This window comes from Ciconia boyciana, chromosome 1 (genome assembly GCF_034638445.1).
Source record: "Ciconia boyciana chromosome 1, ASM3463844v1, whole genome shotgun sequence".
Taxonomy (NCBI): domain Eukaryota; kingdom Metazoa; phylum Chordata; class Aves; order Ciconiiformes; family Ciconiidae; genus Ciconia; species Ciconia boyciana.
The window spans coordinates 167,460,231-167,532,319 of NC_132934.1; positions in this window are offsets into that span (position 1 = coordinate 167,460,231).

Below are 72,089 nucleotides of genomic sequence, written 5' to 3' on the forward strand. Positions count from 1 at the left end.
TAAGTGAAGTCTGAAAAAATCCCTAGGCTTCTTCTGTAGTCAATGAAGGCACTCAATTATCTTAAGAGAGCAATCAAATTCTTACATGGGCTAAATTATTCTAGGTTTTTTTTTTCTTTCTCTCGATTGAACAGTAAAGGAGCCCAGGGGGTCATTAACCTAATTTAGGTTAGCTTAATCTAACCTGAAAATTAACTTTATGAACAAGGTATATACCATACCTCAATTAGATATATACAGTAATATAAAATCAATTTGGCTATGTAGATATAATGTCTATTCTAGCAAATTATATAGGGCCCATTTTGTGGCCCAGGGGGAAAGTTGCATAGCATTATTTGTACCCTTTTTACTGAGCTTTCTTCTCCTTAGAAAGAACTTGTCTATGCCATCTATTGCAAGTGACCTCTAACTCTTGATATCTGTGAAACAATGACCAGGAATCACCAGGGAATAAGTGATCCCTGGAGAGACCAAATCTGTTATGAACCTTGCTAATAATTTACAGTTTGGACACCCACACCTGAGGAGTGGTCTCCTATTTTAGCAGTATACACATAGCTTCCAGGCCTATTTCCTAAATATTAATCTGGGACTACATATGATGCAAATTTTCTTAACGAAAGCCTGTGATTTCCAAACTTGAAATGTTTTTTCAACATCTTTCATTGTAAAATCAAGTTCAGTTCCTCCACTCTAAATATAAAAATATTCGACATGGGGTGGAGACTGGGGCCCTGAGGCAGAGATGTACAAACTGAAGTAAATGTCTCTCTATTGCCCCTTTATCCACCACCCTGGCATGAACACTTAGAAATTCCCTTCTAGGAGAATGCATTAGCAGTTTTAATTTGGACAGATATTAATTAGGATGTTCCCCTTGTAGCTTTTTTATTATAATGTGACAATTTAATAGGCAGGAGAGATTTGAATAGACAAACAATTACACAAGGATAATTTCAGTTATGTGTGCAGGGATATCTTTGGTACCCTTGAGAATTTGGTTTTGAAACTACAAGCAAGCCCTAATTACAGGGTTTGTGAGTGAGAATTTTTCTAGTTGTTTCTTTGTATACTGCAATTTTGGTGAAAAATTGCGGTCCTTTCAGCTATAACTCACTGTGTGTTGGAGTGGCTTCCTACATATTCATGAGCTTAAATATCCCAATTTCCATTATTTATTATTATTTTCATTCAGTTATTATAAGAAAAAAAAAAAGATTAGTAGTGTATCTTTATTATCATAACTGAAAAATACGTAAGAAAAAAATTATGGGTTGAACAAGAACATAAAGTTTTGAAATAATTTACATCTATTTCAATGCAGTGGTACTACTAACTAGTATCTACTCTTAATGAGTACTGCTCAGCTCTGATATTATGTTTCCCTTAGCTTTCTTTCTCTTAGTAAGTAAAATTCCAGGTTTAATTTTTTTACACCTGTGTGCCTTTAAGGGCATAGAATTGGAGCTCTAAAAAAAAAAGCAAGCCCAAAACATTCTTTATTCTTTGTATCATTAATCCCTGTAGTTTATCCAGCAGTTAAGTGATTGCAAAAAGTAAAATTAAGTTGAAAATCCTCAGACCTGTCCTCAAAGCCCTTTGCCATCTATAATTCTGTTCTTTTCTCTTCCTCTTTCTACCTCTACTTTCTCCTGACTTTTGTCCTGTGTTCCTCAACATGCTTTTGTCTATGATGAATTAAGCTACTCCTGCTTTCCTGACTTTTGCATAACACACAAACCCCTGCCCTTCAAACTATTGTGAGGAGAGATTTAAGAGTTTCCAAATCTTTCATGAAATGGCTTCTCATAACATTTGCACTAAGTTATGCTTCTAGTCAGAAGGAAAAGATCAAAATTGCAAAAATGTTGTAAACTAGAATTTGTTTTGTTAAAGAACAAAGTTCACGATCTAACTCTCTGATAGCGGTAGGCTGGAATTAGGTACTTAGGAGCTTTGAGTCCTTGGTTTGATACCTTGCAATCCCACATTTTTACTACTCATTACAACTAACCCAGTTAATAAACAACAAATATATACCGTTAATCTTGACGTTATAAGAGAAGTTTTCATTATCTTCCTGTACAAACTGCCTCCCTTGAGATTTCTGGCAATCAAATAAACTTGTCTTTGCAACACAGTTTTAGGGAACATTTTATTTCCTCATTTTATAGACAGTGAAAATTTAGTGGAGTAAAGAAGGAAGGAAAGGGGAAACTATTCTTTTTGTGTGATAAAATTAATTACTATTAGTTGATGAAACTTTATGAACGTTAAAAAAAATATTTGTTGAATTGTCTCTTGTCTGCAATGTTTCCTCTTGTCTTGGCCATTAATTCAGTAGATTAGTTTATTTCAAAAGAGGCATTACAGGATAAAGACAAGAGATAAGTTGCTGAAAGACCTCTCAAAAGTCCATTACAGCTGAATTTTTTCCTAGTATTGTGCAATCTATGTGGTTGGAAAAGTGTACAGAATCTTACCTCTTTGGAGTAATTTATATGTTCAAACTAATCTTAATATTTTTGGTAGGTTTTTGTGGGATAATTGCTGGAGGTGACTTAGAAATTAAACTTATATCCACACTGTTAGGTAAGGTACAGCATTGAAGAAGATTCCCGGGTGGAGTGCGGCTGACATGCAAGGAATCCGTTCCATGGAAGTTCCCTAGGCCTGTAACCTTAGACGTCGGTGACGCCAGGGGAGCTTGATGTACCGACTCTAAGAAGGTACTGTTCCGAGGGTGGAGCGGTGTGGAGATGCCACGGCCAGGCTCTGCAATTAAATAGGAACTCAAAGGTATTGTGTCTGACCAGTAAGCTGCACATTTGCTACCCTGGGCCAACAGTCTGTCATGTTTCTGACAAAATGCTGTCCTTTGATGAACTTTGCTCATTATAACATCATTATAATACCAAAACACACCTCCATCCCAAAAGCTACCCGCCTCCACAGTGCAACCACCCCTCACTGAGCTTGTGCTTTGAATTTTTCCTAGCCTATACCTTTAAAAGCGAAGTGAGAAAACTTTACACCAATCCTAAACAAAGGTATGACTAGAGTCACTCAAGCTCCACCTGAAAGGTGAAAGATAGCATAAAATGGCTTAAGAGAAAGCGAATGTTAGGGAAGACACCATCGTGTACCACTCTGACCTCTGGGATCAGTCGACGGGCTGCGCCTCTCTTCCCCCCCATCGGGACACCTTTGGGTAAGAGTCGAACACTTGGTTATACCAAGTGCCTCCCCGGGAAACTTAAAAATCTCTCTAGAGCTGCTTTATCATCTTTTAACGCGTTTATAGCCATCAGTGTCACTCATACTCTTGGTATTTGCACTTTCTTTGCAGACAGTGAATTTATCACGGGTAATCCAAAGAATCTGTGTATCTGTTGCTCTAATAAACTGCACTCTTCATTAATCTAGCTGTGGTAGTTATTGAACACGACCAGGCTCTTTAAGTGTGGCCGTGATAGTTCATGCAACATGACTAGACTGGGGGTGCAGCGCATTTAAATTAACGCTGTTGCCTTAACTCTGACGAATGGCTGCATACAGTCCTTAGAAAATAACCATTGACCAAGTCTGAGACTAAGATTGGATTTAGCCGCACCTAGACTTCTCTCTGAGAAGGAGTTTAGAAAGCAAGGGGGTCCTGTCTGAACCTCGTGACTCAACAGGAGTGTTCCCCCCCTCAAGCCACTCCTCAGACTCCTACGTGACAGTAACTCTTAACGCAACAGTTTTAAAAGAGAAAATATGAAGCTGGTCTTTCTCTAAGGGTGTGTAAGTGTTTTTGCCTGTGTACACGATGACTTTGATAATTGATTGTTAAAATTAATTTAAAACATTTTGTGACTTGTTTCATCACGAAGAAAGACTCCTTTTTTTCTAGAATTAAAGATGAAATAAATTAAAAAACATTACATCTCCCAAAGAGAAACAGTTGTGAAAAAAATGGAATAATCCGCGGAATTTAAACTTGTAGAATGCTTGTTAAGATGTACAAGACAACATTGGTATTATAAGATTCCAAATAATAACAAAATAAATTCCAAACAAATTCCAGACAAATAAAGAACCCAGAAAAGTTAGCATAGGCTTGGTAACAGTCATGGAGGACAAAACCATTTATGTGAAGATGATGTATAAATTAACAAAAACAGCCTTTCTAACATACTATGAAAAGATAATTTATCTGCCAAACATCTATAGTAACCACAACTACATCTCAAGTATTGTAGAATCCCTTTATAGTCAGCAGAGAGCTAAAGTTACTTTAGGGACGTTTATATTAATAACTTAAACTGTACTTGAATGTGAAAATAGTCTTTGGCGTACTTTTGTTCCATACATTGAGCACTCGGGCAGTTCTCATGGAGGTTCAGGACATCCCCAGGACATCACCTAAAAGCAGTCTAGAGAAAAAGCAGCCACACAGCTTTGGAGGGAAAGAGATTTTAAGGGATGTTACAAGTGGCCACCACCTCCAGCAACTCCAGGGCCTAGGGATTCCTCCTGCCCAGCCACTGGAGCCCACATCCCCAGTCTGACTCCAGTAGCTGGCATCACTCCCACTGGTCCCCCCAGTAGCTGTCACTTAGTCTTTGCAGTATGGACATGCATGGGATAGAGAGTGAGATTACACAGACAGATAGCTGAGAAAAGATTTAATAAGAAGATACAAGAAGACAGGACAGACTGAGGTGACTGGGTGCAGGGCTTGGTCAGACAAGTGTACTAAGGAGCCATGGTTTACATGTAACTGTCTCCTTTTATAGCCTTTTCTCTCTGTTCACTGCTCTGCTCCTCCCCGTTCACTTACCCTAGACATTCCTTTGTACATTTTGCATAGCGCCACAGACCTCTTGAATATCCCAAATCCTCATGTTCCTCTTGTTTTCCCCTTCTTATCAGCTACAAAGTCCAGGTGGCTCTCTGCAAAGCTGTGCCTGGAGTTTCTTAAGGCCCCATCAATTAATAAATGGAGATGTTTGATCTTTCCACTGCCTTTGTTGACTCTTATTTAGCAAGATTTTGTCTCTGTGTGTTCTTATTTATTGCTCCATCCCTTTACTTAGCACCTTTGCATTAAAAGGTCCTTTATCAGATAACCTGAAAGAAGCAGAAGCTCTCAATTCCATACACCCTTGCAAGAGAGTTTAGTACAGTAAGACTGGTTCTTGTATGCCAGTTGACCTCCATGCCTGCAAATGTTTCTGGACACATGTAATTTACTATTAATTTACTAGCCTACGAGTGCTATTCATGAGAGAATTAAGATATTAAAACAATAGGTATGTCTAATAGATATTTAGTAAGTTCTATAAGATCTATATTTGTATACCTCATACAAATAATAATTCACATTGCTTATACACTGAAGATAATTATTTCTCCTCATTGATTATAAAAGGAGCCTAGAGAATATCTAATTCAGAATTGTACTTCTACAATATAGACATCTAAATTTAACCGAGGGTTATCATACCCTGAAGTTATGTTTATAGTAGTAAAAATCTGCCCAGCAGCACTCATGAGCACTGAGTTTACCTGTCACTGGATGGCCCATATCTGTTCTTATGTACTGTTTGTCTCCAAGGCAAGACTGGCTATGAACTACCTAGGATGTGTGGTCCCAGGACTGCTCCAGTCCCTGGAATCACCCTGGAATTGCACTGGGGAGAGGCAATTGCAAGAAGAACCATCCTTAACAGTAAAGACAGCCATACTCCAGCACTTGGGAAAGACCCCTGTCATTATAGTTTGCCAGTACAGACACAGCTTGAGACATCATACGGTAATGAAGAGTGAGTCAATTCTTTCCTTCTTTCCTTTATAGAATAATAATAATAATAATAATCATTTAAAAAACCTGTTATATCTCTAAATTTACCAATTGTGTTCATATTACAGACTTCCTTGGAAGGCATTTTTTCTGATAGTCTGCACTACATTCTGAAGATGCATATATCAAAGGCTAATTTTTAGGACATATCTTATTAGATTTGTAATGTCAGCATTCTGCAAGCTTTGCATAAAATTAGAACATGATAAAACAGAGAGTGAAACTGGGAATGGAATACTTACATTAACTCCTTTCTATACTAATGTTATTTTTAGGGGAACTTCGTTTAAGGTTCCCCTAAAACGTAAGACAGTATTACTGTCTCAAATTTTTATTTTATGTAGCTGCCGATGAAAGCCTTAATGTATTACCAATTTGAAGCACCAGATCCTAATGCATAACCTGCTGCCTATGTTTATATTTTGAAAATGATTCTGTATAATCTAAAATAGGATATTAAAAGCAAATTTATTTTAAAAAGTTTATTCTGCTTACAGAATGCCAGTTTGCCCTCTTCTTGTGTAAAGAATGAAATTCTGACAACCCTGAATAGTCAGAATAGTTTCTACTAAAGGTCAGATTTTGGAAGTTTTCCTCTTTGAGTACTTCCATAGATATCTCTGGGGTTATTTGCAGAACAGACACTGGTCTAAGTTAGCAAGGAAAGAGAATCTGGCCTAAGTATAAAGTGTTTAGTCATTTCTACAATACTTTCCACACCTTGCCTAAATAGACAAATTGGAAAAATTAATTAAAATATATTAAAATACTCAAGTCTAGAATAATTTCTCATTAGAAACAGCTGGTATTCTGTAATCAAACTGAGTCCACGAACACACAACAGACTGTAGGTATTGTAGTCATCTACTCAGAATGCATCTGTCATCTTTTAACTTTTCACCGGAATCAGCCATCTCATATGATATATTTCAGTCTTGCAAGTTCAAAAATAAATTATTAATAGTATAGAGCAAGATTTTTGCTACATCCTATTGAACTCATTTTATGAGAAAGCACCACAAAATAGTTACATTTATTGAGCTGATATAATGTTCTACTGTCTTTTTCAGTTTTGCTGCTGAGCTTGCACAGTGCAGTGAGTAAGGATTTGTTTGTCATTGTCATCACCTGTAAATAAATGACACCTTAAATCCTATCTGAGCTGCAATTTCTTTGATGGATATAAATGCTCAATGGTAGAGTAGAACAAAGTATGATCCTAAGTATGTTACAGTTTCTTGGCCAGTGATTTAGAACAGCCATACCAAAGGAAGTTTATACCCTATAAATTCCAACACGTTTATCTTCCCAAACTCATTTAGCTTCTATGACATGCCAAAATAATCTCTTCTACTGTGGTACATTAAAATTGGAATTTATTGTTAATTTCTTCTTTTCTCTTTTGAAGACAATGCAGTAAGCTCCAAAGTTCAAGTACAGAATAATGTAAGGATAATACGGTTATAACTTTCAAATCCAAGAAACTCAGCAAAAATGTTGATGCATCTAAGATAATAATGGAAAATCATAATTAAGAGTATTGCTGTTCTCCTTGACAATTTAGTAGTAAAAGCTTACAAAACGACTGATTCTAATTCAGCTGCTGTTCCTTAACATTAAGTCCGTACACCTAAGATCACAGTGTGTAGAGGACAGAAAAAGTAGAAATGTCAGCCATAATTTGGCTACAATATATTACAGAATGTGCTATTCTCTTCTATATACGTAGTATACTAAATCTAGCATAAAGATCACGATTCACTGGTAAAGGACATTTACTTGTATTCTTAGTTGAGGTTTCCTTGGCCATGGTATTCTGAAAGATTTCACTATCTTTTGTAACCGTGGCTCCTACTAATAGCCCATATACAGCTAAATCCAGGATTAGGTATGGTGGACAGTGATATCTCTACATTCTGAGGCACTTTTCATATGTTTACAGCATTCAATTTTACAAATTAATAATTTTTACAAAGTAATAAATTCTGTACTCAAAAAAACCTGATTATTTTAAAAAGCAGACAACTAGTCATCTCTTAAATTTAAATGAATACTCTCCAGCCTCATAGGTACAAAAGAATGGCAATATTTGATCAGCTAAAAATTAATCTAACATTGTCTAATAGTGGGATGCTGTGATGGGTTGACTCTGGCCAGCAGCTAAGCACCCACCCCGGCACTCACCCTCACTCAGAAGGATGGGGGAAAGAATCAAACAGGAAAAAGCTGAAAAGCATGGGTCAAGATAACAACAGTTTAATAGACGAAGCAAAGCTGCACATGCAAGCAAAGCAAAATTAAGAATTTATTCACTGCTTCCCATGGCAGGTAGATATTTAGTCCCATCCTGGAAAGCAGGGCCTCAGTACATCTAACTGTTACCAAAGAAGATAAACACCATAACATCCCGACTTCCTACTCCTTTCCTTGAGCTTTTATTGCTGAGCACAATGTAATATGGTATGGAATACCCCTTTGGTCAATTCAGGGCGGCTGTCCTGGCCATGTTCCTCACAGCTTCTTGTGTACTCCCAGCCTACTCACTGGATGGACAGAGTGGGAAGAAGAAAACCTCAATGCTGTGCAAGCACTGTCCAGTAATAGCCAAAACATTGGTGTGTTATCAACACTATTTTAATCACAAATCCAAAATACAGAACCATATGGGCTCCTATGAAGAAAGTTAACTCCATCTCAGCCAGACCCAGTACAGATGGCTATGCAAATGAATGAGAAAATTATGAAAAATAAAAGAAATATATATAATGATACTTCAACAGACTATCTTCCTAGCTTCTAGCTAACAGCAGTTCAGAAACGTTTTGAGCAAAGGATGGTGTGCTCTGTAGGTTGTAATCTTAGGTGTATTTTGTTTCCATGAATTGTTTCTGGTGTTTTTTGAACTGGTGTAACTTTATTTCTGCAAAGACTTTCATGTCTTAATTGCACATTGTGTAAAGATTCTGCTTTCTTTTTCATCTTGAATTTGGTCTATATTAGTTCATTGAATCAGATCTTCTGTTGAAAAAATGAACAATTGTTTCCTGTTTCTCATGTTTCTTTGTTATGCCCTGCCGATCATTTCTTTTCCAAGCTCAAATGTGCTATTTTGTTTAGTTTCTCCTTGTACAGAAGTCTGCTCTCAATCATCCTTGTCATTCTTTTTTTAGTTTTTGTACTTCTATTACAACTTTTCTGTCTTGGAAGTACTGTGCATTGTATTCCAGGATTTATTATCTCTGCAGAAGGTTAACAATCTATATGTAAGTAAAAGGACATATGACATAACTAAAGACTGTGTTATAGTCCAAGCATCCAGGCAAATTTAAAGATGTATGTGAAATATTAGCTTTGATCATTTGTGACTGTCTAATAGAGGAAACCGTAACATCTAAAGGCAAATCTCTTTTCCTTACAAAAAAGGACAGTTGAAAGACAAATGAATTGCCTTTTTTCCCCTGGCATTTGGTCAAAATAATTGAGAAATGTTCTCTCACTTTGTCTTAATATTTAAATCTCTTTAAGCTCCCTTTCATTTTTAAGTGTTTACTGTGCTGTCAGCTATGTGGACTTAACTCTAGCTTTTTGACATGGTGTGGGAGGAGAAACATTATTCTTGCATTCCCTGTTAAGGCAGCTGGCATCGTATATTGTGCACATTTCTGAGTTCCAGTTGAGCTTACTCCCTTAAATTGGTCCTAGATGATAGTACACTGTCAGCTATAAGTAGAAAAACTTCAGTTGCTATTTCTTTTATTCAGCATGGACTATAAAATACTCTGTATCAGTCTGACATCTCAAGAAAAGGGAAACCTCATATCAAAGTCTTTGCTCAAACAAAACGAATGGTATTAGTTTTAGCTAGAAGCAGAGCTGATTTGAAGATATTTTAAAAGTGAATAATAGAACCATAGAAAGAATCATAGAATGGTTTGGGTTGGAAGGGACCTTTAAAGGTCATCTAGTCCAACTTCCCTGCAATGACCAGGGACATCTTCAACTCGATCAGGTTGCTCAGAGCCCAGTCCAACCTGACCTTGAACACTTCCAGTGATGAGGCATCCACAACTTTTTTGGGCAACCTGTTCCAGTGCCTCACCACCCTCACTGTAATTTTTTTTTTCCTTATATCCAATCTAAATGTACCCTATTTTACTTTAAAACCATTACCACTTGTGCTATCACTACAGGCCCTACTAAAAAGTCTGTCTCGTCTTTTTTATAAACCCCCTTTAAGTATTGAAAGGCCACAATAAGGTGTCCCTGGAGCCTTCTCTTCTCCAGGCTGAACAACCCCAACTCTCTCAGCCTTTCTCCATAGGAGACGTGTTCCAGCCTTCTAACCATTTTTGTGGCCCTCCTCTGGACCCACTCTAACACGTCTGTGCCTTTCTTGTGCTGGGGATCCCAGAACTGGATGCAGTACTCATCATATTTAATTTCATATACATTTGGGTACTAAATGGATATCCTTTCATTACAACTGGATATAATAGAAAAGGGTTTATAAAGAGACATTTGTGGTAAGGAAGAGATACAAAGCAGAAACAGCCCACCACAATTCTTTGGATTGAATTTATCACAGCCTTTGCAAGTACCCACAAGAACTAAGCTAATTCTATTGAAGTAAATACCTAAGTTACCATGCTGTAATTTAATTTTAATCTAAACAAAAATATAGATTCCCGCTTAAATCCTCGGGCTAAGTTCTCCAAAGTACTAATTTTTATAACAATTTTATAACTTGGTCTCATTTATGTTGCAAAAGACAATTTCATTTATAAAATTCCACTGACATCGAATTGTCTGTGTTTCCTTCTTTTTGGACAGAAGATACATTTATGGGTGTTATAGCACTAAGAGACCTTTGAGATATTTACTGCAATGTACTTACTAAACAGCAAGATCAGAAAAGCATATAAAATCACATAATATAAACTTCAACAGTCCACTGCACCTTTTTTTCACTTTCATGATTATTTAAAAACATCTCGCTTATGACTAAAAGATTACCCAATTGCATTCTTAAAAATGAAATAGGAACATGGATTTACTTCACAGTATACTCTTACAACTTGTCTGCCTGAATAAACCTACACAAGACAGGTGAAGCCAGACAGTATTTACTTTCATCTTTGCCACTGAAAAAGCTTGAGGAAAATTAAAGCCCTTCTGAGCATGCTCTTCCTGCAAGGACATTTTTTCTTATTGCTTTTTAAACCTCACAAACTTTATTTTCAATCCAGCATATTTACCAGGTTTTGGAACATGATTTTAAATGTTCTTATGTAAAGACAGAAGTCCCAAAGACTGAGATGTCACAAATATTTTGAACTGCAATAGGACTGAAGTCAAGAAAAAAAGGAAAGTAATGGCAATGTAATGACAGAAAGTACTGTAAGTCATTGTGTGCTTCTTTCAAGAAATATTGAACACCTTTGGTGGCAATCTTCAGATCAGATTTATCTACCTGGCAACAACTGTACTTAGTAATATGTCAGAAACTTTAGACACAACTCTGAAAAACGTGCTTACTAATTAAGATATAAACTGTGTGAAGGTGCTACTTTAATTTGTAAACTAAGAAGCAAATCAGTGTCCTAGTGTCATAGGAAAATAACTGAAAACATGAAGGTCAATATTAAAGTCCTCTGACAAGACATTTCATTAATCTTATCTTGTCTAAGCATCAAAGAAATCTCAGGTCAGGAAATCACTGCTTCTTATGTCAGAATTCAAACACGTCTAAGGTCTCAGAGGAAACCTCAGGACTGACATGAGGTTGATTTACATGGCTTAAATCAATACCATTGAGGTTTAATTGTTTAAGTTAGTTGTCTAGTTTAAAATACTTGCCCAGTGTCTGTTACACGTCAATGAAGAGACAGTTGTACCTACAGGTCAGAGCTCATCCCTTCCTTTTGTATATAAGACATAGAGCATAAACAACACTTTTGAGAGGTGAACTATAAAACTTACACTAGATGACTAATTTTTACAGTGCTAGATGTAGACAAAGCAAATCCTACTGCTAAAGTGTAGAAATCCACAGAAGTGTTACGTCCCTAAGGTTACTACACAAGTAATGGAGGAACAAGTGAATTCAAAAGGATATCATAGAAGTTATCATGTCAGAATGAAGTGTCCAAAAGCACCTGGAAAAAGTTTCAAGGAAAGGGTCAGAGCTGTTTGTGTCCACCATACACACACGCAAAGAAATACTAAAACATTGGTTTTCTGAATTATTTCAGAAGAAAATCATAAAACAAATTAAGACCTGAGTAGTGATGTGCTTTTACCCCCTGACATGATAACTCTGTCGATGCTTTTCCCAGGGTGTCCATTTTGCTGTTCTAGGTCTAGTTTTAGTGTTGCATATCTGTGCACCCTGGGCTCAGACTTCTAAGAAGAATGCTAAATTCTGATAAAATTATATGAGAAAGTATATCAAATATAGCTGTGCAAGAGAGAATTATAAAACCAAAACCACAGACAGGAGTAAGATTGTTGAGCTGTGCATGGCTGGTAAGTAAAGGATTCAAGAGCAAAAATATTGACATGAAAAGGTATAAAACTATCTAAAAAAAATGAACAAAACAGGGAATCAGCAGCTCGGCAACACTGAGCATCAGGCTAGTTCAAATAGCAATAGAGTGCAACCCTTTCCTAGCTTAATGAAAAGTGTCTGGTCAACTCCTAAGGTGTCTTATTGGAGGTGATGACAATATTAAAAGCTCAGCTTTACAACTTAGTCTTAGCTGTCTATTATGTAGGTGTATCCAGTAGATATTGCCTTGTATTTTTGTGTTTAACCTTCTTAAACATGGTAAAAGTTGACCAAGCTTGGTCCTCCAGAGAGGCACTAATGCATCACTCCTTCAGAAGGGATTTTGAACCTCATATTAAATATCCATTAATTAACTTCTGTTAAAAGTGTTTTATTTAGCATAAAATAATTAGTAACTGGGTACCAAATAACCTGCGTTCTTACTAGCTTCCCAAAAGAACACATGACTTTTTGACTAGTCCATGGAATACAGAAGAAGCAATTTGGCATAAGCCTTTTTCTCCCCCCCCTCCCTGGCTCCTCTGCCAAAACAAAGGGAAAAACAAATTCACTAAAAATACCAAAGACATTGTGAGGAGAAAAACACACTGATGCCTGTGGTTCAAGCTAACTGCTACAGACCAACAATAGCATGGAAGCCAGAAAGCCATGTCAGTGAGGTGTTAGGTCAAAGATAATATGCTCTGCAGGGAAATATATAATCACAAACATCTGCAGGACTAAATATATAAATATGGTGAAAACTTTCATCAAAATTAGAGATATAAATGTTTTTTTTCATTGCTTCTGTTGACTGAGTATGACTAAGCAATCTATCTGTGTAAGTCAAAAAGATTCTGAAAGGTGGAGGGAATTCAGAGGAGTGATGGCTTACTTTATATGACAAGTTAAACGCAAGTAATGGACCTGATAAAGTGGTAAATAATTTGTCCAGAAACAAAGGAGAAGCAAATCATGTCAATTTCATGCAGCACAATATGGTGTTAAACCACCATCTTTTCTTTGAATTCCCTTCAAATTTGCCATATTATTTGTATTTTAGTTATCATGCAGAGAACTGAAAAGTAATTCAAACTCTAACAGGAATGATAACAGAAATCATAACTCAGGAGCCTCAGCTCTGTCTGTGCCTGAAGTTAGGTGAGATAAATATAACACATCTTTGACATACATTTAAGATTACATACAAAAATGCATGAGCTCATTCCTTTTATTTCTGATCTTGAAACTTTAATGTAATCATTGCATGTTTACTGGGTTTTTTAATGAAGTCATAAGGGTGATTATTTTATTTGTAGTTTTGCTCCAATCTCAATTTAAAATACATGCTAGAACTTAAAACAGTCTTTTGATATGTCTAAAGCTTCTACATCCCTGTCCAAACATCTTCATCTGCTATTGATTTTTTTTTATAAAGCAAAAAGAAAAACAGCAATCTGGTTTGATCCTATTACTTGTCAGATGAGATTAAATACATGCAGAGTCTGAACATCATTAAAGTCAGAATGACCTTAGAATTAGCCTATCAAAATTCTTAGGATCAAACCAGCTTAATGTTAACAGTAGTTGTTATATCCAGAAAACAATGCAATTGGATCATCACAGCTAATTTTTTATGAAGGTACTACACTACATCAAAGCGGATAACAAAACTCCTGTGCTGACTGTGCACTATAGAAGAGGAAACTTCTTACTATCTTTAAAACAATTACATATATTTTACATTATTAGTATACTATCCAAAGTCAGCACAAATAGTCACAATTTAAATATGTACCTTTAAGGGTAAACATTTTTGTTACACTTTTGAAATATCTTGGGCTCCTGTTATTCTCAGATACTATTGTTATGATGATTGTGATTAAAAAAAGGACAATTATGATGCCAAAAAAAAATTAACAATGTAAATAATGTGTATTAATAGTGTTAGTAGAAAGCAGAAAGTCTCATAATAAGCTAAACAGCAATATATCTGAAAACTTGGTATTTGTTTCCAGAAAATTTTTGTTATTTTTATTTTGTTTTGGGGTTTTTTTGTTTTTGGATTTGAGCAGGCAGAGGGGGAAAATATAGAATTAGTAATGTCATCCAATTTCTCTTTGTTTTAGGAAGAAATGACTATATTTCATGTATTCAACACCAGATAGTAAGAATTGGCTTTCAGATATTATTTGTAATTATATCTAATTGCCAGGTCATTCATTAAAATAAAATATTGCTTGTATTGAATCCAATTGTTTATTTTAGGGGAAGGTTTGGAACTGCTGAGGAGAAAGGACAAACTGTCCTTCATGTGATAAAAGTTGTCTAAATCACAAAGCATTAGGCGAAAAAAGAGAAGAAGTGGGTTTAAAACACGTATGACTCAATTCAGTTGTCTAAACATAGGTGTCTCAATCAACTTGAGATTTCCTAGTATAAACCCAATTGGCTTCAATCTGCTACTTCAGGAAGACCCTGTTATTCCATAGGTATTCTGCCATAACTTTCACACTCATGCAAATGTTTAAACACTCTAGCATGTTTCAATAGCATTACTTAAGCAGATTTAGGCTGAGTCCCAGGTGTCTGTCACAAAAGACCCAGTCAATACTTCCAATAGTGTCCTATACCACCCAACACAGAGAATATACCAAAGGTAGGATTCAGATACTTCAATATAGGTTTTATACTATTTGGGATAACCTAAGGTATCTCACAGATCTTCACCTGCAAGTTCCCAGAAGGGTAGTTCCCAGATCATGTTTGCCAGCTCCGTGTTCTGAAAAGCACTAGGGTGCATTAAATTGGATTAATGCCAATGTTTGGCCAACAACATTCCTCCTTATATTTCTGAGGTGTAACTTAGAGTAAATCAAACCAATTTTATATATATATATATATATATATAATTTTTTTTTTAATGGGGCTTTTACAGAGTACAGTACATCTTACCTATTTGATATAACTGCAGTAGAAGGAAAGAATTGTTTTTCCAGATACGTCAGTATATTTCTGTTTCTGTTTCTCTACAAAGGAAGATTAAGCTATGTATCTCAGAGAAGTCTAACTAATGAATCCGAAATAATGACCAAAGAAAACTGTTCAGCTGCTGCAATTTTTAGATTTTTCCTAGAATTTGCCATTTAAATTCCGTAGCCCTGGATGTTTAGCTTCTGAGATACTCTGTCTCAACACGTCTGTGCATGCTCGTGACTAGCTCAAATCTGAACTACAGTGTTCAGATATGTTGTTCCTCTATACATGAGTCATCAAAAGCTTGTCCCAGCGGACATTTTTAGAGCACACCTTATCAACTAGATTCCACAAATGTGAACTGACAGTAACTGTCTTCTAAATGTAGCCAACAGAATCTCATATGTATTAGCCCCATTCTGTCGATGACTTGCTCAGGGTTTGGGAATCTGAGAGCATTCCTGATGGGATACCATGACCTTTTCATGTTGAGGGAATACAAACCACATAGCCTTCTTAATCAAAGAATGTTTGAGCTACCAAACCAATGTGGAGGTCACTCTCCTTCTGCGTAAGCTATGTTTCAATATCAAAACAATATTTCAAGGTTTTTTGACCCAAGAGAAGGAAAGCAAAAGGTTGACTGTAGCCAGATGGTTATAACACTCATGTAGCAGTAAGAAGTCTTCTTCAAATGAATCTTTTAAAGTCACTTATTTTTTTACAAATGGAAGATTTTCAAGGGAAAAGGAGAGAACAGATTTCCCTCTTTCCTGTGCTTTCAAATGATTTATAGCCTGAGGTTGGAGTATAGTTGTTATCAAATTCCTTTTTTAACAATATAAAAAAATACAGTGCTAGAAGATATATGAGGAAACTGAATAGTGTACTCCCTGTGAGAAGATATAAGGATATATTTGTAGAGGACCCCTGTATCTGTTCGCCTAACTTATTGTTGACAATCTTTGAAGAGTGAGATTTTACAAGCTCCGTAGGTACTCTGTTGTCATGCTTAAGTCCGCATTGAGAAAATCTTTGTTTTGCTTTTTCTTTAATACCTAATCTTACTCTGGGTAAAAGTTAAATATCTTATTGTCTCATCTCAGTGTGCAAGAAGAACATTTTATAACTTTTCCCTTTTAGCAATTTATTTTTTAAAAAGTTGCCACCTTTTCACCCCATTATTTCCTGCCTTTTTTGCTACTTTAATATGTCCTGCCCAACAAGATAAATTCCATCAATGATTCATCATGAATGTGGCTTTCTAAATTTCTGATGATTCTTCTGTTTCTCCTTAGGACTCAACAATTTACTAGAATCAATTTATGATATAGTGCTGAAATTACATATAATATTGTAGCTAAATATATATCAATATCATGTAAATGTTTCACTATTAAACTTTATATTTGATATGTCTCTTCATTTTAAAATAAGATTATTTTTTCTATTTTGCATTAACATCACATTCTTGACTCTTTCAATCTGAGGCCTACTAGCATCCAGAAATGTAAAGTCTTTTGGCCACAATGTTTTCTATTATTTATGCATTTTCTTATAATGCTTTTTGTTTGTCTTCATTGATTTCATTTTTGTCACTTTCTTGAGTTATGATTCTATGCCTGAAAAGTACTTTTGATTTCTTCCATTTTTTTGTCATCGTTTGTCATAATTGAATCTTCTCTCATGCTTTTATGAAAAGTATTTAGTGAAAGTATTTTAGAGAACTAGGCCATGTTCCCATTGTGTAAATCTAATTCCTTGTTTTAAATGTAAGCAAATATAATGCCATGTGCTTCTATAAGTTCCTTTTCTGAGCAGACAAGGTGAAGGTAAAGACAAGAGAGTCTAAATAGCATATATTATTGTTAGCAGAGATTATGGCCACACAGAGAGAAAAGTTCTTTGAACAACTCAGTAAATGAGAATGGGATAGCCTAACAAGTTACAGAGACAATTAAAGTATATTATAGTACCTGATCACATTATGCACACTAGACAGTGGTACTGGTGGTAAATATTTACCAGCAGGACTCCAAACAAGATTTATATCCCCATAGAAGAAATGGTCTATGGGTAGTTCTTTGAGTAATTCAATTCATTTCAAAGTCATTCATGCAAACTCTTTAAAATTATCTATTAATTCCTTGAATTTGCATCTCAGATTTCAACCTATACGGATATTTAGTTGCTAAAAATAAAATGTAGACTGAAAAATTAATTATATTTAAAGAATACCAGAAAAATTTTGTATTCTTTCTGTTCTTCCTCTTCATCGTCTTTTAATTTATTCATTTATCTTTCACCTCTATAAACATATTACTAATCACTTTGAAAATGTAGAAATTTTATAATGTTACAGCTTAATCATAGGAATAATGCTAATTTAGTGTTTGAGAAAAATATGAAGGCAGAAAAAATAGTGTTTTTTTTTTTTAAAAAAAAAGAAACCTTCTAAAAAGGCATAATTTTTTTTCAGCAATAAAAAGAAGAAACCTGATACTGATTTAACTTGTTATGTCAAATATTGGAAATCAGTTTACTGAAGTTTATGAAATGAAGTTGCATTGGTCTCACATTAATTAAAACTGGGTTTTTTAATTACAGTTTGCTGTTATTTCATAAGAATTCAACATGAAACTCTATCCTAATCTAATGTAACAATTTTTTAGGAAGCTTTCAGGATGAAAATGTATTTATATTTTATCTTCTTTTTGGAAGCTTTATGGGAGGGGGAGGAAACCTTATTGTTACCCATAATAAACAAAATAATATAGATGGTGAAGTATTTATTCTTTGTAATTAGCGTACTATTTTTGCTAATCAATGTGATCAAATATGTAAGCCCATAACTGAAATTAAGACCTGAATACAACAAATTGTGTCAATGGATTATTTTAAGTACTGTTTCATGCAGATAGCTTGTGAATGGCTGCATAGAATATTTCAGAAATAAATATTCTGATATTACTTACTCCAAAATGTTATAAAATATGCATTTATTGTATCCCATAACTAAATAGCATCTTAATCTCTATTGTTTTGTTTCTCCTTTGTTAAGTTTCACAAAGTGATTTGAAAACTGCCGGAAGCATAATGATAATGCAAGGTACCCACTTCATGCAGCCATGTGTAAATGACTCAGGAAATACTAAATGGTCAGGACATAGTAAATATCATACAGGATATTCTTGCACATGTGTAGTCATTTATGATTCAAAGACCTCACTAATAAACTCTTGTCTAACAAAATAGTATGACAAGACATTGTAGTGCTTCACAACCTTTGATAGGTCTTAGCAAAAACTCTTTGCTAAGCACTATAGAGAAGTTTTCAGTGAAGCTTGCAACATAATCCAAGTATGTAACAGATATCACCAATGGGTATTGGTTCGACAAGTTCGATTTTGAAAATAATCATTAAGTTTTGCTTGTTGGGCAAGTTCTGGGGAGTAAGATTCAGTCTTGTTAGGTATTCAAAACTAATGACTTCTGAATATAAACAGCCCTAACTCAGAGACAAAGCTCAGTGCAGCTGTATAGACATAAAAGCCTAGTGCTAGGGTAGAAATCGAGCAGTGTCTGTCCTAGCATCCAGCTGTCAGACCAGGACTTTGGTCCACTATAGGTCCACTGGCCCCACAAAAATGTCATGGATATTCCAGGGTATCTCAGGTGTTACTGAGGGCCTATGTTTAGACAACTGAATCAAAGCCCTAAATTACAGAAGAGAAATTATATGTATAACAGGACCAATAAGTCATTTAAAAGATAAAAAAGGAGAGAAAAATGTGGAGAATCATGAAAAAAATAAGGGTTGGTTCAGATCCAGATTCAGACACTCAGTTTTCAGTGCTTACAATGTAGATGTCTAAATGTGAGCTATGTTACTAAACTCACACAACAATCAATGAAAATCTTGTTACTAGAGTTAATGAAAGTGTGGGAACCTGAATATTCAGCTTAACCAGAAGAATAGACATCTGATCAGCTGAATAACTCTAGGCTCCACTAAATAGGGGCAGGGTTCATTTCCTGAGTATAGACATTTAGTGCTTTTTTAGGTGTTAGAGCATCAGAAACAGCTGCATAAAGCTGGCAGATATGAGACCTGACAAGTGGAGGGCAGGTGGGGGACCTTAATATCTCTTAAATAGAATCAGTAGATGACCATTTTTAGACAACTGAGTCCTAGCTCTAGTTCACATGTAGATGTCTACATTTAGATTCTTTCATTTAGGTGTTCACAATCTTGTTATGTCAACCAAAAGTATAGTAAATGTAAACTTACCATGTGACTTAAATAAATAAACACCAAATAAATACTTCTGAAAGAAAAGTGTAAAGACATATCCATGGAAACTTAAAACTACCACCTTACTTGTTCTTTATTTCCTTTCCTAATTCCATCTCTCTGGCAATATCTTAAATGTTCCACCTGACAGTTTACAAACAGGTTCCTTGATTTTATTTCAGCATGCTGTAAGGTAGAGTAAGCATCCATTTTATTATTAATTTTAATAAGTTATATAAAAGGAATATTTGGGATATATACATAAATGCAATCATTTTGTATGTAACTTTTTAATGACAACACTAAAAAAAAAATTATTATTATATGAAGTTAATTCTTTTTTTCTATTTTTTCTTTCAGCAGTTAGACAAATTGGTGAGCAAGGTAAATTTGAGCATGGGATCTGTAAATCATTTTATAGACTTCCTGAACTTCCAGTAAGTGAGACACAGAGCAATGCTGCAGAGTTTTATCCTTAACAGTAAGATCTGGCAGTACCAATGTGGCTAATGGCCAAATAAAAGCATAAATGTTCTTTGAGAGATTAATAAGATTGTCATGCATACCAGAAGACAGGTGAATGTCCCAAGTATTTAACAATTTTAAGAATTAAAGGCCTTGCCAACTCCTTATCACTTCATGTAATTGCCTTGATTTACATTAAGAAGACAGACAAGTATTTTGGTTTCATATTTGCACAGATAAAAGCTGAATAAATGAATTTTTAATTGATAAGCGATACTCTTCAGACTATTTCTGTTTGATATTTGTTCAGAGAGTTATTTGAATCTTTAATGATTCCAGACTAGTAGCATCTCACCATCTTTGTGTACCAAGAGCACAATTTACAATGTATGAATAAGTCTCATCACTTCAACATAATAAACTCTCATTTAAGGTCTCTTTTACAGTCTTTAACAGTCACAATTAATTTAATAAAATGCTGAGATAAGACTTTTATTTTTAGTTACGTAAGAAGTAATTGAATGTTTTCATGTATTTGATATATGTATAAATACCTAAATAACACTGCAGAGAAGAATGCTATTTCAATCAATTCACTGGTCTGAGAGTCAGAAAAAAATGTGTGGAGTTTCTAGTTTTTCATAGTCCTTTTTATAACCTTAGGTGTATTGCTTAAGACAGGCTTCCCAAACTGTTGTAGAACTGTCACAGCAATGGGAATCCTGCTGAGGCCCTAGGTGTCCCTGGTTTGTATATATACACCCTAGGATAATTACTGTAGCACTTACTATTGGTGTTGCTACAATTGTCAGTGATATTTAAGTAGAGGAAATTTTGATATTTAGGTGTGGGAAGATTCTGTAAAGAGACTTAGCAATTTAATACTTAATATTTAGATGTTCTTAATGCAGATTATCTTAACTCCAGATATTTCTGTTGTAGACAAAAACTATAGCAAAACTAGTCTCTCTTAGTACACTTTATAGTCAACACATTCCCTAAACATAAGTGCTTAATATAATTTGAGACAGACTACGGTGTCTGAGATATTTATATGAGCCAAGCATATATCACAAAGGGCCTAAGGGAGATCCAAACTCTACAAAATGACAGATGGAGGCCACAGAGATACCATAGGGCATCTCAGATGACATTAAATGCCTAAGTGTGGGCAACTGGATTAGGTCCAAAGAAAAATAGGAAGGTTAGGGTATGATACACCTGACCTATTTGAGACATCTACATTAAGATGAGGTGAATTTTACCATCTGTCTATTGGCAGAACTCAGCTCTGAGTCTATCCCATTAATTTTCTCATACAGGATGTGGACAGAGTTAAGCATTCATGGCGATGCGTTCAAAAGTGGGGAGCACAACTCTTAAGATGGTGCAAAAAGGATACTTGCCCAAGCCACAGTCAAGCACCATCAACTAAAACATAAGGCTTACTGTAGAGCTGTCCCCAAATTGCAAATAGATGAATGAAAGTATTTGTGAAAATTTCAATAGCTCAAGATGTAGTTAAACAGTAGTTTAAAATTATACGTGCACTGTAATAATTGCAACTAATGTAGACATAAATTTAGCACAGATACTGATAGCAATACAGCTAAAAAAATACAGAGCTCAGGATGCTATTACAGCCAAAGTACCTCTTTCCATCCCTTTTTGAGGGAGTTTTATGGGCCATGAAAAAGTCTTTCTTGCTCTGCTATCAGTATGTGGTGTCCTAGTGTTACCTTCCTAGAAAACGGTCATCTCAGAAACCACTAAAGGCATAAAAAGATGCTTAAGACTGCACATAGTTAAGTTAATTACATGCTTCATTCTGAACTAAAGCTAAATATATTTTTTTACTCAAGATTCTCAGCTACAGCTCCTCTGAAAATGTTAGACATCACAGTCATGCTGGTCCTTTCAGAAAAAAAAGTAAAGAAACAAGACAGTAATGGAGATCAACAACCCTCAGACATTTCCAAGAAGAGCAGCTTAGAGAAATAAAGCAACGCTCACACTAATGTAGCCAGGTAGTCTCTGAGAGTCTGTAATTCCTGGAGACGGCTTCTCCCCAGGAAGACACACTGGTCTATCAATATAGCAATGTTTTGGGGATGCTGTGGCTTACCAGAGTCATTTTGGAAACAGCAGTTGGAACATGGAGGCTAAATAATACAACATCCTGTCAGCTTCTTAATGTATTGTGTGCTTCAAGACAAAACCATAGTACACTGAAAATATTTCATAAATGGAATAAAAATGGAGTAAAAAAAGTTTCAAAACTGCAAAACTGTCATTACACTTTCCTAATTCTCTGAATACACCATGAAAATGACACTTAAAATAATGGAATCTACTGTAGTCAGTGCTTTCCCTCCTGAATGGCATATTTGCCATTAGTTATAGCCTGCTGTTTTATATTACAGAGTAATTGTTCTTTCCTGTAATAGGTAATATGTCGACTATCAAACAGAAGAAATAGAACTATCAAACAAAGAACATGATTCATTGTAAAAATATTGTAAATACATCATAGCTTTACTAGCAGATATTGATTAGAAAACAATATGTGCAATTAAAGTAAGTGCCAAATCTTGTAGCTTCTTCTTGTTCATAGATAATATTCTCTATTAAGTCAATGAAAGTTCTATGGGAATAATTATACTGAATACTATGATAAAATTGTAAGCCTTGAAAACCACGCTTTTCTTTCCTTTAAACAGACCACTTCAACTTAGCGTAGTATGTTAAGAAGAAGTCTGAATATATGACTAATGTCTTCCTGGAAGCACAGTATTTATTTTCATTCAGGAATTTGCTTCAATTAAATCAGCTGCTTTACACAGGAGTAGGATTTATCACTCACAGATTTAGCACTACAAAGTAGTAGGCATGTAATCTAACCTAGGAGCCTCAACTCCTTACCTGGTCAAAGGTCAAAGAAAGATTGCTCCAGAGGGAAAGACAAACCATTTCTTTTAAACAACTATCTTAACAGTGGGGGAAAAGTGTTGTCTGTATGGGACCAACTTTTGCCATTTTTACTCAGAAGGCCATGCAAACATATGCCTAAATTTCAAATACCTGGGTAATGAGTAACTCATGATATCAAAATATTCCAATCTTAATAGCCCTGCTGGTTTCTACTTTTACAAGCCTGTGCAGAAGACAAATAACTTTTCCAGCTTAGGTATTGAAAATGTCACACACACTAAACTTGTATTATACGAGCAGTAAAGCAGTCCCAGAAAGAAAAGGCGGGGGTGAGGGGAGAGAAAAAAAGAAGAAAAGAAAAAGTTTTGATTCGTCTTATACAACTGTGTATGTCTGTATATAAATTTTTTAAGCTAAGTTAGTACTAAAATAATGAAATAAACTTAGTCGCCAAAGTCGAATCATAATTACAAAACATGAAACAAGTTAGCAACTGCTCTACAGAGTAACAACTATTTATACCAATAGACATTTATCATTTGTATTTTACCACTCTGACCTTAGAAAAAAAAGAAAAATGTAAAGTTTGTAAGTTTGCCAGGCAACTGATAGCAATTAGCATAATTAGCTCCAGATGGATAGGTACACAAAGAAAAAACTTTGTTTAATTTTTATTACAATTGCCAAAAATCATTAAAAAAAATCATTCAAGAATTTTCAGATCTCAGCATTTAATCAAATTTGTGTTTGTCCAGATGTTTTCCAGCTGGGCTTTGCAGAAGTCATTAGGATAACAGTTATGTTATGGCACATGAACCTGTCTTGCCACTGATTACCTAAGGACCATGAACTGCATTACCTAAGGACCATGAACAAGCCATTTTGTTTATACAAAGAAGAAAAGTAAAGGGAATAAAACAAAAAACTTGGACTTTACAAATTCAAGTGGGTTTTTTTCAGGATTCTTGAAATTATTTCCCCTATCTACATTTTTTTCTTTTTTTTTGCTTTTGAAATGAATCTGTGTACATCTTCAAACTAAAAGTATGCAGAACATTTGGTATCATAGTAATTCTGGCATTTTTCCAAATAAGCTTCCTGCATATTGGAAAGAGCCTCCATTCTGCTTAAATGCTGAGCAGAATATTAGCCTTGAAATATACAAATAAAAATGAGATTTTCAGTACACTGACAGATCTTCAGAATACTTTTAGCTTAATGTGTTGCATCCTATTAATTAAATCCCTTCTAACTTAAGACAGTCAGCCATTTCCTTGATAATTTGCATTCATTAATAAAACCATTTATACACAGGGCATTTTTGCTTTGTGTCCTTATAGAATAAGTATTTCTTCATCATGTAGTACAATGGTACCGTGTTATCCATACATAATTTTTTTAGTAAAAAGATAAACTGAAATAAGGCTAAAGTAAACACTTCAACCTAACTGTAAATTAGTTATGCATAAAAAGATACCAGAAAGTTCTGTGTACCACAATCCATTAATGCTGTAATACGAATGTTAAAATGTCTGACTTTTTATTAGCTTTACACATATTCCGTTAACGTTTCAGGATAATCTACATTTTCTGTATTGCTTTCAATTTTATCAGGATAGATATTTTAGGCATTTTATTCCTCTAATAATGTGAACTCACTCTTTCTGGCAGATGGAAATTGATGTACACAATGTGATATTAATGTTAATTACAGCTGTATTGGTCACCCCTTCTTTTTTCCTATTGACAGACAAACTATGATTTACCAGTAATGACAGGAAGGATTATGTGCCACATACAGTTAAAAGGTAACTTTCTACTACATAGAAAATGCTGACACTTTAATCCACTGTTGAGAAGCATCCAGAAACCATTTCCTGCAGGAAAAAAAAAATCCAGAAAAAAATTATATTTTTTGTTCAGTTTTATAAATGTTTTATTTCCAGGGAAAACCACGAAATGCATAATAGTAACAATAATATGTAAAATTTAACATTAGTAAGTATTAACTAAAAAATCCATTAGCAAATTAAGCTAATGGATATTGTTCTCTGCTGATTTAGAAGAAATTAAATGGGTTCTTCTGAAATATGTTTATGTTTCTATACCTCTGTTCTCAAAAGGAAGGGTTCTCTGTTGAGCATCTTTTACCCAGTTCCCTATGGTGCCAAAAAGAATACTAGAGCTTACCGTGGTGACTAGCTCCTGTTTTTTTCCCAGTCCAGTTGTTAACAAAAATTTATGTTGTTTCATTTTGTTTTCTTGGTGACAGACCTAAATTCTTTGTATATACACATTTTAAATTCAAAAGGCCTTGTATAAAAACTGGTTGATTTTTATAGTTGTCTTCAACCATACTAACTTAAGCATCAACATATTTTTTTGGAATATAGTGAAGCAGATATTCCAAAGAAAGTATCTAGATCTTTTTCTGGAGTAAACAGAGAGAGATGGGCATCTCCGAATGCTCCCAGTTGACACTGAGTCCAACTAAGCTTGTGTAATGGGTAGGATCCCATCGAGAAGCCTTCAAAGACATCTGATCTTTTCCACTATGTAAGGATATGTGGTATATAGTTTAGATCAAGTTATCAGATACATAAAATGTAGTTTTAAATTAGAGATTTAAATTTAGATCTTTATCGAGCAAGACTAGATCATGTTTCATAACAGTGAAAAAGTGTTTCCTGATATTCAGGTGGAACGTGCTATGTTTGTGTTTGTGCCCATTGCTTCTGGTCCTGTCACTGGGCACCATGGAAAAGAGCCTGGCTCCATCCTCTTTGCACCCTCCCTTCAGGTATTTATATACATTGATGAGATCCCCCCTGAACCTTCTCTTCTCCAGGCTGAACAGTCCCAGATCTCTCAGCCTTTCCGTACATGACAGATGCTCTAGTCACTTACCTGTGGTCCTTTTTTGGACTCTCTCAGTATGTTGATATCTCTCTTGTACTGAGGAGCCCAGAACTGGATACAAGACTCCAGGTGTGGCCTCAACAGTGCTGAGTAGAGGGTAAGGATCTCCTCCCTTGACTTGGTGGCAATGCTTTGCCTGGTGCAGCTGAGGATACCATTAGCCTTCTTTGCAGCAAGGGCACATTGCTGACTGATGTTCAATGTGGTGTCCACCAGGACCCACAGGTCCTTTTCTGCAAAGCTGTTTTTCAGTTGGATGGCCCCAATCATATATTGGTGTATGGGGTTGTTCCTCCCCAGGTGCAGGACTTTGCACTTCTCCTTGTTGATCTTCATGAAGCACATGACAGTACAGCACACTACTTGTGTAGCTTGACTTTATTTACTTAAATAGATAAATTTCCTTGTGTACCTCATTATTAGTTCCAGGAGATGATTTTCCAGACAGTAGTGGGGTTTGCTTACCTGTAATGACAAAATAGTGGAACTTGTGACTTTGTTTAATGTCCTGATTCTTACCCATTTGGCTACTTTGAAAAAATAATATATTTGTTCAAGTACTTCATTGCTCTAGACTGTATATAGCATTACTGTACAGGGGGACTTTGATGCTTTTCAGATGATGGGAGGTTCTTCTGCACCCCTGTGGAGGGTTACTGCACAGGCACAGACTACTTCTTTGGCAATTGTGCTGCTGAGCTTGGTGGTGGCATGTGCACTATTGGCTTTTATGCTTAAGGCAAAGAAAATAGCTCAGAAGGACTTTACTGAAGTGCTCCCTGGTAAAGTTCTGATAGGGACAGACTCCATTGTACTGAGAGAAAGAATTGCTCCCAATTAATCTGGAACTGCCAATTTATATGTAGTAAAGCTATCAGTGTACTTCCTTCTTGCTTCCTAATACTGTAGTGCTTTATACCCTGCAGACGCACTAAAACTTTATGACCTCTTAATTCTCCTGATTTTCTGACTTGAAATCTAGCATTAACTTATGGTGTTATATACCAAAGGCAGCTTCTTTTACTTGCTGAGTCTCATAGTCTGATTGATAATGAGATATGTTTCAAGATGGCCTCTTCTCTGTCTGGATCCTTATTTGTTGGATAATAAAACCCCTTCTTTATGATTCAAGAATTTAACTAATAATGACATTAGGCCATTTTCTACATAGATCACTGCATAAATATTCCATAAAAATAGTACAAACTAAAACAATTCTTTGTTTCAAGAACCTGAAGAGTAGTTTATGAATTTTTGTGACTTCTCTCTTCCAGTACTTAGAACTGGTAACAAATGCACATTTTAACTCAAATTTCTCATTCTTATATCTTTATTGTGGAAACATAGTTTACTTGAATTGTGAAGCTGTTTGAAAGACAATGTTGTTAATTTTTCCCTTGGCTTCTTGTAAAAATTGAAATATATTACAATTACAAGAATCTTCTTCCCCACCAAGTTATCACTGTTACTTCTTAAACTACAATTTTCTGCACCAGGTATCACTGCTAGCTCATTTCATATTCTGCTGTCATTTATATATAACACACTTCAGTGAATGTATTTACTGAAAACTGCTTGTAACACAAATTATTTTCCTTTTCCTGCCTTATACAATGATTAATAAAGAATATATCATCCTAATCATTATTTTGATGGGGAAAGTGATATATGGCTGGGTATTTGGGCCAATAATTTTGAAATTATAAAGGATTAAAATCTTCTAATTCTCCAACCTCAGACCAAAATAATTGTATTCATAGATATTTTCAACGGTTATTTCTAAAATGCTTTATATTACCATTTTTTTAAAGTTTCCTTGTATGAGTTCCACAGAAGGACTGGGTAGAAGGAAGGAGAAAAGTCATCACCACCAACGGACTGTTATATACACCTAATCCATATTAACAGAAATTGGGGGTATGCTAAGCACAGGAGACATTACAATATAGTGTGGAGATTAAGCTACTTTTCCAAACATTTTATTTTAAATGCATTAACTGAATTATTGGTTCTAAAAAAAAAATTCAATTCTGGGAAAACACTTGATCATTAATGCACCTAATTGCCATATTATTGCTTATGAACAAGTAAAAAATATTGGCTAAAATACACAGAAAAACCCCCAAACCTTACAAAAATTAAATACTAAAGCACAAACAAACCAAAATAGCTCAATATAGAACAAGTGACCATATCCAGAAAAGAAAATGAGCAGTTCAACAAATTTCAGGATATTATTTATAAGTTTAGAAAGTCTGTACCAAATTCTTCATTACAAAAGACTTGTATTTACCTGAAGTGCAAATCCCAAGTTCTTGGAATAATTGGTTAAATTAATTCTATTATCTTTTTATAACTAGAAAACCAGATATGAATTAAATTTTTAAAATCATTCCATTATTGTTGGAGATTAAAGAAAAATGTAAGAACTACTATGTGTCCTGAATGTGGGGAAATTAGAGCTCTGGAAGGGTGAAAAATCTGTGTGTCTCTCATTCTCTCTCTGTGCATATGTATGTATGTACATATGCATATACATACATAAGCATGTACATATATACACACACATATGTATGTGTGTGTATATATATCAGTTTTAACTTTCATAGTATATAGAAATTGCTGATTTCTACAGTGAGTGATTACATCACAGTAATTTATGTAAATTATTTGCTAGATCCAGACCAATGTTCACGTTGACTTTTAAAGATGTTGAAGCCACAAGTTCTGCCGATATCATATCGTCAATTCATGTTCAATGGATTTAATTTGAAAGTTAGATTTGGAATTCAGAGAAATAAGAAAGGTAGAGAAAAAATTTTACAAAGCCACTAGTTCAATTATTTTACGAAAGACTCTTGCAAGATGATTTCTTAAATTGTTTACTAAAAATTAACTCAGTACCTTAAATTCATACAGAAAAAAAAGCAAAAAAATGTACTGTGAAATGCTGCTTGCAAGGTAGTTTAATGGTATCATGCACTGAAGTAGGAAAAGTCAGGCACAAAAATAAAAATATAATACCAAATTCAAGTAAAATATGAAACATATTACACAGACACACACACACAAACATATATATGTATATATATGTAAGAATAAATCACAGTTCTACAATTTTACTTCTGTCTATAGGAAATGTCGAGATCCAGTCAGGATATAAGCAACTGTGGTTTTATTTTTTTTTTTAACTGCAAAAGTGGTAAGAACTTTGAAACAGCAAGTAACAAACATTTAAACAAAAAAACCCAACCAACCACCCAAACAAACAAACAAATTGGACAAAAAAAGTAATTGCTAGCAGCAGGAAATTCAAGACATGGATGGCAAATAGAGAATTTCCCTTGTGTGAAAGTCAGGTATAGCCCTGCTTTTTTTTTTGCTTTGCAATTGCAAGATATTTTGTGCTTTGCACATATATTATTACACCAATATTATGGAGGACAGGAAAAAGGCCACCTGTTGTATTCTTCTGTAGCTGAAGAAGCAGGCTGATGTGTGGGCAGGGAGAAGGCTTGAATCTGATTCTTTTTCAACATGCCAGACAAAGCAGAAAACAAACAAAAAAGACAATAGACATGCTAAGGTTATTGTAGCTTTCTTTCTGTGTGGTCCAAAGGAAAAGCAGGAACAAAGGCTGAATCACAACTTCCACATGCTTTTAGTGTTGACTTTTCTCCCTGGGAAATTAATGTAGATGTTGTCCTCTTACTTTCTGTAGTCTTCATGTTATTTTAAAAGGGATAAGAGCCATTTGGAAATCAGTGTAATTAGCTGTTTAGCTTGGATGGTCTCAAAACATTTTGGTCTATTTGTAAACAATTTAAATGAAAGGCAGTTTCTAATTCTAGATACCAAGCATTATTTAAAAAATTGCAAAAGAATTCTTTAGTAGCTTATTATTCATGATACTATAATGCTGACATAGATTATATAATTTATAGATTAATTATATAACTTACAATTTCTGTTGGATTATTTTATACTGAATTCAAAATTCTCATTCACTAAAATTCTCATTCACTAAAATTCTCATTCACTAAAATGTAATACTCTGTATAATTATTCAGAGCCTTTTTTATTTTTATTTTTTTAAAGAATCTCCACATATTGCCACATATTTCTCACCCTAGTTGACATATCATTTACTTGTTGCTAATGGCAATACTCTAAGTAAGTCAGAAGTTAACACTAATATATCTGAAGTAGCTTGGTCACCTTTTCTTGATGACAGTAATATAGTAATTCCCTCGGGGTTTATTATGTCTCTTACTGCTATGTTAGATTAGTGTTTCATGTCCTTGCTCAATGAAATATCCACATATATTATAAACTGATAAACATGCAATTCAGAACAATACCAGATTCAGAATGCAAAATATAATTTTTCAAGTATAGTTTTTGAAAAGGATTTAGCATTTATAGTTTTTTACTATTTGAAGAAATTAACCTATCTTGTATTTTTTCACAGCTATAAAGATATGTTGTGTTTCTCTGTTAAAGTCAGTATGTAACCCTATACACTAAGGAATGGCAATTAGATTGATTAGATAAAGCCCATCTCTGGTCAAGGATGAAATATCTTCCTCTTCTTTTTTGTATCATCACAGAAGGTAAGTAAAAATCCCCTGTCAACTGGATTTTTTTTTTGTTTTTTGGAAAGCAGAAGTTAAAATGTATGGAAAGGAATTTTTTTTTTAAATAGGTTTTGAATTCATAACAAGAAACTGGAGTCTTCATTTTACAAGTCAGGGACAACAACAATGATTCTTGGGTGTTAAGAATGTCCAGCACAAATAGATACTTGCAACATTGCAGTGATTCTCCATAGATCTTATTAGTACTGTACTTTACTTTCACAATGAAATGCAAGTAATAAATTGTGGTGGGTTCACCCTGGCTGGATGCCAGGTGCCCACCAAAGACACTCTTATCACTCCCCCTCCTCGGCTGGACAGGGGAGAGAAAATATAACAAAAGGCTCATGGGTCAAGATAAGGGCAGGGAGATCACTCACCAATTACCATCACAGGCAAACCAGACTCAACTTGGAGAAATTAGTTTAATTTGTTACTAATCAAATCAGAGTAGGATAGTGTGAAATAAAAACTAAATCTTAAAACACCTTCTCCCCACCCCTCCCTTCTTCCTGAGCTTAACTTTACTCTCAAATTCTCTACCTCCTCCTCCTCCAGTGGTGCAGGGAGATGAGGAATGGGGGTTGCAGTCAGTTCATGACATGTTGTCTCTGACGTTCCTTCCTCCTCAGGGGGAGGACTCCTCACACTCTTCCTCTGCTCCAGCGTGGGGTCCCTCCCATGGGAGATAGTCCTCCATGAACTTCTCCAACAAGAGTCCTTCCCACAGGCTACAGTTCTTCACAAACTGCTCCAGCGTAGGTCCCTTCCATGGGGTTCAGTCCTTCAGGAATGGACTACTCCAGTGTGGGTCCCCCACGGGGTCACAAGTCCTGCCAGCAAACCTGCTCCAGCGTGGGCTCCTCTCCATGGGGTCACAGATCCCGCCAGGAGCCTGCTCCAGCGCGGGCTTACTATGAGGTCACAGCCTCCTTTGCGCATCCATGTGCTCCAGCGTGGGATCGTCCACAGACTACAGGTGGATATCTGCTCCACCGTGGACCTCCATGGGCTGCAGGGGGACAACCTGCCTCACCATGGTCTTCACTACGGGCTGCAGGGGAATCTCTGCTCCCATACCTACAGCACCTCCTTCCCCTCCTTCTTCACTGACCTTGGTGTCTGCAGAGCTGTTCCTCTCACATTTTCTCACTCATCTCTCTGGCTGCAGTGGCACAGGTTTCCCCCCCCACCTTCTTAAATATATTATCACAGAGGCACTGCCACCATCGCTGATTGGCTTGGCCTTGATCAGTGGTGGGTCCGTCTTGAAGTTGGCTGGCATTGGTTTTATCGGACGTCGGGGAAACTTCTAGCATCTTCTCACAGAAGCCACCCCTGTAGCCCCCCCACTACCAAAATCTTGCCATGCAAACCCAATATATAAATTTTGTAGTTGTCTATGTAGGAACAGCTTTCCTGTAGAGCAGCTAGATCAATTTGATCCATCAATTTGAAGTTCTCAGAGAATATTTCTGTCAAATGTAGAAGAATTAGTCTAATATTATTTAGTCACAATATTCTACTCCTAACATTAGTTTGAAAGGGACTATAACAAAAAGTACATGCCCATTTTCTCATATACATACAGGTAAACGTGTATATACACCAAATTTGCCTTGCCTTGCCTTTTTTCTTTTCCTTTCCTTTCCTTTCCTTTCCTTTCCTTTCCTTTCCTTTCCTTTCCTTTCCTTTCCTTTCCTTTCCTTTCCTTTCCTTTCCTTTCCTTTCCTTTCCTTTCCTTTCCTTTCCTTTCCTTTCCTTTCCTTTCCTTTCCTTTCCTTTCCTTTCCTTTCCTTTCCTTTCCTTTCCTTTCCTTTCCTTTCCTTTCCTTTCCTTTCCTTTCCTTTCCTTTCCTTTCCTCTCCTCTCCTCTCCTCTCCTCTCCTCTCCTCTCCTCTCCTCTCCTCTCCTCTCCTCTCCTCTCCTCTCTCTCCTCCCCTCCCTCCCTCCCCTCCCTCCTCTCTTCTCTTCTCTTCTCTTCTCTTCTCTTCTCTTCTCTTCTCTTCTCTTCTCTTCTCTTCTCTTCTCTTCTCTTCTCTTCTCTTCTCTTCTCTTCTCTTCTCTTCTCTTCTCTTCTCTTCTCTTCTCTTCTCTTCTCTTCTCTTCTCTTCTCTTCTCTTCCCTTCCCTTCCCTTCCCTTCCCTTCCCTTCCCTTCCCTTCCCTTCCCTTCTCTTCCCTTCTCTTCTCTTCTCTTCTCTTCTCTTCTCTTCTCTTCTCTTCTCTTCTCTTCTCTTCTCTTCTCTTCTCTTCTCTTATACAGCTAAAAGCCATGTTCTATAAAAATATCTATTTTCCAGGCCTGTATCTTACAATTAACAATAATTTTCTACAGTTTATTGTAGCTTTCCACAATGTGTTTTGTAACACGGAATTAAATAACAATGGCTACAATTCTACCCAGATTTTTCCTATATAGAGAACTTTACTTTCCACCCAACTCAGGTGACAACTCTTTTCAAACTCAATTCTCTACAGCAAAATATATGTACTATATAGACACAGAAATATGTGTCACTGGCCCATCAACTTGTATATTTGTAATGAAGTCAAACAGTGAGATTTCACCGTAGTGGGAGCAAGATTTCAATACATATTGGAGTTACTCTCTGAACTGTGTAGTACTGATGTTGCATAGAAATCATGTCCCATTTCATATTCAGTGGTAAGGGATCGTTCATCTGACCTGTCTTATATACCAGCTTTTAAATGGAATAAACCTTTGCATGTCTTTATCTTTTATAAATGGAGCCTGTAGCGTCTAGCTCAGCCTTATGTCTAATTTTTAGATGTCTAATTTAGGGTGGTTTATTTGTTCCCACACACTTTTTTATCATTTAAGGTATTCTGAGAACTTTGTGTAGATTATTCGTCTTTCTTCCGTGCTTGTCCGATGTATGCGCCAAAGAGTTTAAGAGTAATGCATAAATGCCAGGTGTCAGGAATAGAGATAGTAGACTTCTTTACGTACAAAGATAGCTGCACTCACTAGTTTTTACCCACCCTAGAAATAATTAATCTTCAGCAGTGAAGTAAAGTTTATATCCATCCAATGCCAGACTTCTAAAACATGTGTAGATGGCTACCAGAGATTGAATTAAGTGTTTTCAGTAAAGATGCCCATGGCAGCAAGCTTGAGAACAACCCTAGGTATAGCCCTACTCCTCAATTTGACAGAAACATGTTTTGCAAATCAAATGTAAGCACCATGAAGCTGCAGCTGCTTAGTACTGTGTGTTTAATTTTCAGAATTTTTCATCTGTCTCACTGATCTTTGTAAGGCTTCCATTTATGAGAATTAATGAATTGACTAGAAAAAAAGGTATTAGAATTCTATTATTATTATTATTATTATTATCACTTTTATGGAATCCAATGATAATCCTTTCTCACTAAGTGAACCCTAGTTTATATGGTTTTTTTTTCAAGTAACTGTGCAAGATACTAGGAAGGGGTATGCTCTATAGAACAAAAGTTGAATTTGTAATATAAATTCAGAGATATTAGAAAACTGGACAGTTCGAACAGGGTGAAAGAGTCCATTATGAAAATTCTTGTTAAAAAAGATCTTCAAAATATTTCAAAATATTTAAGTAAATATAAAGTCTTTGCTTGGTTTATTTTTAGGTGCTAAAATAGTTAGCATTTTAAACAGATACTTTTCTATCACAGCTGGGCAATTACATTATATTTGTTTCAAAATCTTTAAGTCAAGAAGCTCATTGGAATTTATTTTTTTCCCCAAAAGAAGAACTTAATTTTTTATAAAATATAATTTTCCACTGCCTATGCTTGGGTTACTCTCAGCTCCCAGCTGACCTGTAGCATAGCCTGTACTTCCTACTCTCTGACACAGCCCTAGTTCTGATAAAAGCTGTTCAGTGTGATTTATTTCTGAAGGTGAAAGGACTTTAATTATGTGGAGAACTATATCAGTGTTTGGATCTGGGATGAGTTATAATGTACGTTGACTTTAGAAACAAAAATTGCCACAAAATCTTAAGAAATATGTTGATATTTATAATCTTCACTGCTACACTCAAGTAGTACCTTCTTCAGCTGTTACTAATCAGTTATTACCTCACTACCCTGGCAAAGGTAAAAAGCAAAAGCTTTTAAGAGCTTGGAGTTCAGACAACTACAGCACAGATCAATAACGCCAAGTAGAATTTGGTTTGATACAGGATCTACCATTAGCTCCAGCAGCCTGAGTAATGTGTGTTGATCTTCTGATTTTCTAAATCAAGAAATGTCTGTAATACCTCTTATACTAGGACCAGACATCATATATTTTCAAATCATATCAAACCTTCCAAGCATAGGCTTGAACTAGAATCACTCATATTCCCTGTTCTGTCACAGACAACTTACACTATGTGCCTTTATCCACTCTGTTACTTTGTATGTTGCTCAAAACAAAGACTCTAGGTCTTTTTTTCATGACTTGATCTTCTTCCATAACTCTGAGCTACGAGTGTAGATGTGGATATTCAGTAAGACGTCAAGTAGCAGCAGCAGCTGATTTTATTATAACATACCAGATTGAACTGGTCCAGAGCATAATAGAAATAGATTAATGAATGTATAGGTTTCAATATGCAAAACCACACAGATCTCTGGATACTTGTTTTCTTTTCGCAATACTACTAACTTAATTTAATATAATTTTATTCACCTGTTTGACCAACATGAGTATGACTTTCTTTGGGTTTTTCAGAAATAAATGGATGGACAAGGTGATAATTTGAACATGTGAACAGGTCAATGTGAAAAAAAAAAAAGAAAACCAACCCCAAAATAACCTTTATGCAAAAAGATAGACATGGTAGGAGGAAAGAAAACCCAACAAATTTATATATTTTTCTTGTAATTGTCCTTAATGACAAAGACATTTAAGGTGTCAGGTGTCAAATGTTTTCAGTTCCTTGCTACACTGAAAACCTCAGCTGTTTGTGGCTGCAACCTGGGAAATAATTCTTCAGCCCTGTAAAGACTCAGCATGTGTGCTTTTTGTCTGTTTAGCATTTTCTTTTTGCAGCTGACAGACATACAAGGCAGACAGACTTCCCTTGAACACATATACAGATGCATCTGGGATACTCATCATAACTAAGAATCCTCTGCCTTCCTTCACATTATCAGCATGTGGCAAAAAAAGTCAAATGTGATAAACTGCATTCTCAGATCATGGAGGTAAAGCAGGATGTACGTTCTGAGAGAAGGTGTATCAAGAACCCTGTTTAGGCTGCTGCAAATAAAAAAGATGCTTGAAGAGGGAAGTGTCCTGGTAAACATTGATGGATGTGACCTTTGGCTGAAATAAGTTCCTACATATTTTATTATTTGGATGCCAAAAATAAATAAATAAAAGAAGGATCACCTGGAGAATAAGTGATCCTATATAATGATATAAGTAGTTGATTTCTAAAATTCAAAGTACAGAGAGGTTTATTTGTTTTTCAAGAAAAGAAAATAAAGGGGGAGAGAAATTTAAAATCATAACTCTCCCAGATACTTTAATAAAAGAAAGCTTTTAGATTCTTTCACATTTTACTCAGTACAATTTGCAAATGACTGATTACAGTGAAATTTTGAAGGGAGAAAACCAGGACAAGAGCTATAGGAGTGTTCATAAAAGAATGTTTTAAGTAAAATTAGTGGAATATAACCCATTAAATATAGATTCCTAAAATAGGTACCATTTCACTGATATTTTGAAAAAGTGGGAGAGGAGAGATAGGCAGGGCGGATAAGGCATCCAGTCTGCATCAGGTATGGAACTATTCAGACAATAGAGGTCCTTAGCTCCAGTCAAGACTTGCAGAGGAAACACTTGTTTGGAAAATTTACATATTCATTGACTGTAATTCCTCTAGAGGGTTATCCAGTTGATTTTATAGATTATTGTTTTGTTTTCCTTTTTTTGCCTGACAGCCTACCATCAATAGATAACTTCACATATTATGCTAATGTTGGCAGAAGCCTGGATCTAACATGATAGATGGACATGGGCTGTACTCCAGAGCAGCATTTTACGTTAATCAATTTGGATTTGAAACCAAACCCAAAACCAAACCCAAACCCAAAACCAAACAGTCATGGAATGAACACCTGCTACCCCAAATCTTTCTCAGATTTGCAGTCATCTCTAGGTGAGCACAAGGCCCTTTTTGTTTGTCCTCTGTTTGTGTATGTCCTGGTTTCGGCTAGGACAGAGTTAATTTTCTTCCTAGTAGCTAATACAGTGCTGTATTTTGGATTTAGTATGAGAATAATATTGATAACACACTGATGTTTTAGTTGTTGCTAAATAATGTTTACACTAGTCAAGGACTTTTCAGCTTCCCATGCTCTGCCAGGTGCACAAGAAGCTGGGAGGGGCATAGCCAAGATAGTTGATCCAAACTGGCCAAAAGGCTATTCCATAACATATGACATCATGCTCAGTATACAAAATGGGGGGAGTTGGCTGGGGGGCAGATACCTCTGCTTGGGCACTGGCTGGGCATCGGTTGGAGAGTGGTGAGCGGTTGCATCACTTGTTTTTTTTGTTTTTCCCTCTCTCTCCCCCTCTCTTGTTATTTTTGTTTTCATTACAAATTATTATTATTGTTGTTGTTGTTGTTGTTGTTGTTGTTGTTGCTGTTGCTGTTGCTGTTGTTGTTGTTATATTTAAATTATTAAACAGTTCTTATCTCAGCCCACGAATTTTCTTAGTTTTGCTCTTCAGATCCTCTCCCCCATCCCCCTGGGAGGGGGGAGGGTGAGGGAGCCGCTTCGTGGTGCTTAGCTGCTGACTGGGGCTAAACCACAACAGTGTACAAGAATGCAGAGCTATATTTGAAATAGTAAATTCAATGTGTCAAGAATTCTTCTCTGGGACTGAAGCCAACTGGCAGGGAAAAACATTATGTCTACCATATTAAAGTTTCCCACTTTTCAGAAAAATTTGGACTGCTTCTTGGGAATGTTTTCTGGCACATGACAATTCAAAACCACACCTGGGAACTGTTTACGTTAGTACTAATTGTCACAAACAGGGATGTTCTAACAATTTAAATGTACAATCAATTTGCAGTTCCCATGAGTGTTCCCTGGATCTACCTAATTTAGTGATATAGGTTTAGAATTGCAGTCTTGGCTGCAGTGGAACAGCTTCATGAGGCTGGAGAATGCTGTTCCGGAGGGTATCCTGTGGCCTGGTGAGTTCCATATGTAGATACCTACATTCAGGTGTCTGGGAGCTAGATTTCTAAGTGTCTGTGATAGTAAATGAAAAGCAGACACTTAAGTCAGTTACTTAAATATTGTCTTCTGAAATAACTTACATCAGGATATCCCAAATGGCCTCAAGATATGACAACTCCATAGCTCTCTCACAGATACTGTGTCTTATCTGCCATCACTGCACAAAAGTCACAAATATACTGCAACATCTGAAATGATACTACATGCCAAAATTTAAGTAACTGACTCACCAGAGACTCAATTCAGGATATCCAGGTTATTTTCCTAAAGTGTCCATAACATCTATGTAAGGAAAGCAGGTATGTAATGATGTATGATTTATGGGATGCCTTCTGGGCCAGGAGTTAGTTGAAAGCAGTTCAGCAGACCCTAGAACGTCTCCAGTGGGTGTGGGCCTCTTTAGGTGACTGAAAGAGCCCTGAATTTTGTCACCTATAGGCTTCAATAGTCCTGAAAAGCCCTTGATGCTGTTGGAAGACATGTGGTGTTTAGGTGCTTAAGTCCTAAACCAGCTGGATTTTATATAGACTGGATACCAGCCTAATATTTAAAAGTATTTTTTTCAAAGTATTTTGAGTTCTTCATGATTTCTAATGAACTGTGTAAACACTTACTGCTGCTAGATCTGCTTCCTAAGAATAGCCCTTTTATCTTTATTGAGTGCCAAAAGTACTTACGTAATTTTGAATTTTGTAATTGTCACAATATAGATTTCAAGAAGATACTATTACAGTCTTAATTTTATTTTGACTTCACTACAGTGATTATCTGAAATATTTTCCACTTCTGATTTTCTTCATTAACTCCATACTATTTTAGATACCACAATTTACTGTAATTTGAAGAATTCATGTGAGATTGAGATGACTGCAACAGCAGTAGAAGAAATGCTATCTAATTCCTAAACAGTAATTGGAGTTTCCTAGTTTATCTTTTTAGTTGTGAAAAGTAAAAGTGTGTTAGAAGGAAAAATAATAAAAAATAAAAAGGAGAGAGAAAATAAAAACCTTTCCTAATGACCAGCTTGGAAGGCAAGCAACACATCTCCCCAGACATGCATTTTCTGGGTAAACTTTCAAGTATATAGAGTTTCCTCTCAAAATACATTTTTCATAGTAACTGCATAATGTCTTCAGGACTTGTTCTAACTTTCTTATAATTCATTATTATGCTTTCACTCATTATTATGCTACTGATGGGTGCACACTTGATCAGGTGCAGTTGTTGAATATGCTAATTGTATGTTAAGCTTCGTGCGTGTGTATCATTGGGTAATACTTATTGGATATCTTATAGGTTATTATCTACTAATATTTTCCACTAAGTTCTATTTTTATCTAGCACAAATTAACAAATTAAAAGCTGCAAAGCAGGTGTGGAAAAGGAAGGGAAGGAAGGGTGATTCACACATCAATGACTATTGTTTCCCTAGTGAAATCCAGCAAAACAGACACAGCAGTGATCCATAGCAGAGTTGGAGGTTGCAGGTGCAAGGCAGTGAGGATAAGTGCATTTGGGAAATCAGGGGTAGTAGCACTGCCACTACAGCCTTGGAGAAGGTAAATGAAAGGTCACAAATTTGCAGCTGAAAGGAAGCCTACAAAGCAAAACAAATTAATATCGAGCTACGTAAATGAATAGCAATACATGTAATCAACCAGGAACAGATCAAAGTCATCCCTGAATGGTAAAAACTTAAAGTTAATTCTGAGTGAAACAAAGGCAAATGGCAAGTAAATGGCAATTATTAACAAAGAAACAAAATCTAAAACAGTTTATTTAAGTAGAAGGAAAAAGTAAATATATAATTATTTTCTAAGGGATCCCAAAACCATAGAAGATTAGTAGCAGTCAATGACACTGGGAGTTATCTACACAACTTTAATTGGCTACAAGTACAAGTTTCTACATATGAGTTAGATGTTCTAAGATCCCTTCATATTTTACTGAGAGAAACAGATTAGTTTGAACTATTTTAGATTCCTACTTTAGGATTAAATATGTCATACCCTTCCTGTACTTTCAGCAGTTATCTAGAATGTTATAAACCAAGAATACGTGAATTCTGTGCACCTTACTTCAGATCCATTTTCCCTGCAGAACCCAATATGAGTTTCAGATTAAAATCTGTATGAAATTGGCACAAAGTCTGCTTCCATAGATTCTTCACAATCTTTAGTGTTCCTTTGAAAATCCTACCACAAGTCTTCCTATCAACACATGGTCACAATCTCTAGTTCCTCTACTATTCCCTTTCTATTACTGTTAAGTAATCTGCAAAATACTGTTAAGTAAAATACTGTTATTTACTGTTAAGTACAGTAAAATACTGTTAAGTCCTCTCTTCAGTACCTCATTTCTTGGCAGAAAGATTCCTTATGTTGAAGTTCCTCAAAAGTAAAATCTTTAATAGAAATATTGGTTATATGACCCTAATTATTACTCAGTTTCGATATTAATCCCCTAACATACTGCCTCTAGTAAGAATGGTATCAACTGTTAACCATAAGAAATTACTCCATCCAATAAAGCCAATATTTATAATTTGCAATAATTTCTTTCTTCTCTTTTATTATAACATGAGATGAACAATAAGGAACTGACTGCAAGTAGCACATTTATTTGCATTACATGGGATAGAAGCACTATCACTAGTTTATGTTTACAACAAATGTACCATTTAAAGTACAAACTTCAAAGAACTTTTACTCTACACAGACAACTTGAATGTTTCATACTTCCTTGAATCTGGAACCAATTTTAAAACCTGTACTTACATTGCAACAATTATGGTTTTCAAATCACTGCAAGAGATGATATTGCTCTTCAGACTTCATAGATGATTCATATATAGGTGCATCTTGAAGATATATAGTGCTTACATCATTGTTATATGTGGTTGGTATTTACTTCTTTGTAGAAGCTTCATTTCTATAAACCCTTGAGTTTCATAGTCCCAAATCTGAAGAATATACAAACTTGTCTGAATCGTCTGGGTTTCACAGTGTTTTTACACCTCTTGCAGAGAAGATTAATTCTTTTGCAGGTAGTAATCTCCAGAGTTTTTACCTTTCAAGTTTCTCATTAAGTTTCCTGGTGTTACCTAAACATATCAGATGGACAAAAAAAGTGGCACAGTTAAGGCTTTCCCCAGTGAGCAGGGAGGACATATTTACACAAAGTCTAAGATAGCTGATGGTGCTGGATGGTACTGACAGTAATAACAATTTAGTTGTCACAATGGGTTATACTCAGAATGATGAAAACAGTGAAGTCAAGGAACAACCAAGTTCTATCACTTTGAACTACAGGAAAAAATGAGTAAATTGACCTAGATATTTCAAAGATGCATGAAGGATGTATTAAGGATCGCCTGTTACAGATTACAAAATTTAGAAAAACATTTGCTGGATAAGAAACACAGCAGAAACAAACTACCCTCTTTTTGTTGTTGTTGGTGGCTTTTTTTGTTGTTGTTTGTATTGCTAACAGGGATGAGTTGGTTGAGAATTTGAAGACAGAATGTAACTTCAGTAAGAGCAACTATGGAGTTTATGAACCTTAAAATGAGGAGAAGAAATATTAGTAAACATAAAACACTGGTCTTCAAGGAGGCAGTCATATGTAAACTCAGGAAATAGTAACAGAAATCACATGGGAGTTAAGTGTAAGGTAAAAAAAGTTTAAGGAGATCTTTCTTACAGAAACACTATTTGAAGAGAAAGCACAAGACCAAATTATCCAAATGCATCAAAAGTATACAAGTGCAATAAACTAGCAACTTGGCTAAGTCAAAATAGAGGAAGGACAGTTTCAAACAGTGAAAAGAGGGAAACAAAAGTGGGAGTAAATAAAGAATAGCATAACCATATGGGGGAAAAAAAAGATAAAATGAGACAAAATGTGTAATAAATCATTATATAAATTCAGTCTAGTTTTCTACACAATGTGCTCCACACATGCATATACACAGATATTCACACACACCTCTCCCACACTGTCCGCCCATGACAACTTCGCTTCTTCTTTTGGATCCTGAATAATTTCAAATTCAGTAAGTTTCAGAGTATGTCAGAGAAGTATCTTATATGTCTCTTCCTGTTGGTACTTCTTGTTGAACAATAAAGTATCTTGTCATGCCCTATATCATGCTGAGAAAAATGTTATACCTCTTACAGAGGCACACCTCAGTATTCCAACAATATATGCAAAGGATCCTTGTCTGCATAGTTCTTAGTTAATGTAAGACTTCTTTGCTCTATTTAATTAGTTCCATATTTGCATATAGATATGCAAACTATGTGAAGATTTAAAAGGTTAAAAAATTGGTTTCAGTAATATAGGAACAAAAACTGATACTCAGCTCATTTAACTTGAGATACCTGAATATGTATAGTAACAGCTAAATTTGACATCTGAACTCCCTTGTCATTGGAGAAATACAGGCATTTATAGGGTGGATTCATTAGTACAGTATACATTTACCTTTTATCAAGTGAAAATGACTTTTTCCCCCTGCCCAGGAATTATAGAAGAGGCCCTGGAAATTAGCTCATATGTAAATATCTATGGTATCAGATGAATCCCTCTTTAAGTCTGGAAACTTTGGTTCTAAAATCAGGAATGTTAATGCAGTGTAGACCCTATGTTTTTTAAACATTCTGCTGGCAGAATACAATCCGCCCAGCAAAAACAATGGATTTTGAGTGCTGATTTGGCAGCATAAACACAATGCTAAAATATATTTTTAGTGCATCTTCATGTTTTACACATTGCATCTATGTTTTATCTTATTCATCAAGATAGTAGATTTTGAACAGAAGATTCTGCCAGAAGATTATTGGAATAAAAATATTGTTCAGTTCTCAGCTACATTTCAATCTGTTGCAAAACAAAAGAAGTTCTACTTTGATGTTTATGGAGGGAATAGTATTACTAAAAATTTCCATACTCCCCTAGGAGTCAGTCTGACAGAATAGTTTTTCTGGTTTCATTTGGCATAATACATAAAAAGCAATTATAAGAGAGATGCCAATTGTTTACTTCAGGTAAAGCAGCTGAAAGGTGTAAAAAAGTGATATATCAAAAAAACCTCAGCCCTAAAGCATCTATTTAAAGATGACAAAAATTCAAAAAGAATTATCTGTAAAGCTCTATTACATATTGTTTATTCCTGAAAAGTATACATTACTTGCTAAAAGACCAGAGTTACCCACTCTATTCATACCTAAAGTAGAGGGAAAAAAACAGAAGAAAAAGCAGAGCTACTGCATAAATGAAAATTTTCAGTTGTCAACATAAACTTAAGGAACTTGTCTTTTAAGAAACAGAAAATGCAAAAAGAAGCAACCAGTGACTTCTGTACCACTTGGAAAAAGAGAAAATGCCCTACCCATCTTTGATCCATCTCTTCTCCCTAAACTTCCTGTTTCCTGTATATTCCTCTTCTGAGACACATGAAAGTGTTCTGTCACCAAAGTGTATGCCCATTCCTCTATGAACTTAAATTAAAAGTGGAAGTGGGAGCCATTCTTAGTTGCCGGAAAGAACATACAAGGTAGTATTAGAAACCGAGATAACAAGGAAAAAAATAATACATGGAGAACTGGTAGAGCTTTGGTTTCTATGCATAAATATACCAGGAAACATGTAGATAATTTCAAAACAAACAAACAAAAAAGTCTGCTTTCAGAAAATTGTAGAAAAGTCTAGTTTCAAAAGGACTTCTGGGGACTGTCTGGCCCAGCCTTCTGTTAGAAGCAGGGCTTCAGGGTATGTTATCCATGGCATGGCTCTGTTATCTAAGGTATGAGAAATTTTGTGAAATTCGTTCAACTCTTGATTTTTCTTACAGTTTACCTCAAGTAGTCTCAATTATTTGAGACAAACCTTTTTTTTTTTTTAATTTGTTTCCTTTTTTTTTTTAATCCCAGCACACTGTAATGGCCTATGCACCTCGCAGAAGAGCTGAAGAACAATTTTAGCTTTAAACAGACTAATTTAACATAAAATTTGTGCAATATAAAAAGTGAAGAGGAGTTGGAGACAATAATGAGATCCTGTATTTACCCAGCACATATGCAGGTGGAATCTAGTTACAATTTTTGTCTTGCTTTGGACAAGTCAACGAGGAATAATTTTCATGTTAACCAATGTAATTAATCTTTGTTATTTTGCCTTCTGTTTTCTTAATATTATAATGTCCAAGTTGATATCATCAGTTAATTCGTTCAATTTGTGCCATAATATGAACATTTGCATTAACCTATTTGAACTTGGGGTTATTAAATACACAAAAATAGTTACATGTTCAATAGAAATATTTTTCTGATAATGTTAGTTAGTTAATAAATAATTGTGCTTTCTAAACTTGTTCTCATCTCAAATTATATTAAGAAAGTTAAAAGAAGTCAATGCTTGCTATAATTCACAATTGGTCATATATGATCTTTGCATTTAGGATTCTTCACTGAGTATTTCTTATAAACTGTTTTTTGGCAGTTGTAGGAGAGTTGTATTTCCATTTGTATTGTGATCTAGGATTAAACAATGCAACTCCTTTAACTTTTGCAGCAGCTCCAAAGTGGGTAATATGTGTTTACACAAATCAAACCAAATGTGATTAACAAATTACCTTCAAGACATTCTCAAACACTTGCATAAATGTTTCTTCCATGTTCCTGAATGTTTGCTTTTACTGACTCATTTCCACCTTATAATTTACAGCAATGTCTACGGAATGGCACATGTCATTAATGTTATGTTTCTGTCTGCCAGGTAAAATAGACTGATAAATTCAATGCAGTCATCTCCAACATAATGCACAACATTAATGTTATGTGTAATTTAATTGTCTAAATGAACTACTTTTTAATGTAAAACTAATGAGAAAGGATGAATTTTCTAAATAATTTATATGTTCTAGATGGACTGTGCCACTACAGATGGAGAATATTAAAGCTAATAGCTGTGTTATAAAAGCTGCCCAGCTGAAAGAGACAGCAGCACCTGAGCGTGCTGATTTCTGGTTTTGAGTGTCTGAATCTGCTAAATATTCCAGATGTTTGGAGGGTAAACAAAAGCGCTATTAACATCTTAAGAGATCGATTCATAGTGTTGACATGGTGGTAGTTACTGTATTCAATTGTAGGTGTTAATAAAGCTTTCTAAATATTTCACAGTCAAGGACTTTGTGTACATCTGTTCAATGAATGCTAACATCTGAAGCCTTTAGATTGCAATACATTCTTCATAATATGCACTGCCTTGCCTCCAGGTATAATTTAATAGATAAGGAAGTTTTGTGTGTCACATTTGCAAATTAAATATCATTACTTATTTAGAAGTGTAAGTAATATAATATAAAAGATACATATCAGCTATTACTTCAACACTGCAAATAATTAAACTTTATCAGGATACTTATACATTCCAGCTTTCTTTCTGGAGAACACAACTCAGAAAGACTTGCAGAGAACCTAATTTCCAGTAACTGCAGTGAAATTCTTCAGAGAAATAATCAAGCTGAACCAAAACAGAAAAATATATCCCTGAGACAGAGGCAAATACAGTAAAGTTTGCCTCTCTGCAACAGAGTATGAAAGAATATGCTGCAGTGAAAGACAGGTCTATTAATTCATTTCAGATAATATTAGTCTGTTTAGCTTGCTGTATGCTTCTACAATGTTTTCCACTTAGTTAATCCACTTGCAACTCTTTCAGAATCAAAATAGGGTATTTTTTCAAAGCATGAGTGTATATATATTTCTAAAATTGTCTTTCATTCACAGCGTTTTGTGTACTATCATTAAAATATAAAATAATGTTTTCATGTGACATGAGTTGACTGCTGATATCTCTTCAGACAAATCCTTTGTTTTCAATCTCTTCAGACAAATCCTTTGTTTTCAGTCCACAGAACTGCCAAAAGATTATCCTAAACTGTAGGGAGATGATGACATTCAAACACAAACACTTTGAGAGTCTTCATACTTGCTTTTGACACTTTCTCATTTTTTACAAAATGGGATTCAAAGAAATAACTAAGAATTTTAATTTTCAACCAACCGAATACTGCTTTTTCTCTGTTTAAAATAACTAAAAACCAACCAAGATATGAGCTTTGGCTATTCTTTTTTAATGTTCTCAATATTATTACCATCATGCAATTTGAATATTTAAGCATTTGAAATGCCACTGGTGAAAATATCTAATTCAATAATATCAACATTTAACATAAAACTGTGAACAAAAATGGTAAATAATGTAAAAGAATGCATACTTCTTTGCTCTGCCATAAAGCAGATTTTTTTACACAGTAATTATGAGGAAATAAAATAAAAATGGCATAACTGTAGTATTTTATTCTGTTCTTTTGTATGCAGATTTTTTTCACTTAAAACTGTTATTGCATATATCAGAAGTGTTCACTAAAGACCATGGTCTTATTAACACTGAGCAGTACTTACACCTCGAATGAGTATTTCATTCTGTGGGACTGAACAAAGAATGACATTCTATTTACTGTGAATATAATTAAAGGAATTTATTCCTCTGATCAGAAAACTGAGTAATTTTTACACAAACACAAAAAAGAAACAAAGCCCCATTAGTTTTTCTTAGAAAATATTTAACTACAGAGAGCTATACAGTGACTCTGAATTTGTTACTTTTCTTTCTCTTTCCATTTAAAAAATGTTTCTAATTTGGGATAGCTTATAAAATGTAATAATCCAATATGGCTTTTCAGGTAATTATTGCAAGTATATATTATTGTACTTTTCTGAAGGAACAAAAGGAATGCATTGTTCTTTTGAGAAGACAAACACATCACCAGTTAACCTATTGAACTTTTTAATTTAAAGAATTTTTTTTGTAATGGTGTTTGATAAGTTTTATGGGCATATACGTTTTCAAACCTATAGGCTATGGAAGAAAGCAGTGACTGTAAACTTTCCATTCAAAAATCATTATAAAATGCTCAGTTTCTCTGCCATGCTAATTCACCATCAATTCTATTACAGTAAGGGTTCAGTTGCAGGATGTGTCTCAGGCTTCTCAGCTGTGCTGACAAAACAGAATGTGAAACTCCTGAAAGGATGAGAATCTAAGGAGCAGGCAGTCCTCCTGTTGTCAGAGGAGGGAAAGGGAGAAGGAGCTGAACAAGTATACTGGGTGTTAGGGAGCTGCGCCTACTGCTCTAGCTGAAGTAGGGCAGAAGATGAAGGGAAATAAAGTGTCGGGGCAGAAAAACCATACCGGTCAACCACCCCAGGACCAGGTGCTTCCTTACATACTATGCCATTCCCCTGGTGAGCAAAAGTGGCAGCTATCAGCTTGGTTTTACATGGTTTCAGCATAGGTAAATTTGGCAGCCAATCTATAGCTGTTAAGCTGTTCTGGGAGTGTGTATAATATCAGGGTCACTGTAGGTGTGGGCTATATAAATTGACATTTAGAATTGAATTGGTGTCCACAAATGAGTATATACTTACATTTAGGTAAGGGTGCATACCTGAGCTATATGGCTAGCTACCGTTACAGTCAGAGGAAATCTGTTGTCTAAGCACAGGCAGCTTCCTAGAATATTTTAAATATCTCCATAGAGCAGCACGATATGGAAGAGAACATATGGGAGAATTTTGCTGTACCTGAGTAGCAGCTTGGAGCTTGATATCCTGAAAAATCTTAAATAATATTAGACATATATGCTTAACAACTGAAGTAAGCTCCTAGCTTGTCCAGTCAGTAGAGACTGAAAAATGATTCAATAGACCGAAAGTATCTATTTTAAGATGAGCTGAAGAGAATATTCTACTAGCTTCAAACTGAAACGTTCCAGAAGGGTAAAGGTCTCCTGTAGTTCCCATGTTGTATCTGCCAAACCCATGTAAATGTCTGGGACATACTTTGGTGTCAGTAATAGTACTAGCCATTTAATCAGGCAACTGAATCAAATCCTGGGTTTTCTTTGATGAAACTGAGAGTCTAGACACTTGGACCAGATGTACACACTCGTGTATAGAGGCTTACAACTGGATGTCTGAATCTGAATCTAATTCTTCATTATAACTTTAACCTCTATTATGCACAACAGAGTTCACCTCTGCATAAGCAACAGAGCCTACACAATAACAATGTTTTTTAACACATTTGTGAGACCTGACTTAAAGGAAACAAATTGCTTCAGGCTGAGTTCTTACCTCAGTACAGCAAAAAGTGAAAATCAGTAGCAATACAAAAAACAACATACAGTCCACTAACAGATGCTTCTGTATCTATCATGTAATAAGAGAAGATAAAAGAATTATGGAGACGATCCACTTGTAGTACAAGAAGACGTTGCTGAGGTATTACATGTGCCAGTATGGATGCTGGGATACCACGTTGCTGATATTACTAGAGTGAAGTAAAAATTCACTGAAGATGCTAGAATTTAAAGCAGCAATGACTGACACACCAAAGAAAGGTAAAAGGGAACATGATTGCTAAAGTTCGTTCTTTTATACTGTTCTCTGCTTACTTTGGCCATACCTGAAGTGGTAAGGTATGTGTGCAGACAGACAATCCTGACCTGTAGCTACACTAACAAGAAAACTACACAAGAAATGGCAGAAACAAGAAACATTACAGATAACAAAAGGAAATTAATAGCATAACATAATTGCTTACCAAGGTAGAACTTATCAGGGCAAGAGTTCTGTAAACACTCCATAAGGTTATAAAGTTAGCAAGACCACAGCCAATGGGGTAAGGGTAAGAAGTGGGCTGCTTATTTGGAAGGGTATTACAGTGGTAAAAGGAAAGAACTCAGGTGGGGGAAAAGAGGGAAAAAGAGAATGTAAGAAAAAGTGTATTTTGTGATTGGGCTATGTGGGTCATGCAGCCTGAGTCAGACCATCTCAGTTTGGAGCATATATTGATCTGAGATACGAATGTTTGACTTCTCCACTCATGGTAGACCTGGTGTGCTCTCCCTAATGTCAGTGAGAGAACACCCAGAAAGGACTTCCTAACATAAGAACAAGGAGGAAACAGGAATTTTTTGTCTTTTGCCCACAAAACTCCTTTTCTTATTGTCAAATAGGTTTTCATTTATCCACCTACATTGATACACATAACTAAAATGCCTAGTTTAGGTGATTCATTTTCCTGAGGTTAACATTACCTCAGTAGTATTACCTCTATAGTATTATATTTTTTCTTTCTATCTTTTTTTGGCACATATTGGCAATATATATGGGTGAGATTCAGACTGATTTTAAGACCAAGAAATTTAGTGTTTATAGGCTGGTGTTTATACAGCAGCTAGATATCCAAGCTGCCACTATCCTTCCTGGCCTCTAGTTGCCTTTTCTGCAAAGTCTTGGAGACTCAAGAACTGGAATGTATTAGCAAAATATTACCCATTTTCAGGGAAAAAACAAGCTCGTCTCAGTAATGTAGCAATACTATAATTGTGCAGTTAGACTAAGGCCAAAGAGTTGCAAAGTTCACAGCCAACTTTGCGAGTAACTCTGATGATTTGTTAAGTAAACTCATTATCCAATCAGTTGTACAGCTGTATTATCATTATTGTGAATATTTATTTGCGATAGATCTCTACTGGCTTTATAAAAGAACAGATCTAGGTGTTGTAGTCACTATGAACATTTAGAAAGAAAAATATGGGTCCTATTTAAAATAGTTTGTAAGTAAACTAAATGAGCAGAGACGATGCGATGTTAACACGAATGAGCAAGGAGAAACACAGGAAAACATGACAAAGGCAAGTGTATCACAAGACAGTTGTGCTATTGTTGGGTTACAAGAAGTACTATAGGTGCCACAAGAATGTAGCATTGCACCTTTTTATGAAGTGGTCTTCCTATAATAGGAACTCAACATAGAGGAAAACAGAGGGCATATAGGGTCTGCAATTAAAATGGGAATAACAGCTCAACAGGAAAAAAATAACCACCCTGTAAAAACATCTGCAAACTTCATAGAAATTGCTCCTCGTGAAACTGAATTGCATGAAATCAAATGCAAAACTTTTTAAAAAAGTGAAATAATGTATTGCATACATATATGCCAACATAAAATAAAAAGTTCAATAGAAGGGAGTATACAGTGGTGTGCTGATTTCCACCAGCAGTTACTATTATAAATCAATGTATTTGGCTTGTAACAATTCATCTTTCATCTTGTTTTCATCACCATGATACCTGAAAGTCTGTGAGTATTCAAGCAGCTAAAAAACATATTTAACTTGGAGACTAAATAACACACCTCAGTCAGAGACAGAATTACTCAATGATAAATTGACTCAAATAGCCTTTCTGACACCCATGTTTACTTCTCATAAAAGTAGGAGAGAAGTAAACAGTGATTGTAAAATCCTCTCTGTATGTTTCCATGCACCATACCATAAGTAATATATCATCACTGAAAACAATATGGACAAAATAACTATAGAATACAAGAGAAAAGAGATGCAGTTGCATATCTTCTACGACTCAGCATTAGCTAACTGGCCGTGTGTCCAGATTCTCCTCTGTGCTTCCTGGGGCCTCTGGTAGCAGAATACCCTGATGGAATTCAAGCAGCACAGAGAGGTTGTTGTTTCTTCTCAGTAGTAGGGGTGGAGGGAGAGCAGGTAGTGAATTATGGGACTCTCTACATTAGGTGTGGAGAAAAAAACAAGTTTCTTTTAATTCTCTATTTTTTGTCTCAGCAATTGTAGTTTTTCCAAGAGTAGCCCTGTCTTATCCATGGAGTTTGTTCTCAGCTTCAAAAGAGAATATGTATGGCTATCCCTGTACGTAGGATTTTACATGTGATCACCTTTTCTTGAAAAATTGTCCAGTCTTGTTAGTAATGTTGCCTGTACATTTGCTCTCCTAGGTGTCTGGAAATTGAGTTGAAGGGATGGTTCTCACACGTATTCTGTTTGAATTACTTGTGTCTTTAAAAGGGACAGGGTACCACATAAGTAAGTGCTACTTTGAGAATAACCTACCAATTGAGGCACTTCTCTTTAAGGAAGTGTTCCTATAACACCAGACTGACACCTCTGCACAGCCTCCCTAATACTCCCTATGGCTGCTGAGCTAAACCAGCTTGATGATAATGATGCTTTGACCTTGGCAGCCAACCAAGTCCAAAATGCATTAACAGTTCAGCTCATCAGAGTCTATGTAAAGAAACAATGTCCTTGCACAGGATAAAGCTTTTTATTGCCTCCTGATTTAGAGGAGTTACCCATTTGGACATTTATCTATGCCAGTTGTTCAGACATATCATTATAACAAAAAAAAAAAAAAGATATCAGATGAGCATCGTTAGCTTGAGCTGAGGTATATGTATAATATAAAAAATGATTTTTTTTTTTATTTCATAATTTCTGCAGCCCATTTGCTAGCTATTTTTTAACCTTTGAGTATTTTTCAAATGAAAAACAAACTTGAAAAGTGTTCTTGTTCAATACAAAGTGGCTTTATACAGATAATTAAAATAACCAAGTAGCGATTGACCTTCCTAAATGAAAAGCAAAGAAGTAAGTGACCGTCATGGAGTTATATCAAGCATAGAGATTTTGCATCAGCTTAATATTAATCCAATCCTTTCAAGTTCTCTCCTCAATTCATAAAAACACAGTTTTTCAGTAGTTTCAGAAGGGGATAAACCAAGTCATTTCAACGCTCGTACTAAATTTCTATTTCCAAAAGTCACTGCACAAATTAAATAAGCTATTTTCTAAATTTGTTTGATTACACAACTGTTTTCCTGCAGGAATACATTTAGAGAGAGAGACTGAAGTGTCTTTGCTGAGTATTAGTCTCCCTTATTACAAGAACACTAGTTTGTATTTTGTTCACTTTATGGCATATACCATCTCTTAAGAAAAGAAGAACTGTTCTGTTATTTATTTTTACGTAGTATACTGTACATTATGTTTCAACAACAGTCGCATGGCATCTTTCTTAACTTTCCGCTGATTTTATTGAGAAAACTTCTGAAATAAAATCTCCAAATACGGGACATTCCTCACTGCACAAATACTCCATACACTCCACATCAGAGATGGGTCACAACCTGTTACAGTAACACCTCATTGCTGAACCAGAAGTGGAATAGCATCAGTGATGTTTAGCTGGAGTTACTAAAGACTTTTAGATAGCTCATAAACTCATTCGAAAGTGGCTCTGCTATATTCAAATAGAGCTAGTGTTTTCAGGCTACATTTTAGTAACATATATATGTACAAGGCTGTGTTTACAGAAGTACACTATGTTTTCCTAGGACTGGTATAAAAGCAGAAAAGGAAGATGAAATGCACCTGTTAAGTTTCTGTTAAGTTTCCTGTTCTGGATGACTGGAGTACCCAAACAGCAGGATGAATTTCAGAATGCACTTGGCTGGCTGACAGAACACAGGCAGTGAGTATACCTCAGAATTAGTACTTCACTAGGTGAAGATATAGATCATAGAATCCTAGAATAGTTTGGGTTGAAGGGGACCTTTAAAGGTCATCTAGTCCAACCCCCCTGCAATGAGCAGGGACATCTTCAACTAGATCAGGTTGCTCAGAGCCCCATCCAACCTGACCTTGAATGTTTCCAGGGACGGGCTATCTACCACCTCTGTGGGCAACCTCTTCCAGTGTTTCACCACTCTCCTCGTAAAAAATGTCTTCCTTATGTCTAGTCTGAATCTACCCTATTTTGTTTGAAACCATTACCCCTTGTCCTATCACAACAGGCCTTACTAAAAAGTCTGACCCCATCTTTCTTATAAGCCCCCTTTAAGTACTGAAAGGCTGTTACAGGGTGTCCTCAGAGACTTCTCTTCTCCAGGCTGAACAAACCCAATTATTTCAGCCTTTCTCCATAAGAGAGGTGTTCCAGTGCTCTGATCATTTTTGTGGCCCTCCTCTGGACCCACTCTAACAGGTCCATGTCTTTCTTGTGCTGAGGGCTCCAGAGCTGGATGCAGTACTCCAGATGGGGTCTCACCAGAGCAGAGCAGAGGGGCAGAATCACATCCCTTGACCTGCTGGCCACGCTACTTCTGATGCAGCCCAGGATATGGTTGGCCTTCTGGGCTGCGAGCGCCCATTGTCGGCTCATGTCCAGCTTTTCATCCACCAGTACCCCCAAGTCCTTCTCTGCAGGGCTGCTCTCAATCACATCATCCCCCAGCCTGTACTGGAACTGAGGATTGCCCCAATCCAGGTGTAGGACCCTGCACTTGGCCTTGTTTAACCTCATGAGATTCACACAGACCCACTTCTCCAGCTTGTCTAGGTCCTTCTGAATGGCATCCTGTCCCTCAGCTTGGTGTCATCTGCAAACTTGCTGAGGGTGCAATCAATCTCACTGTCTATGTCACTGATGAAGATTTGAAACAGTACTGGTCCCAATGCAGACCCCTGAGGGACACCACTCATCACTGATCTCCATCCGGACATTTAGCCATTGACCACTACTCTCTGGATTGGACTATCTAATCAATTCCTTATCCACCAAGTAGTACTCCCCCAGTCCCTGTCTTGTGGCCCATCCACTCGAGAGGTGTGGGAAGAGAGGTTGCCAGAGAAAACTGAGGCAAAGAAGTTGCTGAGTACCTCAGCCTTCTCCTCGTCTGTTGTTACCAGTTTGCCAGTCTTGCTCATCAAGGGGGGTACACTTTCTTTGACCTTCCTTTTCTGGCTGACATACCTGTAGAAGCCCTTCTTATTATTCTTTGTGTCCCTTGCCAAGTTCAGCTCCAGCCACACCTTGGCCTTCCTGACCCCATCCCTACACAACCAGGCAGCGTCCCTATACTCTTCCCAGAATACCTGTCCCTGCATCCACTGCCTGTGCATCTCCTTCTTGCCCTTTAGTTTGACCAGCAGGTCTTGACTCATCTATGCCCATCACTTGCCTTCCTTTCCTGATTTTTTACCCCTGGGGATTGAGAGATCTTGCACTCTATGGAAAGTGTCCTTAAAGATCTGCCAGCTCTGTTCTGCTCCCTTGTCCCTGAGGACAGTTTCCCAGAGCGTCCTATTGACTAACTCCTTGAAGAGCTGGAATTTTGCTTTCCTAAAATTCAGGGTCCTGACTTTACTCTTCGCCTGACCCATATCCCTCAGGACTGAGAACTCCACCAGTGCATGATCACTGCAGCCCAGGCTGCCTCCAATCTTGATGTCACTGATTAGCTCACTTGTGCTGGGGACCAAGAGGCATTCATTCAAGCATCTTTGCACCATACTTCTTTGCACAGTATAAAATAGATTATGACATCTTTTGTGCTATTATTATTAATTTGTTTTAAATTTTTGTGTGTGTGTTTGGGTTATTCTGGTGGATTTTTTTTTTTTTTTCTAAATTATGAGTACCCTTAATTACTGTTGATTGGCTTCCAACTGCAGAAGAATTATCATTTTAATGTTAGTCAATTACAAAATAAGACTAACACATTTAATGGACAAATGCATATTTTAAGCTTATATTGCTTAATGACCTTATGTTTGATTCCCATTTGCAATGATATCTCTTTCCACTGTTTCAAAAATGTAAAGAAAACTAAAAATGAGGGTAGTATGAGATCTAGTATTTTTCCACTTCATTGCCATCTAAAGTACCATTACTGTCCTTAAATCCTCTCAAACAGAAAGTTTTGTAGTTGACAGAGCAAGCAGCAGAGGCTTTTCCATATGAGGTGGAATGGACTAGTGTAGGCCTATGCCCATTATAAAATACTCCAGAACTAATTTTCATGTGTCATGAAGGTAAATTGCAATGTGGAAGCAGGGGTAAAGACCTGTGTTTGGTGATGTATCTGCAAATTCCATGTATCTTTAAATACAGAGAGAGAGAGAGAGAGAGAGAGTATACAGAAAATAGTAAATAGTTACTATGGTAGCAGCAGCTCCTAATTAACACAGGATTATTTGTACTACAGATGCATGTACTTTTGAAGCAGTCTTCTAAAAGACGGGTTTTTTCAGCACTTGGACAAGATAATGAAAACTCCTTTCTGAATCAGAAAAGGAAAGGCTGCTGTGTATCTAAGTGCATGAACAGCACCAATCCAAATTACAGACATAAAGGATTCAAACTGTTTGTTCAAGTTCTTTGTTACAACTTGTACGATCAGGGAAAAAAAAAAAGTCTTAATGGGAGTGTTTTAAATTCAGCTGACCTTTTCCATGTTTTTCTTTTTTGTTAAACATATCCTATCAATAGGCAGGAGACTTACAAAAAAGCTCAGCTATTTCCTGGTGAAAGATAATAAAAAAAAGTAATTCTTGCAGAATTCATTTCCATGTATCAATGTTTTTGGATTCTAAGCAGCAGACAAGAGGTACAGATTGAGTCAATATATTCTGCTAATCAATATCCCATCCTATCAAATATGAAAAAACTCCCCACCCCCAACCAGAATCTACTAACTATTTATGATGGCAAAATTTAGTTAATTCTAGGATTATCCTTAAAACTAGTGCAGACTTTGATATAGGGCATACTGTACCCTTCCATGTAGGGATGCTGCATCTGATTCATAAAATTTATATCTGCACAACCCTTATGAGATTAGTTATATAATCATCTCAGCTACATTGAGGTTAAACGTAGAAAAAAAGATCTCTTTTCATAAATTCTTGGAAGTAAGGATTTCTTTTATGTTCACGAAGATGACATAATATCCTGATGGTAATTCTGAGGAATAATGACTCTTCTCTAAAAAATAACTACAGGGAAAAAACTCTTTAAATCTCAGCAAAACTTTACAAAATGTATTATAAAAATGTGCCTAATAGAAGTTAATAACAAAACACCCATTTAAAAAATACTTCTTATCAATCAAACTTCATAACATTTTGGTCAACTGCACAAATATTTTTGATGCCCTGGAGTTTGTTTATTTGCTTTTGATTGCCAATGATATGAAATAAGAAATATGTGCAGAGAAAAATTGTTTTGCTTATAAAATTTAAACCCAACAACAGTGTAACAGCTGTACCTTGAAGCCAAGAGTAAATGTCAGGAAGCAAAATGGAAGCTGGAGAAAGAGATGCTCAGGAAAGTGGCATGACTGTGCTGCTTTCCATCTTAATCTGGTGAGGTTTTTCCATGTATGTCTTTGGAGTAATCAGGAGTAGCAAGAGGTAAAACTACTGGGTTATTCAAGAAAATAAATCTTTTCATCAGGTAAAAACAGTAACATAATGATGCATAGATTAATATGGACAATAATCATGCACTGGTTTTGTGGTTCTGAAAATCCACTGCATCTATAAAATGTCAGTGTAGCAGACGGCTTAAGTATATTCTCGAGGTATAGAGATTTTTAAGTCTGTCCTTCATACTATAATTGTTTACAAGGAATACCTGCTAAAAATAATTTAAGGCAAAAAATATTCACACTGAAGTTATTCATTGTACATTAGTTTTACTAAGAGTTAACACAGTATCAAAAGAAAGCAGGTCGATAGCCTAAATTTTTCTTTCTTCCTTTTTCAGAAATAGAGGAACAGAAAAATACGCATAATTACCATATCATTCATATGTATATTTGCATATAAAATATCATTATTGATTAATTCAGTAACAAAATAATAATGACCTCTTATGTCTTAGAAAGATCAAATCACTCAAAGTCAATTTTTTTTACTTGTCTACCAGGAATTCAAATATTTGAAGTACTAATATTATTTTTGCCAGTAAATTTTAACTTAATACAGACAAGTTACATCAATAGTTTTATTCAATAAACAAACAGAAAAATATTTTTGTGACACTTATTAGATTTTTCTTTGTTGTGTAGAGTAGCTAGTATATATTCCAGTAACAGCACACTACAGGGAAATACAATGATAGATTTATTTTTTTGGCTGCACCGTTAATGAACACTGACTAGCAAAGTGGAATAGCCACAATAACAAAACATCAGATATTGATTATTACTGATTTTTTTTCTGGAACATCAAATAGGCTGATTACCTGCAAGTACCTGGGACTCATTGCCTGTATTACTTTGCTTACCATGCAATAGAACTTTGAAGGTTTTTATTTTATGTCATTGGACTTCTGCAGAAAAAGCAGAGTGAAAATGAAATGGGCTTAGGAATGTGAAAGCAACAGGCAAAATGGTTTGATCTCTCAATGCTTTTTGGTTATAACAAAATAAAATATGATCTGAAAGAGGAAAGGGAGAGAAAAATAATACATGAGACTGATGATTAGATATTATGCTTTCTGTATAGGGCTAAGCTCTGCTTTTATGATCAGCCACAATCATGGAGAGATTTGCCTTCAGAATACTGAGTTACAGTAGATACTGTCAGACTTATGAAGCAGAATTATTTTCAGTGTGCTTCTCACATGCAGAAAGGAATAATCTGAGAATTATCTGTAACAGCAGCTACATGTTCTTACATTTTTTTCCTGTTCTCTGCAAGCCTGCAAAGGAGAAAACAAAGTTTCTTCTTTTCAAAAACACAAATCCACTTCATCCCCCTTCTTTATGGTAGAATATCTCCACACCAGATTTTTCGACTCTCTTGTGCACTGTGAATTTAGAAGTACATAACCTCTGGACATCTGAAGGAAGTAGGAATCCTTGTGGTTTTTGCTGTTCTCCTTCATGTCTATGTTACAGAAATTACAGCTCCAACCTTTAATATTTCTATTGCAGTTGTGTCCCAATGTTAAAGTCAGAAGCAGTGGTTCTTTATGCTAGCTCTCCTGCATGTCTATGTTACAGAAATTACAGCTCCAACCTTTAATATTTCTATTGCAGTTGTGTCCCAATGTTAAAGTCAGAAGCAGTGGTTCTTTATGCTAGCTCTCCTGCAGAGCTATGAAAACTAAGCTTGTGGCTAAAAAGCAATGACTTGATACATTAACTAAAATTATATATTTGCACAGGGATATTTTAAACATTGAAAAGGTTTATTTTACTGTAAATGTCATCATACAGTTTAGATAGGGGAATTTATGTTTTAATAATATTGTTTATTTATAGAAACCTGAAATAGATTGACATTTACTAGCACGCAAAATGTTTGAGATACCGTTCCCTGGGAGATTGGAGTTTATATACATACATACATATGTGGACAAATAGACAGATAGAAGGGATATTACAATTTTTACAGGTAAAATGAAAATAATTTACAATATAAATAAGATGCAGTACCAAGATTTATCCTTGTTTGGAGTTTTGGATTATTTTTTTCAGGGGGAACCCAGTCTATCTTCAGTTATTGTTAGAAATGCTTCAAATAAATGATGAATGAATATCTGAATCACTTGGTATGCAGACAAAGAAAATGCCCTTTCACTACACACACAGGAATTAATAACTTTTCTTTTCAAGGTACTGGATTATTTTGTCTATCAGTTTCATATATTGATGTTTAGTCTCCTGGATTCTCATCTTTATCATAAAATTAAATATAGATATCTTGGTTAAGTTTAATGGTTGGGTTTAGGTTTTTATTTTTGGGTTGTTTAGTTTGTTTGTTTTTTCATAAAATTGATCCTATGTAATGATTTACATGCTAATAAACTATCCTACATGACTACATCTTCATTAAAACAATCCCTTTGGTGTAAAATGATAACACAGTGTTTCTTATGGAGTATCACTCAGAATTAATAGTTACTGTAGAAACAACTAATTTTCTATCTAACACAAGTGTATCAAACACAGCAGTGGTTGGGATCAAACACAAGTGTAAGTGGAAATACAGTTTTGTGTTACATGCCGTTCATATTTGTGGTCACTACAGACCTCCCAAAAGCTAATTATTCAAAAACTTACCTTGCAAAGATTTAAGAACATGAACTTGTGTCTGCATTGTGGAAATTGTCAAAATAAAAAATAGATCCTATTGTTTTGGTGTAATAAAGACAGCAAATAAGAGGCTCTAAGATACATATTTCTATATCAGACTGATAGTAGGTGAATTCTCTGCACTTTTAATTAATTTGTGGGTTTGTTTGTGAAAAAGTTTATTTTTTTAATAAACATGTTCACTATTCCAAATTCACACTTTCAATAGACTTTTTTTCAAATAGACTTTGAGATAACAGAAACACAAATGCTAAAATTCAGAAATCAAAGAAATATTTAGACATATTAACTGAAAAGAATTTAATGAATTATTCTTATGTGGGATTCATCTGGCCAACTGCATATGTCTAGCTTCAGAATGCAACTCACTTATTCCTAAGGTAGTAAACCAAAGATGCATTGCACTCTAAAAAGTGCTTATTTCTCTATTTTGATTTGAAAGGGTGACTAGCTTAGATCTAGATATTACTACCAGAGACAACTAAAATTAAGTGAGACAATTATACTTGCATATATTTCTTCTACTAAGGAAATTCCTTGAGATACCAATAAAAAGTGGGAAGTTATTCCTGGGAAGTATTGGGGTACATTTTCCTAATACTTAAGGAACACTCAAGCACATGCAAGTAATCTTTGAGATTGGATAATGGGTCAGTGCTTCTTTGTTCTATTTCTACCCTTGGTAGAGAATGCGTTCTCTATGAAAGGTTTCAATAATTAGTATTTCCCAGTCAAATACTTTCCATAAGAACAGAGTGGATGAGAAAGATAAGAACAAAGAAGTACTGCTTTACAGTTAGTTTTTCATGAGAAATAGAAAGGACTTTGGTATTTTTAAGGCTTTTTTGAAAACCTTTTAAGCTGCAGTTCTATATGTATGCAACCTGTGCTTGTTTTTTGGGGGAAGCTGAAACTGAACATAAAGTCTGCAACTGAGATAATATCTGACCTCCTGAGACTCTTCTTTCAAATTCACAACAGGACAGGAAATCCAGCCTTACTTAGTATTTCAGAAAAAAATACTGAAATTATGTGTGAGAATATCAGGGAAAAACTCATTACGACATGTTCTGGTAAAAACAAATGCACTAATCATCCAAAGAAGTATAATGTTTTTATTTTGTTTTGTTCAATTTTTTAATGCAGTAACTCTGTTGAACTCATTGGGGATTAACTCAAATTGTTGTTAGACTAGCTCTGAACGCAATTTGGCTCACAAGAGGTAACACAGTTGTCTAGCTATTCGTTTGAGATTATGAACTTCATTGTAATTTAAGAAGCTTTTTTTTCTTGTTATTTTCCCTGCATTCTCATCTGTTAAAAGTAGTTTTATTTAGTATTGTACCATCTTCCCAGCATTTAGTATTCTTCTGAGACTATTGGTTTTGTACACATAAAAAATATCTTAGAGCTGTTAAAGAATGGCATTGTCATCAGGGAAGATGCTGCTCATATTTAAAGCATATTCAACTTCATTAGTTTTAGATTTTTGTTCTGCTACTGACAGATGTCTTCAGTTAAATGGATATAATTTCTCTCTCACATACATACATGTCCTGGTTTTGGCTGGGATAGAGTTAATTTTCTTCCTAGTAGCTGGTATAGTGCTGTGCTTTGGATTTTAGTATGAGAATAATATTGATAACACGCTGATGTTTTGGCTGTCGCTAAGCGGTATTTACATTGGTCAAGGACTTTTTTTTTCCTTCAGTTCCCCATGCTCTGACAGGTGCCCAAGAAATGGGAGGGGGCACAGCCAAGATAGTTGATCCAAACTGCCCAAAGGGCTATTCCATACCATATGATGTCATGCCCAGTATATAAACTGGGGGAGTTGGCCGGGGGGTAGCGATCGCTGCTCAGGGACTGGCTGGGCGTCAGTCGGCAGGTGGTGAGCAGTTGTATATATATAATTTTTTTTCCCCTTTTTTCCCTCCCTTGGGTTTTGTTTCTCTCTGTCTCTCTCTTGTTGTTTTTCTTCTCATTATAATTCATTATTATTATTATTTTGTTCCAATTATTAACCTGTTCTTATCTCAACCCACGAGTTTTCTTACTTTTGCTCTTCCGATTCTCTCCCCCATCCCACCGGGGGGGGAAGTGAGCGAGCGGCTGTGTGGTGCTTAGCCGCCGGCTGGGGCTAAACCATGACAATACACAATGTATATGTGTGTGTAAAAGAAAGGGAGAAACAATAAATATTGCTTTATTTAAAACAAATAGGGAAACTATAAGTTATCAGATCAGGATGTCTGAAGAATAACTATTTTTTATCCTTAGATTTAAAAAAACATAAAGGTATCATAGCTGTATCATCATTTACCAATATATAGAGAAAGTTTGACAAAAACCATATAATGAAGAGAACTGTAGTTTGATAATACAGCTATAGCATGGATCCAGATTCTCAGGCACTTTGTTTTTCTGAGAAGGATTTGCTTAGTCACATCAAACAGTGTTATCTGTTAAGATAAGATTATTTATAAGATCAGGTGTTAGTAAAGAATGATTGAAATGAACCCAGAAAGATTGCAGGAATAAAAGGAAAAGCATTTGAAAAAAAGTAATGAAGAGGATTTGTCAGAGTTGCTAGAAGCAAGGGAGAAACAGCAATGGAAGACCTTATTGTGAAACTAGAGTAAAAAGAGATTTAGAATTTGAGAAAAAGAGTGAAATGCAAGATAGTGCATAAGTAAACAAGGAGAAAGCTGAAATGGGAGTTCCCAGCAGCAAGGTAAAGGGGGAGAAAATGGAAGTAAATTAAAGAGAAACAGTGAGAAAAGGGAGATAATGAAAGTACAAAAGTAAAGAAGGAACTGGAACAAGGACTAAAGAGAAGGCAGAAGGTTGTACGAAGGAGACTTAACCTGTGCAAGAAAAGCCTGATTAGTTAAGTATGTTTACCTAGCTAATTAAATAATTCTTTATATAGTTTCCAGTGCTCACTCAAGTCACCTACTTTCTTTTCATCACCTGTATTTGCCCTTTCTTAATTACCTCGGTGTCACTGGTTAATAAAGGTGATTTTCAGAGTTTGTACCTCAACTGGGCCATATCTTGATGACCTTTCTTAAAGAGATTCTAATTCAGAAGTGGAATCTAGAGCTTTTGTCTACTGTTCCAGCATATGAACATGTGAACAATGAACTACCTACTAAAACTCGCTGGAATTCTCCAGCGATATTTAGGAAAATATTTATTTAGCTTAATTTAAAATGTGTGCAATGTAGATATATGGATTTACATAGGGTTGATCTATTTGCAATCAACACAGTTGAAGTAAGATTCATTTTATTACACTTCAGGGGTTAGATTTACATCTACATTGCCAACACGTAACTTTAGATGTTTAAAAGTAAGTAATGGCCTGGGATTGGAATTTTTAACTTCTGTTATTGTATGTATAGTTAATACAGTCTGTGGAGTCTGGAAAACTGTACAGTTGATAAAACATACTTAATTAAATTAGGTTTAGTGGAATGGTTACTCCCCATATACTATAGGTACTCAAATGCAGATGTCTAATCTGGAACTGGAAACACCGATAGGACTTGATGAAGTTTCTTAAGCAGCTCGTGAGATTTCTTAATGAACTTTGCCTGGCTTTCAGCTCCCACTTTAGAAGGGCTGGCCTCTCTCGTGAGCCCTGTGTTATACTTTCCAGTCTTGTGCATGTGGCCTTGGATAACCTAGGGCATCTTAAACGTTGCCAGACACTATTGTTTAGGTAACTGAACCATCAGATTTCTATGGCCTAAATGTCTTCATCTGAATTAATCACCAGGGCTTCCTTTATAATTAATGAAGGGAAATGGGCACTTCTAAGGAGCAATATATCTGACCTATTTTTAGGATGAGGTGAATTTTATTTTAAAAGAGAATATTTCTTTTCACTCAGGATAATGGAAACCTAGGGGAACTAGCCTGAATATAGGGATGTACATTATAAAAGTCTAAATTTAGTTGAATGAGTCCTGTCCTGTCCTGTCCTGTAGGGATGTAAGTCATCCCTGTAAGGACAGGATGACTGCATATAAATATTCAGTCATCAGATAAATTTCTTTTCAGTAGAATAGACAAGCAAATAAGCCAGGCAAGCCAGTGGAAGAGATAGATAAACAGATTAACCCATTTGTGGTTCTGTGTTAGACAATAGGGGATACAGAGCAATTTTTCTTTGCAACATCAGGTAGCGCACCATTCATTAAAGTTACTAAATGAGAAATTGGGTTTTTTCCATTTTTTAGGGAACACACATATGCAGTTTTAACAATATAGAATTTCACCGGAGAACAGAGTGGTATCTCTTACTCATACTAAACCAACAGCAAAGTAGGTATTTAGGAAACTCACTTATAATGCCCCCTACTCTGTTTGTGTCTAGGAGAGTGCTCAAATGCTCATTTCACACTTTACCTTTAAATGTTAAAACCACCTCATTTTGATTATGCTGATGTAAATTTTGCAGTTACCTTTTTGATCTCTTTTATAGTATTTTGCATTACTAACTGGCAGATTAATAACAAGAGAAAGCTAATTAACACAACTGACTTACTTAGGTGTCAGAGCTGAAACACTGAGCTCTGTTTAATCCCTACTAAGTTTTACCTAGTGCTACCAAAATTCACAAGCTCTTTTTGCAGTACTGCTCTTCTAAACTGCTCACAACTTCACAACTTAGCTTCTATTTGGGATCTCCCAGGGAATAATCAAACTCAGGTCCTGCTTAAAAATAGGACTCAACAACAAGGACTCAACAACAAATGGAAGCAGTTTTCATCTCTTCTGTTGAGACTTTTCTACATTTATAGTATTATAAAATGTTCTTTGAAGCAAGGACATCATTTTATGATTCTTCTTAATTAAAAAAAAATAAACAACAACCAAAACAAGAAAGAATTTATAGATAAAAATAATAACATTGAAAAAACTTTGGTTCAATGTTGCAATAATTATTTGTTGAAATAAAAAGTACTGATTTATGTTTCACAATTTTTACCAATTTTCATATAGGAACACAAGTTCTCAAATATTTAGCTATAACAACTGAAGAATATATTTCCTAGAATATTTCTTAATGAGAAATCTTTTTTTTTTTTTTTAGAATTTTTCTCAGTATTTTAATCTTCAGTATATTGAGAATTTAAAATAAGAGTGACAAATTCAACATATGACAGTGCTTTCCTCAAGGGGATGGAAAAATATGTTAATATTTACATTGAATGTTTTGGATTCATATGCATGACTACAACCTATATGTGTACATATTGTATAAGAATGCATGCACGTAAACTGCATGTGATTCATTAAGATGTTATATACATACCTTTCAATCACAGGAGGTCATGCATACTAAATTTATGTCCCCTAGAACACAACTGTTCCTTCCCCCAGAGAAGCACTTTATAAATCTCATTTTCTTCTGAGAAGAACATTAGCACTACAAACATAATCCTAAGATATACTCTTCCTTATTTTATTGTTCCCTACTAGTTTTGCACAACTGTGCTCAAAACAAAACATTCAGCACCTAAGCATTGTTCAGAGTGGCAGTTCTAGGTGAATTTTTGTAACTAAACATGAACTTAAATTTAAAAAGCTGATTTTAAGCAGTAGCAGCATGTGTCTTAGCCGTGGAACAGGGTTCACATCCGAGAATTTTATTTTTCAGGAAAGTGACTGCAACAATAAATTCAACAGTCCCTCTTGCTATGCTGTTTTCTGGTCCTGTAAATGTTGCATTCTTTTCCCATCTAATGCCTTCTGCCTTTCAAGGAAGCATGGAGAGGGACCCTGAATCATGCTTTTCTAAATCAGTATTTGATCTCTTCTGCAGCAGAGAGAGGATATTTATCAATCTGAATAAGTTTCGGTTTTTTTTTAATCTGGATGTCCTATACTCTAGGCAAGTGATGTGATCACCCTCTTACTGTGTAAAAGGTAGATATAAGCTATTAAGCTCAACTTAGTGCTATATTAGGTGCAGGAGCATAGATCAGGCATCTTGAGTGCTTTAGGATTTTAGGTAAATTTTAGGTATCCAACCACTCATATTTTGGCCTTTTGGGGGTATAAATGGGTATATATGCACCCGTACAGTGTGGAACTTTGCTGCCTAAAGTATGAGCATCTCATAGCAGCTCTGAACAGTGGTCAAACCAAGATGTTAATTTTGATATTTAATTGTCCTTGGCATTAGAGTAGAAGAAGTCATTATGACCTCATTTAACTTTGGCTTCTATTTTATTTAAGAGCTTTCAAAAATTGTATCTGAGATGAAGGCGCAGTAAACAAGTTCACTCAGTTTATGCCTTACTCTCCCTTATTCTCTAGTTTTAAATAAAATCTAAGCATTTGCAAAGTTTTTAATAAACATAGCTTGGTTGCATCAAAATCTGAAAATAACATTTAGGTTACAATAGGATAGGAACAACCTATCCTAGCACTTAGCACATCTTTAGCACTTCCTTCAGTAAGTTGCCATTATTTCCATAGCACTTATTTCATCATGGTTTATCTACCTTTGTCATAGTGTTAATAAAGATGCTGAACTCTCTGTTAAATCTGTTTTCACTATTTTCTGTAAATTACTACCTTCCATATTAATACCACCTCCATCCAAAATAGCTTTGACAAAAGTATATTGCATAGATGCAGCTTTAATCTAATTAAGTATATGAGAAGGGGCAGAGTCAGCAGTGAGAGACCAGCTATTTCTGTATGCCCTCAGCACCAGCATTTCTGGAATCAGGAGATCTCCAGTATTATAATGAATTATGCAGGTGTTGAGAGGTTTTGTGCTATAATTCTGACATATTCTGTATTTTTTAATGGCTTGACACTTCCTGTTTATGGCACATGATCTCTTTTATCACATATGTGGTCCATTTACTCCTTTTCTACCAGGAATCAACAGTATAAAATAAAAATAAATGAAAACTGATTCAAGTGGTAGAACACATCCTGTATCATTAACAAAATAAATAGCAGATATATTGTGTATTGCCTGGAAAATAAAATTAGCTACTTTTTGTTTAAAGAAGGTGCATATTACTGTAAAGGGCTGGTGAAGTTTCTCCCACTGCTAATTATTTCAATAAAATGTCTACTCTTTACTAAGCAAAGCTTCTGAATTTACTTCTTATTTTAAATTTCTATTTGTTTTCCTTTAATATGATATTAATTAATGTTCCATTTGGTGTCTATTGCTTTTTCACCACTTTTAAGTGATCACATTTGATTGTAAAGGAATATAAGTCTTTAATTTTTAAAAAGTAATGATTCTATGATAATTTATTTTTTTCTGAAAGCGTGGGAAGCATCATATTTTACTTACTCTTTTGTTAAATATTAATAATTCACAATAGTTTTACACAAATTGATTAAATATAACCTTGGTACAACAGAGTGTTTCATGTAAATTTAAAGAGTTTGTGCATCATTTCAGCATAGACTATCACTTCCATTAAGAAGTTAGGAAATATTTTGCTGACACAAAATGTTTTCTTCTATGGAATCTAATCCTTCTTTATCTTGCACAAAACTCCAAGAAAGTTTCACTTTAAGGATCAATGTTCAGTATTCTCACAATATTAGTTACTCTGATGCTTAGAAAACTAATTGTTTTTTTTCTTACTTTCAGTTCTTTTAAAAATGTTTTCCTTGCATCACTTTGAAATTTGAGGAAGAAGCTGTTATTTGGTATTTCTGAAATACCAGTGCCAATACACTCACATTGAGTAAGGGTTATAGTCCATTTAGGATAGTACACTATCAGTGTAAAATGTTATTAGGTTAGCTGACTAATATTTTTAATTTAAGTTCTCTGACTTGTTTCTTTGAGACTATAGTTATTATCTAAAGTAAATACTGGAGCAAAAAGCCTCATATCAGTGGTATAACTCAAAGCAATCTGCTGAACCTACAGTGGAGGAGGAAACTCCTGTAAATATTTTTTATTCGAATACCTAGCTGCCTTCAAGCTTTTTTTTTGTTGTTTCTTATTTGTTTGCCTTGACAAGATTGGCACCATTCATTCTTACTGTACTTTAATGCTATATTCTTTATCTTGCTCATCTTGCTTTAGTATATAAAATTTTGAACTACATTAACCAATCCACAAAGCAATCGCATGGTGATACAAAAGTTATAAAAATAATTTTAGTTTCCTTTTCCTCTCTTCAGGGAAAAAGCTTCCAGAAATTTCTAAGCTGAGAACCTCAATGATTTGGCACATCTTTTTCAAAGTAACCTAGTAAAAAACGTTGAACGTAACTTTCCAAAGGTATCAGCAGTGTTACAAATACGAGTATTCAGTTGTTTAAAAGTGAAGCTCTTTCTTTTCTGATACCCCAGTGAATGAACACATGACTAATAAATGCATCTTGCAGATTTGGTCTAGGCTGTCTTACATCACGCTGTAAGAATGATCACAGTTTTAGGCAACAAACAAAAGACAGATCTTTGTTAACTGCATAGAAGTTAAATAATTGCTAAAAAGTTGATAAGTATATTCCTCAGATTAATTTCCTTTTTAATTGAATAATGAGGATACACTTGAAGTGATTCAAATTGTCTTTAAAGTGGGGATATTAGTAATTTATCACTTTCAACATTAAAAAGAAATTTAGTAGTAAAGTTCCTGAACACAATCATTTTTCTGACTGTTTTGAGAGGATAAAAGGGATATAATTTCCAGAAGACAATGTTTTTCCATAAAGTTTACTTACTTTTCTTAGTAGTTTACTCAGTAGACTTTTGTAGAGCAGTAGAAAATTTTAGAATTTTATAAATGTCTGGGAACTTTTAAGATGTCCTTAAATATACATTAAAATATATATTTTAATTAAAATGATACAAGGTCATGGATTTCTTTTGTGTACAGTTAAAGGGAAGGCTTTGAGAAAAACTTAAGAATCTTGAGTATAAGGCTTTAAATATTATGCAGTGTAATGCAGTACTGTCCATGGCTATGCTTTCAGTTTATATACAACTTGATTTTTATGATTTTTGTTTGAGTAACTACCTAAGGTAGAATGCATTCTAAAGTAGTCATTTGCATTTTGGCAGATGGGCCGTGTCATAAAAATAACTTTTTTTGTTCCTTCATTGAATATAAAGGAGACTTGAGGAGACTACCTCAGAAGTACTGCATATAGCTATACTGTTGACATCTAAAGGTAGATATGACCAATAAATCTACATATGTTTTATTTTTATAATTCTTGTAGATTAATGTTGTGTTTTATTAAGAGATGTAGAACAAAAACCCAGAGCTAGCATTATGGGGTTTTTTTTGCATTATGCTAATACCAAGAAATCCAATTTAGACTGGATCTCAAATTTATGAACTACTATATGTGTGAATAACAATACAAAGCCTACCTTTAAAATGAATTCCTTCTTTGCCTCAGGCTTTTGCTAATAGGACTGGCCTTCAGGAATCCCAGGTCCCAGAGACCAGGGACAAAGACTCGAGCAAGGAAGATCTACCCTTGGTGGAACAAACCAGGGAATACTTACGCAAACTGGACATGCATAAGTCCATGGGCCCTGATGGGATGCACCCACGAGTGTTGAGGGAGCTGGCAGATGTCATTGCAAGGCCACTCTCTATAACTTTAATCAATCATGATAGCTAGGAGAAGTGCTTAAAGACTGAAGGAAAGCAAATGTCACCCCCATCTTCAAGAACGGCAAGAAGGGGAACCCAGGGAACTACAGGCTGGTCAGCCTCAGCTAAGTCCCTAGGAAGGCGATGGAACAGCTAATCATAGAAACCATTTCCAGGCACATTAAGGACAAGAAAATCAACACGAGAAGTCAGCTTGGCTTCACCAAGGGGAATAATGCTTGACCAACTTGATAAACTTCTATGATGAAGCGACTGACCTGGTAGATGAGGGGAGAGCAGTGAATATTGTGTACCTGGACTTCAGGAAGGCCTTTGACACTATCTTGTGTAAGATCCTCATAGAAAAGCTGTTGTCACATGGGCTGGATGAGCAGACAGAGGTGGGTTGAAAACTGGCTGAATGGCTCAGCCCAAAGCATGGTGATCAGTGGAACAAAGTCTAGTTGGAGACCAGTGACTAGTGGTGTACCTCAGGGATCAATACTGGGTCCAGTCCTGTTTAACATGTCCATTAATAATCTGCCTGATGGGGCAGAGTGTATTCTCAGCAAGTTTGCAGATGACATCAAACTGGGAGGAGTGACCGAAACACCAGAGGGTTGTGATGCCCTCCAGAGGGACCCTGTCAAGCTGGAGAAATGGGCTGACAGAAGAAATTCAATGGGAAGTGCAAAGTCCTGCACATAGGCAGGAATAACCCCATGCACCAATATATGCTGGGGCCACCCAGCTGGAAAGCAACTTGTTGGAATAAAACCTGGGGGTCCTGGTGGACACCAAGTTGAACATCAGCCAGCAATGTGCTCTTGCCTCAAAAAAGGCTAATGGTATCCTGGGCTGCATTAGCAGGAGTGTTGCCAGTAGGTCAAGAGAGGTGATCCTTCTCCTCCACTGACCACTGGTGAGGCCACATCTGGAGTCCTGGGTCCAGTTCTGGGCTCCTCAGTACAACAGAGACATGGACATACTCGAGAGAGTGCAATGAAGGGCCACTAAGATGATTTAGGGACTAGAAAATCTCTCCTATGAGGAAAGGCTGAGAGAACTGGGACTGGTTAGCGTAGAGAAGAGAAGGCTCAGAGGGATCTCATCAAGGGAGAGTACAAAGAGGATGTAGCCAGGCTCTTTTCCATGGTGCCCAGTAACAGGAGCAGAGGTAATGGGCACAAAGAGAACACAGGAGGTTCCCTCTGAACATAAGGAAACACTTTTTACTCTGAGCGTGACCAAGCACTGGCACAGGTTGCCCAGGGAGGTTGTGAGGTCTCTATCCTTGGAGGCATTAAAAATCTGTCTGGACATGGTCCTGGGCAACTTGCTGTAGGCAGCCCTCTTTGAGCAGGGGGGTTGGACCAGATGACCTCCAGAGGTCCCTTCCAACCTCAACCATTCTGTGATTCTGTGATTCTGTGAAAAGGTTATATACAAAGATTACAGAAAGTGAAGCGATTTTCTGAGGATCATTAGCACAGCTGGGATTAGAAAGCATGACTTTTATATCCTGAACAGCTATCTGTACACCAGACTTCTAAATGTGAGTATCCAATGTGGTTCCTGTTGTTTCTGAGGGGGAGTGTGTGTTTATGTCCCCAGACTTGTTTTCCCATAGGCAGCATTTTGGGGGATTTCCACATGTTGTATTACTGTCTGTTCAGCCTATCTTTGGTTTCAGCAGTTTTTTGGGGGAAGGATCCTGAGTTTTGGCCGTTCTCTGTGGGTTAATTTTATATATTTAGGCAGGGATAATTGGTGGAGGGTGGGGCAAGGGAAGGATGGTGTTAATAGCTTTTCCCACCCTAGCAGGTTTTTGTGGGATTATTCATTTGCTCATTTGTTTTGGTTTTTTTTCTGTTCAATCGGGATGCCAGTACCAGCTGCTTCTGGAAGCTTCCAGGAGCTCCTACCAGTAATGGTGCCTGCCAGCTGTTTCCTGATAGGCTGATTCTTGCCCTGATAAGGCATGCTTCTCCTGCTGTGGCTGATGGGACATGGGAGACCCTGGGCCTGGCCGCTGAGCTGGAGAATTTTATCTAAATAAAATACATGTTAAGCATGTTGCAAAAGCTGGTGCAAATGGGTTTGAGCCTCTACTGACTGAATGTGAATTTAAGTCATTGGTTTTCCCTGAATTCTTTTCTTTTGGTCTTGAAAGTTTTGTAAATATTTTTGTATGCAAACAAAAAAATAGCTTGACTGTTTTTCATATAACATGGTGCTGTTTAAGAGATAGCACATCGTAATAGGCAACTGTGGGATATATTAGGGCACAAGTGGTCAGAGGGTGAAATTAGATCACTAGTGACAGAGCAATGCTATAAGAAAGTGACCTCATCCAACAACTGCCACTAATCAAACTGTACGACTTTTAAACAAAGCATCAGCAAGAAGGTGTCCTTGTGATATTCATGCAATATGTGTAGCAGTTTTACAGCTTTTAAGGAAGTATAAAATTACTTCACCCTATTTTGTCATACATTGAAAAAATTGCAAATGGTGCTTCTAGAAGTCTAGCATCTCCACATTTATGGATAAATGACAGATGATCAGCATAAAACCATCACTATATTGATCACAGGCCACTCTCCTTGATTAAAAAGCAGGCAAAAAAGTAACATTGCAAAATGTAAAGACTGTAGCTTTGCACTAGTAAGTTATCTGCACAAAGGTGAGATTGCTAAGCATCTAGACTGATCATCTACCAAGGACTTGATCCCAGTCAGTTAAGTCAAAACACTGCTATTTAAATAGGAGGAGCTGACTCTGAAGTAAGTGATCCTCTTCCACAATGTCGGTTGCAGTAGCACAATTCCTGTCCAAGTACGAGCACTTTACCCGAGTAACATGATTTCAGGAAGGTGCTCTGGATTTTAGTTAAATATTCCCTTTACACTTCGCTGCTGCACTTGGCATTTCACACTAAAAAAGTGGGAGATTTCTAATATGTGAAATGGTGCTGTGATGTTTGTTATTAAATTAATAAATCTGGAATAACATTGTTGGTTATAATTAAAGTAGTTAAAGTCCTGTGGCAACTGCTTTATCCAACATGGCTTAAATAGAAATGTTTGCATCCTCAGCTCTTAAACCAATTGCAGATACAAGAAAATAATTATACAGGATCAAGTTCATTCTGTTCTGTGGTAAAGTAGTCAATCTGTGATCATGATAATCCTTAGCATGACTAAGGAAAGTAAGTGGGATATATTTCACCTTAGGGACCAAGACATAATACTGTTCACTTTCATTAAATATTCTGACATCTTGTCCAGCAAGTTTCTTTATGGCAGGAAATGATTTATTCTTTATTGGCAGCAAAGGGAAAAGGTGACAACATGTGACACTGCAGATGATGTTTTATTCATGAGAGGAAGTTATACTGATTAACAGATATTCACATGCTTAAAATAAAACCTGTGCTCAAACTCTTGAATTAGTTTTTAGATGTTAAAATTTTATCTGAGTTATAGGTTCTAAAGAGTAGGAGAACCTCCACCCTACATTAAGAAAAAAATTTTAACGCTAGCCTGTGAAAAACATGAGTGCCATTGTAAATTGCCCATGGATGCCTTAGACCAATGGTGGGATCCATGTCATCAATCCTTTTAACACTCTCATGTTGCTTTTTAAGACAAAATAGTGTGAAGAATTTGGAAACCAAAACACTTTAATCACAAATACATGCAATTTTATGGATTACATGACTTTCCCTTTCTCTGGGAGAGATGTTACAATCCAGAAGAAAAGTTGGGCAG